The sequence below is a fragment of the Manacus vitellinus genome, unplaced genomic scaffold, assembly GCF_001715985.3.
Source record: "Manacus vitellinus isolate BGI_N305 unplaced genomic scaffold, ASM171598v3 scaffold_37_pilon, whole genome shotgun sequence".
Classification (NCBI taxonomy): domain Eukaryota; kingdom Metazoa; phylum Chordata; class Aves; order Passeriformes; family Pipridae; genus Manacus; species Manacus vitellinus.
This window is the reverse complement of record NW_021940517.1, coordinates 5,172,756-5,227,693: the sequence shown is the minus strand read 5'-3', so window position 1 is coordinate 5,227,693 and position 54,938 is coordinate 5,172,756. Positions and strand designations below refer to the sequence as shown.

Here is a 54,938-nt window from a genome sequence, read left to right as displayed (position 1 = left end):
TGGAAAGGAGATATGTTGCCATTTCAGTTATTATCTATAGAAATATAACAATATGAAAGTATAAAGATATCGATAAATAAGGGAAAGAAAGAAAGAGGAAATAAAGGACAAGAGTACATAGTAGACAGGAGAGATATCACCACGTGTGGACCCAACGACAAGACCTGGTTGAAGTGATGGTCACAATCTTGATCCCTCAGGGCTGGGGAAAGCCCACAAAACAAGGAGTGTAATGGGTATATATATATATATATGTGTTCAGGCTCAGATGGGAACGCCCAAGTACTTCCCGTGGTGGGAGAGGGTTTTACACTGTCTGATGCAACACTGGATCACGTGCAGTTCTCTGGTGGAAGGCCCCTGAAATCATGCTGGGGGCACTTCGGGGGTTGTTGGTGCTGTCTGTCTGTAACTTGACGTCATCTTTGCTTGACTGGTGATATGTGTATGAGCAGTTGCTGCCTTTCCCACAGTTTGCCACAGTGGGAATTTTTGTCCAGATGCATTAACCGGGAGGTACTAACTAGATTTCGCCTCTGTCAGGTCTGGAATCAGGGCCTTAGTGTCACAAATTCCTCCCTTCTGTACTTATCTCAAGTTTCCACTGTGGTGGCTTATCTTATGGCAAGTCACTTCTGTGGCCTTGACAGTGTTTGAGACAGGCAACTGTGCTCTTTAACTCCTTACAGACTGTCAAAAACTTTCAAATTTACTCCAGCTCTTCTGGAATGAAGTGCTCACAGGAACATGATTCTGCTGTTTCTCATTACTGCTTTGCACTTACTTGCTTTCCCTCATCATGGGGCATGGTTAGCTCTCGTTTGGTTTTTGAATGTTTTCATTTTACTGATTTGGCTTTTTCACGGATCACATTGTTGAGAAGTGCTGCATGACAAAAGCTCATAAAATAATTGAAGTTTTGAAAATAATTTTTAATATAAGTAGCTTACAGGTTATTACATTCAGGCTACCTGTTTTCCTTCAAACTAAAACTTAGTTCACTAAGAATTTATTTGCCACTGGCATATTTCTGATTTGTATTATATTGTCTATTAGTACTCACCTGAATACACATAGAATTCTGGTAACTTCAAACCTAGTTACATCAGTACAAGGTGCATCTCTATATAGCAGGAAATTTGAAAGTGTTACCAGGGTTTAAAATGGTAGAAGGCTTAACAAAGACCTCTCTTGAACCTGGAGTGATCTGCCTATTGATGCTTCTTTTTTATAGGTGAGGGACAGGTAGCAGAGTCTGGGAACAGTAGGGGGTGAATTTGAGGCTTTCAAGTTGGAGAATGCCCCATATGAGTGAAGGAAGATTTTGTTTGTGGTGTTTGATTTTTGGTTGGTTTTTTGGTTGATTGTTTTGTTTGTTTGGGTGTTTTTACCCTGTGAAAGTTTAGCCCTGGAATTTTAGTTCATGTTTCTTAATTAAAAATAACTGTATTTAGAGAGCTTGGATGCGGGAGCTGAAATGATGGAAATTTTCTGAGTACTTAGAGATACATAGCAATGTAGCATTGAAGCTGTAGTGAGCAAACCTTTCACAGCATTTAGGCTTTTTATTCCTCACTGTTGGAGAACTGACCGTAGTTTAGTTGAGAAGATACAACTGTGTGATCATGGTGCTTTTGAAGCAATTAGGATAGGTGGCTATTATGACTTTTCTAAAATTAATTTTATAAGGAGGGCAGTGAGGAAAATATCAGTGCTTAAAATTATGTGGTAGTACTTGGATTCAGTCCCAGTAATGGAGAGCAGGATTTAGCTCTTCTAATTTGCTTAGCATCTCTCTTTTCATGGCAACATAAACAACTGAGGGAGCATCCAAATTTATTGTTGAAAAAAAACAGCAAACTGAACCAACTTGCCAAATACCTAGATCTGTTTGTTTCCTTCAGGGACATTGAGATCTTCAGCCTTAGGCACACTCTACAGAATGGACATAACTCTTACTGCTTATGAACAAGAACTCCTGTATTATATTTTTCCAGGTTTCTAAATGATGAACCCGAAAGCTTGGTCTCCCCACTCCTCTTCATTTGTTTTTATTAAGAATTGAAAGTAGAGACATCTTCCTACCACTAGCTACTGTTGTTTTCAAGAATGTTTTCTTATAAAATGGACATGCAAGTTGTAGGCTGAGACTAAGATTGTAGTATTGTAAATGCATCGTGCAACTTTTTATTTCAGAATGTGTCTGTCTATACACACATGATACATAAATGTATCTATACATTTAAATTTCTGTAACATCTGTAACAAAAGTAGCAAATTCTGAGATCTGTGCATACTAGGGAGTGAGGATACAAACAAAGCTGTTTTATCCTCCAAAATAAGGGAAAAAGATGCAGTCTGTGTACCAAACCAAAAGGGCATGAAGGGGTTACTTCACCTTAAGCTGCATGAGATTTCCGACATCGTCCTGCAATAACAATGCTTCCCACATGTCATTATCAGCTTGCTGAGGATATAGGCTGAATTCTGTTCTTTTTCATTGAAGACCAGCTTTAGTTTCTGGGCAGGAAATAACATTGTCTAGCAAATCAAAATTATTGAATGGTTTTATGATTGCTGTAAATGTCTCCATCACAAGTTCTGTGTCAGTTCCCCATCTTTTATTTTTGTTCACTTGAATAGCATTTAATTTTCTTTCATTGGAATATGACATCAGTTAAGAATTTATGTGATACCTCTGTTGAAAGAAAGAAGAGGTGTGAATTGGCTTTTTCTTTGGTAAAAACAAATTTTAACTTTTTCAGATACTGTGGATCAGTGAGGAGGAGAGGATCTACCATGTAAGTAAGTGCGTTCTAATGAAGGTGTCTTCTGCCACTAATCCTCTTTCTTCTATTCCTTAGGTAATTTTTTAAGTGCACTTCACTTTGTGACAGTAATGCAGCTTTGATTTTGTGCCTTTTTCTTCTTCCATTCTAGGACCTTTAGAAAACTTGATATGCCTTTCTAATCCTGGAAGGAATTTAGCTGGAAGAGGTTTTGTATAATATTGAGGAGGGGAAAAGCAGCAGCATGTTTTCCTCTAAAATGGTAACTGTATTCTCAACTTTGTAAGTTATAGCAGCGGTAGACCAGACTGTTTTAACTTCATCACCTAAAGATAACTAGCAGTACGTATATTTGGCTGGATCACTCAATGTGGCGGAATATTTACTCTCCTTTTTCCATCAATAATAATGAACTTGTTCTGTTCTATATTTTTAATTCCCTGTTTCTGCCCTTTTCTCCTTCCTTTTCTTCTCTAGGGTGTCAGTGGAGAAGTGGTCTTCACCACAAAGTTTGTTTTCAGAAAAGTGTGTTTGGTTTGGTAGATGGTGGATTGGTTGGTTTGTTTTTCTGCCTGTAACCACTGAACAGGGTATGGGGTCCCCAGAGCATGCAGCCCACACCTGGCATTTTGCTCCAAACTTTCTATCAGTGTTTTCAGGGGCTTCCTTTCGGTATTGTCCATCTTTATCATAGAAATGGAACAGTTTGTGGTCTGAAGTTTTATTTGTAGCTGATGCTACCTTCTGACTTCAGTGAGTAAATGAGATAACATTTAAGTTAACATGAACTTTTTAATTAGTATGAAGCTTTCATGCTTCAAGCTATACCATTAGCTGTACTGCATGATAATATGCAACTTACTGTCTTAAAAACATAAATCTGACTTGGAGCAGATTTCAGAAGCCAGAACAAGGGATGTAGTTAGGGGCAAAATCCCAACTGAACTGTGGCAAAGAAACTTAGAAGTAGGTTTATTTGCATCTATCCATCTCTATATATTTGTAGTTAATTGCTTCTGTACATAATACAAGTACAATATTTAGATATTAGAGCATCTGAAATACATACAGTATGATTGGATAAATACATGGATGCTATATCATAGCACTTGAAATCCTAGTATTCTTGGGATTTGTGTTATTTTATTTTATTTATAATGTCATAGCATTCTCCATTAAGCTAGAAGGATCTGTCACATATATACCTCACCGACAGCAAGCTGCTGGCATTAGTGCATTTAGATTAGATAGACATTTGGAGCACCATGGATGATAATGAACTGCTGTACTCTATAGGATGCACCTAACATCTTATGCCCGAGAAGCTTGCAGTTATTTTCTAAACGCCATCAGCGCTAAAGACAAATCTAGAGATGAGAGGTGGAAATCCTTGTTTCACTGGAAGGCTTTCCTTAGTAACAAGGTTTATCTCCCAGTTCCTCAGTTCCTAATTCAAAAGTCCTCTAAAAATTTGTGGTTCCACTTTAATATTTCAAAGTCTGTTAAGAGTTGGACTTGACCACTGTAATAATTTTATTTACAAGTAGCAGCACCACATCCACCATTTATACTAATATGTATTACTGCCATTAATGCTATTTTTAAAGAACATATGGTTTGGATTTGTTAAAGTTTACAGAACTGGGATCTATCCAGTAGTGTCTTTTTTTACTACAAAGCAGTAATAAATGCCTTGCAGGTTAGGATGTAATCTAAGGAATGCAACTGTATTGGAATAGTAGGCCTTTTTTTTTTTCCCTTAAAAAAATCAGAGATAATTCTGTCCCGCTCTGAGAATTTATCCATCACAGTTCATTAATGCTACCAAGCCCTATTTTTAGCATTTCCATAGAGTTAGGAAATTAATGTATCCGTCTGGGCTGCAGAAACAAGAAACTTCCTCTAAGCGTGGTTTTGCTTTCAAGGCAAAAAATCTTGTCTCAGTGGGACAAGCAAAGCCTGCCTGTGCTGTTGACAGCTTTTTAAAGGAAAATGTTGCTGATGAAGCTAGAAATTTCTGTGGATAATTGCAAAATTTTCACTGTAATGTAAAAGGCGGTCTCTCTTGCAAAACTGACCAAACAAAAAATTTAAACAGCTTTTTAAAGAATGAAAAGGTCCTTTTCTATACCTTTCTATAGTAAATGCTGTTTGTGCTTATAAAACTGTTTTTTTAAAGTCAATGCCTTGCATCGAAACACTGCCCTGCCCCACTGCATCAAAAAAGGGAGCTGGGAGCAAAAGGGAGACAAAGTGAGAATAAAAAGAGAAGCTGGAGGAAGAGCGTGTCACCTCACAGGAAACTGATGAATGAGGATGAAATGCTGCAATGTGTTAGCTTTCAAAAAGCTGTATTTCAAACACTAACTGCTTCATCTCTAAGTAGAGCACTCAACAACATCACAAAAATAGCTGATGAATAAGAAAATGGTGATGGGAAACGGCATCATTCCCTTCCTTTCTTATCTCCTGTGTTTGCATTTAAACCTCATGCAGAAGGTTTGTTACTCTGCCAAGGAAAAGCATTGCCCTTGACTTCTTTTCCAAAACAGCAAAAAGGAACGGCTTGTTCAGCGTTACATCCAGGTACACCCCATCTTCCTTCTGTGCTGCAGGATCTTCTGCCTGATCTGTTTCATCACTGGTCAGTTTGAAAAGGGCTTTATTTATTACCTGTAAGGCAAAACATACAAGTAACTCTAGAGTCACCAGAGGATGACAGTGAAGAGACAAATAGGAGTCTGAGTGAATTATAAAGCACATGAAGCAATCAATAACTTAGATCAACTGTAAGCAGCACATTACACTCCATGGATGCTTAAAAAAGATGCTGGAGTACTTGTTCTGTAACATGAGAAAAAGCTGTACAACTGCTTGTACACTTGGGTGGTAAGTAATCCTGTTACCCTTGTGTCATGGTTTAACCCCAGCCGCCACCTAAGTACCACACAGCTGCTCACTCATTCCTCCCCTGACTTAGCAACAACTAAAACACCAGTGTATTATCAACACTTTCCTCATACTAAATCCAAAACATAGCACTAACCGGAAGAAAATTAACTACCAGCCAAAACCAGGACATCTTGAAGCCCCTGACAGAACTTCCAAGGGTGGGGCACCTTCTAAAAATAAAATTAAAGGCACTCAAATTATACTTCTGGAATGTAATATGCCTTCTTTTTATGAATTAAGCTCTCCCTTCTTCCCCTTGAGGCTTGAACTGTGGAGCCTTCTTCAGGTGAGGCTGTGGGCTGCATGCATCTCTGTGTGATTTCTGGGAGTAGTCCCTAAGTGATGGAGGATTATCCTCAATAGCCCAGTAGCTGCATCCTCTACTGTGTGCTCCAGCTGTTTGAACTGGAGGTAGTACTGAATGCAGTCTAATGTGTATGTACAGGGCCTAGAGCACTCAGATCTTGAATATGCTGTATGCTGTAGTGATGAAATTTAAGTAGTTTAGGGCAAACCTATTGCTGCTGATAAATTAATCTAGGGAATATCTGCATCTTTCAGTCATACTGTAAGTCCCCTACTAAATATGTCCCCCACATGGGTCTGACTGCTTTGTTCTAGGTAAATTTATTCAGTTTATGAGGCTAAAACTATGCAGGAAGCATGCTTATTTTTAGTGCCAGTAATAGGTACTGTACCTTTCCAATTGTTAGATTGGTGTTGCTTATTTTACTGAAATCTGCCCCCTTCCCCAGCAGTGCCGGCAGTTCCATATCTGCAAGAAGCTCCTGTAGATCAGAGCTGTCTTCTATTCTTAATGCCGGCAGCGTTAATTTAATTTCTCTGCAGAAAAGAGCGGGAAAGAGAGAGGCAAGTGAGTGCTTGTTCTCCACTGTGAAAGCACGGTGTTTGGGCAGTCCTAGGGAATGGCTGGAAGCTGTGAAAACAGCTGCAAGAAGTGCTTTGTATGTGGGGACAGACACCAATGGGTGCCTTGTTACTATTTCCAAGTGTGAACTCACCCTGACTTCACCCTGGGTACTCTATTAAACCCCAGATCATACCACTTCATGGGTCAGCTCTGCAAAGGTACTTGCTTGTTTCCTGGAAATACCCCCAGGTAAAAGGCCCCACCAAAGTTGAGCTTCCTTGAAGTGCGGCCTTAGGGCTTGCAGGGGTTTCTCTTTGTGTTTGGTAGTAAACTCTCCCTGGCTGGATCCAACCCCTGTCAGGAAGCAGGCAGGCCTGTGTGGTGGACCCCAAACCTGTTCATCCCTACCTTGGGGACAGCCGCTGAAGCCAGGCTGAGGACTGCCATGTCAGCTCAGACTCCACATGCTCCAGGTCACTGCCATTGATGGGCTGCAGCAGCACCAGCAGTGCCGTCTTGCTGATGGGGACTTCCACCACAGAGAAAGTCCCACTGGCATCAGTTTTGTGCTGGAATGTCCCCATGATGGACAACATAGGGACCAAGACCTTTGTGTTTGAATCCATCCAGAACTCCTGAGGCTCTTTCAGCTGGAAGGCTTGCTTAACCTTCACTGAAAAACAGATTGAGAAAGAAGAAATTGATTCTTCTTTTTCTTCCCTTTTCTTCCCTCCTCCCCTCTGCCCCTTAGCTGGCATATATGTTTGTTTAAAAACAACATGCTGTGCCTTAGAGAAGGACTGTGAGTATAAAATCACATTTAACTACTGTAAACATATGTATCCTCCCTTTAATATGTCTTCTGGTGCATCACAGGACCCACTGTGACCAAAGCTACTGTATTTCTACTGGCTTTGTGGCCTTTCTTGGGCACAGTGTTCCTGCTTGCTTGGCTGTCTGCTTCCTCGCCGGCTGCCACGTGGCCCCTCAAGGGCTCAGAGGCCTGTGCGGAGGAGGGTCTGCTTGATTTCCTGTCCATCCCTCAGGTGGTGATGATGGCACATTTGGAAGCACATCCATCAGGGCCAGCCCTTACTGCAGGAGCACCCTCAGACAGCGTGGTGGACTTGGGAGAGGGAAGACAGCACAAATTCTGCCTGAGGTCTCACCCTTCATAATCTTAAAAACCAATGGGGAAGGTTGTAAGCATAACACCAAAATGTTGGTTGAGCCAAGGAGGTTGAACACTTACTAAACCTTAACAGAAGTTTCTTTCCTGGTTCACTAGTATGGGAAACCTTGCTCTTGCCTCCCACTATTTCTATGCAGCTTTGCATTTCAACATGTTATCTTCTCACAGCCATAGTTCTGTGCTGTTGCCCAGTTAGGTAGATAATCCTGTTAGCATTGAAGGAACAACTGGTGTCAGCAAGGGGGCGAAGATCAGAAATCTCAAAATCGTTTGGTGGAATTAGGGAATTAGGAAAACAGATGTATATTTTGTAATAAAGAAAGGAACTCCTTACATTAATGTAATTAATATTGGTACATTAATTAAAATAGGAGCTGGTCCAGCTGTACTGTTAACTAATCTATTCTCCAATAAATCCAGATAAATGCTGGACCCTAACATATTTAATAGGTAGTAAGTGGTTTTGCATAGGAACACTTGCCTCTTAAATGAGCTTGCATTAAAAGAACATTTAGACACCTTTACCTACTCTAACTTCACCAAAAGAAGCAGCAGGTAGAGATGGGAAAGGTGTAAGCAAAACAAAGAATAAAGAAGTAGAGCTGTTCACCTGTAATTGCTTTTAAGTAATCTTGGGAAAATATTGCAGAATTGCAAAGCTCTGCTACTGACTTTGGGACCGAGTCCCTTAACATTGTGCCAGTTGAGAACAATGGATAATCAGCACCCCTGCTTTTGAGATGGCTCCCTGCTAGGTGAGGGTCTGGACATCTGTGCTCTCAAATGTATAACTGGGTGGTGCAAACTCTCCTGAAAGTGCTCTAAAAGATGTTAAGATCTTAATATGACTGTTTCCTTCTATAGAAGGTGATGGATGACACATTGGAAGAAATGGTTTCTTACAGTGAGATCTCCCGCATCAGGACATTGAAGAAGCTTTGGGTTTGGGCAACCATTCAGCAACCATATTGGAGCAGAAAAGAAATGTGTCTACACTGTAGGGAAGATAACTGAAGTGGAAAAGGCTGTCAGTCAGAGCAAGGATGTAGCTTGGGAGTGTAAAAGAGTACTTTGCAGTACTAACTTGGGAGTACAGAAAAGAAACATTGGACCTCTCTGCTTCAGGTGATGATCTCCATGTTCTGTAATACAGGCTTCATGCTGGCCTGACAAGCCTAAAGAGAGGATGACTTTCTGTGAAAAGTTATGGCTTCTTACTTAGAAGCAAAAGAAAAAGCAAAAAGCATCTTAACAAATTTCTAGTTAAAACTGAAGCTGTTGAGGATTATCTGTTAAAGACAGTTTAACCAGCAGAAGGTAGAGGTGCTTAAGATTGTGAAGACCCACGGTGCTATTTTTATACATTGCTTTGTAATTCTTTTGTAACTAAAAGGAAAAACCCAAACAACTAAACACAAAGTCTATCAGTGAAACTTACACCTGATGTTCTGCATTGGATTCTAAATGGCAGGCCCTGCTCAGCAGCAAATCTACAAATATGAAAAAAACTGTGTGCAAGTGAAGAACAGATGAGACCACTGGAACATTTAGCTGTTGTCTTGTATGGATTTCTGTCACTTTATTGATACTGTGGCTGTTAATAGCATCTCAGGAGCATATATCGTGTTTCAGAGAAAAAAAACGTAGTTTTTCCTTTCTGCAGCTATAGGGACAGATATCGAGTGTAACGGCATTGGCTGTCATGGTTGCCCCTTCACAACCAAAAGACAAAGAAAATGCTGAAGTCATCTCCTGTGTTTATTAGAAGAGAGTCACTTAACTAATTCATTTGTTCTTGAGCCAATTTTCTCTATCCCATGTGTGGAGACTGTACCCTTCTCAGAGAAAGAAAGTAGTAGAGCTGAGCCAGTGACTCAGACCCTCAAGCATGTGTTCCTAAGCTAATAAAAATTGCAAGTTTCCAATACAGAAGAAGACAAAAAAATTTTCTGCTAAAGGAAAACTGATCTTATGACCATGTTCAAATCTGTAACACAAGAATTATTTTTGCAGTATCATCTCTATGCTCAACCTTACACTGAAGACAAAGCTGATGTTCACAGCTCCCTGAGGAGCTGGGATCAAGTAATGACAGCACCCATGAAAGGCAAAGAAAACCTGATATCCAGTTTAGAGGTAGGAAAATGGAGGCATGAAAGGATTTAATGGGCACCACAACTCTACCTTTAAGAGTAGAGGCCCACTCAGAAACTTAGGGCTCACTGCAAGTTTGAGATACTGTCACAGGGTAGGTAAGCTGTCTAAAGTGTGTGGTCTCTGGTACTGCACTGAGTCACAAGGATATTGGAAAGCATCTCCACTCAGAAGAGAAGGCTCAGTTGTAGTGCAGGGAAATTTCTGGGACAGCAGCATGGAATGACCCTAGGTGACTAAGGTATTGCCTTATTTCTTCCAGATTTGTATATTCTTCCTTGCTTCCATAACTGATAGCTTGTTTGGTTGCTTCCTGAGCAAGATGTTGCCTCCAGACCTCTATGTTTAATAGCCATTAGACAAGTCATGTCCATTATATTTTTTAGCCTTTCTTGTATCTACCTCTGGCCTTCTACCCCCAGCTCCCCTGTGGAAATACAGGTTCTCGGGAAAAGTATTTCTTTGGCTTCCTTTAAAGCTACTTCCTGATCATTTTTGACAGAGGTCTCTCATGACTTTTAGTTCCTTTGCAGCCAGAAATGCTGCGCAATTGTCTCTCACGCACCTTCCCATACCTTTCCTAATCCTTAGCTTACTAGACAAGGAAAATTTCTGCAACACCATCTCCCTCCACCTCCTTCCCATTGCCCTTGCTGGCTTGTGGCAGAGTGCAGGCAGGACCCCCAGCACAGTGGTGGGGAGCAGTGGTCATCTGAGCCCTTCCCTTTCACCACTGGCCAGGAGTGGCCTTGCTTCTTTCCTGGCAGCAGGGCCACACTGCCTGCCCTTCACCCCGCCTGCTCCCAAAATAAGCAGTGCTGCCTCATACCTGCCAAGCAGACGTCCACCGCAAACAGCAGGTCTGCAGATGGATCGATATCTGTCAGTAAGCATTTGCTTTGGCCCTCGCTTTTGGCCTCCACAAAGGCATTTATTTGTTTTGCTGCCTCACTTGGATTTGTGAAGTCAACAGCTCGGGCGTAGAAAGCATCAGCAGAGTGGAGCAAGTCCTGCATGAACAGTTCAAATAAAGGTATTCCAGGGGCAGAGAACAGGCAGAGTGTCTTGGAAAAGAGCAGCTCCTCGTCCCTACTCTTCATGAGGCTTTCGATTGTCCTCAGGCTGGAAAGGAAATTGCTTCCCACTGCCCTGGAAGTGCAGTCAGGGTTTCCAGAGGGGGGAACAAGTCCCAGCAAACCCTGCAAATCAAGTGCTGTTTGGTTTGAGGCACCCAGGTAGAAAGACACCAAGGAACTGTAAAGACTGGTTGGGGACAGAAGCACATTTTTACCCTGCTGCGCTTTCCGCAGCATGCTGTAAAACCGCACTCCCAGGATGTACACCAAGTCCTTCATGTAGCCTGGTTCCTCCTTCCCCCAGCCATTTAGGCTCAGGGGTTCCAACGTGTCCTTGTCATTCAAGTCATTTTCGTAGGCAGGTGTGGTTTGAGACTCAATGGAGATGGGGACAATAGTTTTCATCTTTCCCTCCTGAACCAATTTTTCTGGCTTGTCACAGTCACTCTCGTTGAAAGAAAGCAAATTGAAAGGGTGGACGTAGACCCTGTCACAAGTCACCAGGGTAAGGCAAGCCAACAAACAGAGAAGATCTGCTACCAGATTCATGTTGGAAAATTGCCTCCACGGTGTCTGCTGAAAGAAAAACTGAGGAGAAAAGAAGATTGGTCAGCCTGTTTTAAGTACAGTTTCTCTTAATCACAGGATGAGGTGTTAGTGCTGCATTGGACTTACAAAGGTGGGAATTTCAGTATTTAGTGGTGGCTGGTCAGACTCTGTTCCCTGAAAAGCCCAGGATGAGACGGACACCAGTTTCAATGGCAGCAGGTGGGGAAATGCTAAGCACAGATGTGACTCCATTACCCACTGCAGTACCCCAAAAATTTAGCATGGCAAGCAATATGGTTGCACAGGCTGGTTAGGCCTGCAAACTAGAGCACTCTAGTTCTGCAAAACATTGTAATAATGCAACAACATTTGTTCCTGGGACCTGGTCAGAGCTATCTTTGCAAACTGCCACACTGAGTCTTGCTGACACATGGACGGGCTAAGCCATTTGCCTGCTGTTATGCAGGAAGTGGGTTTGGAAACCAGTTCTCTTAAGGTCCAAACATGGAACAATCCTCTTTTGTATGTCTAGTCAGCAAAATACTTGGCACTAGTAGAGCATGTTACATTTTCACAGCCCAGTGCAAACATTCATTCTAGCTTCTAGGTAAACACACTCCAGGCTCCCTTATACAAATGTGCTAACACTGAAACCATTTTCATAACACCTTTTATATCTGAGTACAGAGTTAGAAGGGGTAAGCTGAGTTTAACTCTGCTGTACACACAGTCTTCTCCTGCGGTAAAAGAGCACCTGCTGCTCTTGTTTTTCCTGAGAAAGCAGAGATTTGCACTGTATGTGGATGTCACTGGTGTTTTGGCACAAAGGATCTAGTGCATATTGGGAATGAGAAAGTCATAGGTACACATAAACAGACACACACAGGTATACCCACTGACAAATTTTACATTTTTAGAATTCTCACTTTTCCTATATCTAATTTTTTGATAACTAACAGTTCTGCAGTAGCATTCTTGGATTTCCAGTATATGACTTTTAATTTCTGTATTTGAAATCCAAATATGTTGAAAATTATGCATCTATAACATTTCTCATTGGCCAAAATTCTGTTATTCAGAGCAGTATTTTTATTCTACTATTAATTTCTTGTTCATTGCAGCTCTGTTCACCTTCTTCAACCCTTTCCAATTTCTGCAGAGCTCATTGAATGGACAGAATGCTATAAGCCTTGTGAGCACCGAAGCTCTGCTCTCTGCTTGCATTCTCCAAGACATTTCAAGTCACACCAGTCTGTCAGATATTGTAATTCCAGTAGCCTTCTGAGAGGACACAGAGCAATGTCTGTCTCACCAACACTTTAATTTACACAGGGTGGAAGTGTTTGGGTTTAAATCCAGCCAAAGACCCGGCACTTTCCCAGCCTGATTTACAATGTATAAACATATTAATTCCCTTGAGGAGTCCCCAAGTGTTTTATGCCTAATAATACTCCAGTTTGCAGTATCACTACTCTCTTGCTCCTCCAAAACCTGAGATGTGTAGATGCTCGACAACTAGACATACCTTGCAAAGTATGTATGCCTGCTCATGTGCACATCTACATTCTCAATCTTTAGACTCTTCTAACAGCTTGGTTTGAAAATGGAGTTTCTGCTGCTGTGATGTCTAAGCGTCTTCCTAGAGAGTGCCTGCACATAAGGCCTGAAACTGTTTGCTCCCCAGAGGCATGAAGGGGAGGACCTGCTGTAGATCTCTGGCCCTGTGCCTTCATCCAAGGATTGTTCTACCCCATTGTGTCCCACCTCATCCTCTAAATTATTTTACAGGCAGCACAGTTCTGCTGCTGTTCCCTCTGCTCCCTGTCCTCTCTTTGCCTCCCCAGCCCTGCTGGCAGCAGGTGACCAGTTAAAAAATTATCTTTGGAGATGCCTTCCCAACTTCATCTTCACAGACAGCCCATCCACTGTGCTAGTGAATTTCTAGACTATGTGATACATTTTTGATATTGGGACAGCTCGGGAAAATGAACCAAAAAGCCACAGATTAGAAGCACTGCCCGCACTGTTCTCTCCATATACAATTCTTTTGAGGCATTTCCTAATCCTTCCTGCAGCAGCAGGGAGGGTCACTCTGTGCCACCCAGGCAGGCTGTGCCACTATGCGCCACTGATGCCCAGTGGTTACTTCCCTACGGCTGCCAGAGCCCCCAGTTCAGCTCTTTTCTCATGAGCAGAAGCAAGAGGAGCAGTTCTCACTGCCAGCACTTGCGCTAAGACCCATCTGTGGAAAGTCTGCCTGGTTTATTTCCCTAAAGAAGACAGCCCCAAGCCCTTCAGAAAAGCATGAACACCTGAGTTGAAAACTAGCATTCCAAGAAAATCCAAGTGCTTACTTGCCTCTGTCCTGGTGTGTGAAGCCCTTCCGCTGCCCCTCCGACACTGTTACCCCTCAGGCGAGCTCCCCACGGTACCTCTTCCCCCTGGGGTGGTGTGACTGCGGGTGGATTTATGCCCTTTCTACCGGAGGGCCCTTTCTACATGTCTGCAGCAGCATTGCGCAAAGCTACTTTACATCACCGGCTGGGGGGCTGAAAAAAGTGAGCTCAGGCCAGACAGGGCCCAATGAAACCTGAGCCCAGCTTAACACCAGCTGTGTAGAAAGTTCCAGGGATGGATACACAACCTTTAACCAGACCCAGCACATCTGTGTAGCCTGCAGTTACACATTTACTAAGACAGACACAGGCATTTTACTATGCAGAATAACTGATTACAGGAGCTGAAAATAGCTCATTTTATGCCAGACTGAAATGAATGCAGATTTCTTTGTATGTATATTTGTTGTACAGTTGGACGAGATTTTTGTCTTCTTGGATAAAGCACCTTTAATCTCTACCTTGCAGCCTCGGTACCCATCAGTGTGTGAGGCATGTACGTTATTACAGAGTAAAGTGACTAAGCTCTCCATTTTTACCCTTTCTTTCCCTCTTGATCTGTCCAGAATGTCAAAGCTTTGTTCTTTTTCCTCTTCAAAACAAAATATGTTGGAAAGAAGAAGATGAGAGCCAGATGGATAAGGTTGCCAGAGCTGGATCATAGAGATTTCATCCCTCTCAGTCTCAGCCTTCCAAGTCCTATTTGGCAAAAAGGGTGGGATTTAGAGATCTTTCTGCTGCTTTTGAAACTATCTTCCAATTTTGGTGTGCCCCTTCTTCCTCTTTAAGCAAATTAACACTGAATCAAAACAGGGATAATGTTTAGATGGTTACACTGGATCTCGTTCAGTGCCCCTGTTATGCTTAGTAATTATAATTCCACGGCTCTAACAGGAGTAGGGCGGATTTGTCATCTATGCTTTGATTTTAGAGGGCCAGTCAGGCATGATTTGTACTGCAGTGCCCAGTTATATGTTGGGTTCAAGGAGAGAGGCTCTAGAGATGGATGTTTTCAGTGCACCTGGCCAGTGGAGCTGGTGGAGATGAAGGTGGAGACAGAGACAGCTGAGTCCTGCCAGCCCAAGGGCTGTGTGCCAGGTGCCTAATGCCAAAGAGATGGGAAATTTCAGTCTCTGCAGTCTTGCTTTTCATTTAAATAAACTGACTAGCTTTGCTCTAATGAGGTCTGAAAGTGGTTCTGAGCCCAGACTTGTATGAGATGCCATCATGCACTGAAGGCTTAAACAAACAGCTTGAAATATTCAAGGCGTTTTGTCCTCTTGCTGCCTGAGCATCTCAGTTAAGTAAGCTTCTGGCTGCAGAACAGTCTCTGAGCATTTGTACCATCTCCAGACAGGTATAAAATGCATGCAGCTCATCTACGTATATAGACAATAGGAGAAGTAGTTCCTCCGTGAAAAATGCATTTTGTTCAGCTAAATGTTAAGAGAACGAGATACGTTTCAGGTTGCAATCCCCCTTCTTTCCTCTCTCCCCTAGAGAGTCCTTCCTACAGGCAGGTTGGGGGAGACAGCTGGTCCCTTAGAGGCCAGGGGAAGTGTGGGTGGGACATGAGCACAGGCCAAATCTCTATCTCCAGCACCACCACCCATGCGGGTTCCCATGAGGCACTAGGCATCTGCAGCGTGCACAAATGGCCAGACAATGCCAGGTCTGTGAGCTATAGCTGGTCTGCTGTGTCCTCCTAGGTGAGGCCTGAATACAGGGAAAAAGCAAACCCAGCCTGGCTGAGGACACTCTCTATACTAAGGTTACTCTCTGTATTGAGGAAACACAAATGACGGCTGTTTCAGTGAAGGGCACTTTGTGTTCTGTAAAACTCTGAAAAGTATCCTTATTAAAAAGAATTATTGCCTTTGACTAATAAGCTACAAGTGATGCTAATAACATATAGTACAGCTGCCAGACTTACATGTTTGCTGTGGACAATAAACCCTGGAAGGGGAAATCACAAAACATGCAGCCACTGTATGTTTTTTTTCCCTGAAATCATTACGCCCCTGTGCTGTAGCACCCTTAGGGCAGTGTCGTTCAGGTATCTCCTACTTCCAGCTCCCCTGCAGGTCATGACCAAGCTATGCTGCAGCTGGTGGTCTTCTTTTGCTATAGGTACCAGCCCTAAGTCAGGCATCCCTGGTTGCAGGGGATGTTGCCCTGCAGAAGAGGGGGAGCAGGAGGCACCTGAACAATAACTCCAGCATGGTGGTTTGGTGGCTCTGTCACATAAAACAAAGTTCAGTTTAGTTGAATGTTCTCAGGTTTTTCAGACAAGTTGACCTTTGGGTCTCTTCTGGTGTTTGCACACTCAGTTCTATTGTTTTCTGTCAGTAAAAAAATTGTCAATGCCCTTGAGAAGCACAGAATTCTATCTTCCCCACTCTTCCCCGCCCTCCTCCCCCCATCCATAACGTCATCAAATTATAATACCCAGCTTTCTCCAGAAAAAAAGTTTTATGAGGAAATATTCAGTGTCCTGGTTTCACCACAGTGCTCCTCCTGCTTCAGACCACCGGGAATTTGGCTGGCTTCAGTAATGAGGGAGAACCTTTGATTTCACCTTACGTTCATGCCCTACTACAAAGCTCAGACACAGCTCTCCCCTCATTTGCCAATCACTTATGCTCACTCAATTAATATTCCCCTATTAAGATGCATCACACACTAGCGCACTTCTTAGATCTTTGTCTTTTATCTTCTAACAGTTTCTACCAAAGGAGAAGGTTTCAGACTATGGAGAACATAGCCTGCCACACCCGCAACATATTTTATCCTGGTTGTATGTAATTACAGTTAGTCTTTCATTTTACTTCTGAGCCATTTTTAAGCAGGAGTGCATGAGCATTATTCCAATTACCAGATGTGGATTCTGTTGTGAGGCTTTTTTCTTATTGGGTTGGCATGGGTTTAGGAATGAGCGTGCACTTAAAGATAAAGCTTCAACTTCAGAAAGAAGAGTCTCTATCCTGCCCTTCAGCTCTGTTGTCCAAGGATTTTGTCCCCTAAAGAGAGCTGTGCCAGAAAACCCGCTTTGGGCCAAACTCGGACAAAAAGCTTTCTGGCAAAAAGGAACCAAAGGTGAAAGAAAGGCTGTTTCTACAAGCATCCCCTGTGCAAAACTAGCTCATGGCCCACACATTTCCTAATGAATCTCTCCCTGCAACAGTCACAATAAAGGTACAAAGAAACATAGACCTCTCAAACCTGTTCTTCAGCGATGAGGTTCGTGCTCTCCTTTTGCCCCACTCTTTGCAATTTTGGAGGGGTACTCTGCTCCCCCTTTTATACCCACTCTTGCATAAGATGGGCCTGCCTCCCTCCCCCCCTCCTCTGCCCTCATTTCTCTTCAAAACCTGCCTCTGTTTTTCCTGCTTGTTATTCATGGTTGCTGCTGAGAGCCAGCAAAGAGGGGTGGAAAAACACTGGTGCTGTGGTTATGGGTTCCCTCGCAACCGTGCTCAAAGGGATCAGATCTCCTGGTCAGCCTTATTTTTCTGAAGTGCTAATGCTGAAGCATTTCCCTGCCTCAAGAAAATTTCTCGTTGATGGTGCTCTAGTACTTCTTCTTGTATATACTGCCAGATAGGCTTCAGAAATTTTAACCCTGGCAGAGGAACACTAACCCTAAAGCCAGCAGCACGTAATTTGGTCTTGAATGAGAAAATTATTTTGTCCAAGCTAGAATTTCGATTGATTCTTTTGCCAAAGAACATTGCGTCTCCACTCTGTCAAAAAGTGTTCTCATTGATCCAGATTGTTCTGGGAAGAGCTATATAACATTCAGTGTGTGAAGACAATAGTAAATATTTTATTCCGGTTCATTTAGTTTGTTTTCCAGTTTTCCCAAATTTTGCTTTGAGACCTAACTCAAAAGGGCCAGACATACTTCTGTGATGATGTTCTTGTCTCCTGTGAAGTGGGAGCCCTGGAGGAGGGATAATAAATTACTCTGCTTACAGCCTCCGACTACAGACCTTCACATGGGGTCTTCCGAGCTTGATTTGATATGTCTGACATACATAGATTATGAGTAAGTATATGCCTAATTTAGAAATAATACCATGTATATGGTCATATATAGTTCATTACTAAATTTGAGGTTTCCTTTTATTAAGCCTAAAAGTTCCTTGAGTGAGAAATAGGCCACAAACAGTTGTTTATACAACTTGTGGACTGGCATTGGTAATCCTAAACCTCTACACCCCATCAACATCCATATAGTTTCTTCTCTCATCTGCTTTGGTAAGGGAACACAGCCTGGGGTCTGAACAAAGCTTCAAATGGAGAGGGCAAACAGGCACTGGGAAAAGGACAAGGGAGGAGAGGAAAAAGAGGATGCCTGTGTGGGAGGATCTGACCAAAGGAAGATCAAGGACTATTGCTTCATTGGCTGGTGCGCCACACCCCACATGTGGCAGTCAGTTGTAACCGTGGAAGGACCATTGTTTGCGAGACCTCCAGGAAAAAACTTCGTAGAGCAGTAGAGTGCTTATGGAGACCAAGATGTTTCAATTTGGAAGAGAACTGGTATGGGAAGTATAAACGTAAAATGATGAAGGTGAACAGAAACTCCTGAATCAGTCTTTTGTAACATTTACTGGGAACCAGTGGGTTCCCAGTAAAATCATCATACAACAAATGTAAATGAAAGGAAGGGCTCTTTTTTATGCATGAACTGCAGGAGGCACTGCCATAGGGTGCTGCAGAGACCAAAAGTCTTGGTACAAAAAAAGATCAAATGAAATAACAGAGGGCATGGTCACTGGCCTCTGCAGAACATGACGGTCCAGATGTGACTGCTGACTCGGGAAATCTCCAGACACTCAGCAAACCTGACACTCAGCCTCAGCATTGCTGGGATCTGTTCCTGTGCACAGAGGATTTAGGAACGTACTACTATCTCTTCAAAATCAACATAAGCCCTGGAAAATATATGATTTCAAAAAACTGTGGGTAGGCTCTTAATATTAATTAGCCACTTTTCCATTTTTTCTTTTTTCATCGGTGTACACGTACTAAATGGTGGCAGAATTACTGCACTGAAGTCTGAAATGTTCTCTGTCTCTTGCCAGACTTATGGGCTCTGTTCTCACTTCAGCTGCACACAGAGGATTTGGTGGCTTTTTCCAGAGTGAATAAGTAAGGAAGAAGGAGTACAACTCTGGCAACATGTCAGGCAAGTTTCTTTACATTAGTAAACCAATTTTCCCCCCATTCTGTGAAAATTGTGGCAAGCTGCCATGGGCCTGATTTTGTTTGTTTATTTTTGCTATCTCTGGTGTGGAACAGTTGTGTGAAATAATTTTTTTTAACTGTTTTAATAAAACAGGAATAGGTTTGCCTGTGATTTTTCCTGTGTTTTCTCTGTATACCTGACCTCTGCCCTTGCTAGCTTAAACCACTTTTCTGTGAAAGCTGCTGGTGAGCATGAGGGATGTACTCAGCTTGCCCAATTTTTTGTGTAAAGAGGATTGCAAAAAAGCTTTTCAATAATAACATTCAAAGTACAGATGATGAAAGAGAGAGATTATCCTGCTTCTGCCATTGGTCCTCACAACAAGGAGCAATGGAAAACTTGGTAACATGGCTCCCATAAACCCCAAGGACCACATGTGCCATCCCTGTGCAACCGCATCCAAATTGTCCCCAGGGCACTTTGCACAATAGTTGTTGTCTCCTAGCCTGGAAATTCAAAGCATAGCCGTAGAAAGACCTTTGGAAGATGGAATATCTGTGTTCCCTCTTCATATTCTCCCCAGCCTCTCTCTGGACACCTCCACTCCTCTGCCTGCAGCTACTTGCCCTGGGTGGGCAAATATTTGCAAACAGAAGGACTCCACTATTTTGGCTGCTATTTGGTGTTCCTCCGAGAAGACTGTCTGTGGTGGTCTCCTGCCTCACTTGAAGAGTGGTTTTAATCATATACAGTTTATGCATTCATTAATGAGAAACAGATGTCTCCTTCCCTGCTGCAGGCATTATGGGACTCTTCCATTTTCTGGAGTTGTAGCAGGTTCCACTTAGCCAGCCAGCTACAGAGGCAAAACTGCAACTCTCTTGGGCCAGCAGCAGCGATTTCCAGTGCTCCAAATGTAATCTATAGTACAAAAAACGACAGACCCTTTTGCAACCTAAGAGTGAGGCTTTCAGATTTGTTTTAATTTGAAGGGTGCACAACTGACGACAGCAAAGTGTTTGGCTACACTGGATTCACTCCTGCTCTCACATCCTGGTAGAAAGAAGAGAGACTGAGCCAGGCAGCCTTACGTTAAGGCTGCCCAGTTTATAAGAGCCTTGCAGGACCTCTCTTTTCGGGGCTACTAGATGGACTCACCTCCTCCAGGACCAGCTCCAGCCCTGCCACGCAGAAGTGGGAATCAACTTCCCACGCTAGCGCCCATTTGGAACTATTGGCCAGTCTAAATTTTGCAGAGAAAGGAGAATGGGGTGCAGCCAGGCGCTGATCCAGCCGGCTGCAGCGCCTCAGGGACCGCGGCAGATCCCCGTCTCCTTAGCCAAAGCTGCCGCCGTGCGGAGTCGCCTCCGCATCGCTGCTCCCGGCTCGGCTGGGGCTGTCCCAGCCAGTAACATTTGGAAATGTTATTACCTTACTGCCCTTTGGCAAACCAATAATTCTGAAAGCAAGAGGAGGGGAAAGTTAAATTTATACCCAGTGATGTGGTTTTTGTTTTTGTTTTTGTTTTTTCAGGAAATAAAAGAGCTCGTAATTGAAGTTTCTGGGGTTTCAGTAAGTGGCAAAAATCCAATTTCTTGCAGATCGGAATTTCCTGCTCTTTTGTTTTTACTGGATGATTTTTAAGCAAAGGCTCAAATATTTGCTGCAGTTTTGGGTTCGTTTTATTTTTACTTTGCTTTATTTTTCTACATTTTCTATGCTAACTGTAAAACCATGAAATAACAACTTAGCTTACTGCTTGAAGAATAAATCTGAGGAACAGTATGTTGAGCCTAGAATATTCCTAGTGAGAAAAGAATTAATATTGCCTCCTGGCAACACAGCCTGATGAAAGCCCCTGAAAACCCTAACTCCTCCCCTCAAAAAAAAAAAAAAAAAACAACCAAAAAAAACCCAAAAAAACCCAAAAAAAACCCCCAATGACTGCTCTTATAGCTATTCTCCCAGGAAAAGCTGAGTTCTCTTAGGGATTGCCTTGATTCAGGGTGTTGAAGACATGCTGCAACTTGGCTCCTCTCCCACACTGCCACTTCGTGTTTCACAGTCTAAAGAAAAAGAATAAAAATAATCTTAAAAGCCCTCTTTTGTTTGTAAAACTGCCACTCCTCCAAAGTAATGAATTAATGCAGCAGTCTGTGCTTAGCTCTGACAAAAGCCTGGAACAACAGCTCGGAAAGCTGTGCTGTTTGGCTGGGTAAAGTACTTAGATGGCTGCCTAATGATATTTCAGCAGCCAGCACAGATAATGTTGTTATTACTTACCAAAGCACACAAGAAGACATGTTTCATATTTCTTTCTGGGTGTGCAAAAGGGATTGTAGCCCACCAGAGATGTCGGGCAGAAAGAGGACAGGCAGAGCAGAGCTGCCTCCCGGTGCTGGAGTGCTGTAAGCATCAGGGTAACTTGGGCAAGGTGGGCTGTGATGTGGGAGCTGCCTCATGGGATCACCCCCACTCAGGGCAACAGCTCAGCACCCTCCTACCCTCGGCCCTGCGGTGTTTCTGGGCCAAGTCAGCATTTCATAGCTAGGCATGGCAGTGGGCAGTGATGGCAAAACTGTAGGTAGTATAAGCACAGATTAGTCCTAAGACTGCATTTGGGATTGATTCCTCTTTAAGAGAAGAACCCATTGCTATTGCACAGCACAATGAAAGCAGCCAGGCTGTGGCCTCTGGCCGCTCACCACTATGCAAAATGATAATGAAAATTCACTGTAATTTTAAGATCCTCCTTTGAGTGAAATTTTGATATCCTGCAAATCATCAAAGATATTTTTTTCCTCTGATCAGCAGGATTTTCAAAGAGCACTTCTTAAAAACCCTCCCCTTGATTTTCAGTACCCTTTTTCTCACTGCTCTCTAGCATTTTTCATTAGGTTGTCCATAATATTTTGTAGGGACATCCAGTCCTCAGACCATCCTGCTGACCTTTCTCACATTCCATCTCTTTGCCTCACTTCTGCCTCGGGAAATGAGGGAGAGAAGGATGCTCTAGCCCCCCTGTCAACTCCAGAGAAAGTGTGTATTACTTTATTCCTAGAAGATGACACAAATGTCCTTAAAAAACAAGCCCCAAGCTGGACTCAATTTTATCCGGTCTCAGCTGTTGTTAGAGCAATAGATCATGTCCCCAGTTAGCAAAGATGTGTGCAGGAGCATGTGCAAAGCCTGCCAGGCTGCAAGCCACTGGGCAAAAGTCCATGCTTTGCATTAGAGCCAAAGTAATGGAAAGTATCAGAAACAGCACGGTTTCATGTGACTGTGGCATTTGGATTCAAATCAATGCAAGGTTCAGAGGGCGCCAAGCAGTATGAAATGAGACTAATCTCAGAGACAGAACAAAGATGTTTTATATAACTTCATACAGATTCAGAGGAGGAAAGAAGGACAGAGAGTTGCTGAGCTTCACAGATGGTACCTCAGTCAACATAACATTTACCCTTAAAACTTTGCAAATATAAGAGAATGATAAAATGACCTAGACAAAACAGGTTATGTCCCTCAAAACCCTGGAGAAAGAGCACAAAAATTAAATACTCTAACTTAAACCAGTCCCTTAGAGAAGGTTACATGACACTGAAGGGGCGTAGCCAGCAGGCAACAAGCACTGGAGAATGTGGGGTCAGTCAGGTCAAAGGCTACAGATAAGCCCTCCAATGTTAAACTGTTGACAGGGCATGAAGTTTAATGACAACAGGGTTATGAAAGACTTAATCAGGTTGTTGTCATTTGAATAACCAACTTTAAATCCTTAATGACCAGAGTCTACCTGATATTAATGGGGAAGGAATTATGTAAGTGTGACTCAGAAAAAGCACATGCCAGATGCCGAACAGTGGGGGCTGAAAGTCAGAGCTGTAGCACAATGCTAAGTGAGGAGGCCAAGGAGAAGTGGAAATCTCAGCTGTCTACATTAAGCCTTTATGTCACCTTCTATTCCATGAGTTATGCTAGAAAGTGGATAAGAGTCTCTCTTAGAGTAAAAGCAGTTCAAAACACAGAAAACCAAATCAGACTTTCTGCCTTCTTGAAGAAAATAAGACGATTCAACGAAGTCTGACCCAGCAGCAGACAGAAATTACTCTGTTCCTGTTTCTATCAGCAGTAACTGTGCCTGAGGTTCTGCTCTTTGCAGAAGATGCTCACTCTCTGCCAGATCCACCAGTTCTTCAGTATGATGCCACCCTGGCCCCCTCTGTTGGTGCTGTGAGATCAGCAGTCTGCCTAGGCACGAAGGTGATGCCTGCAGGCAGCTTCAATTGCGCTGGTGTTTGCGCTCTCTGAGTGCTTTGGAGACATGGCTGAAAGCAATGGATAAAACTCCTGATGTTTCAAGAACAGGCATTTAACGATGGTATCTGGAAGAAAACAGTGTTCAGCTTTAACATATGTTGCTAGCCTGTGCATCACTCATGCTGTTATGCTGTCACCTTGAAATCTTGCCTGGTGATATGGCCTGTAGAGAGATCTCTGCAGTCTGCAGGAGCCTAATGGTGTCCAGAGCTGGCCTGCTGGGAATTAATTGCATTCGATCTGACAGCTCTCTCTTGGCCAGCAGCGCTTTCACACGCTGGCAGGCACTCACTGACTTCACAGACCAAGGACAGACCTGCACTATTGCCCCTGCTGGGAGACGGCCAGTGGGCTGGAAACCTACAGTTCCCGAGACAGTGCAATCATGGAGGAAGGCCTTTTTTTACTCAGGGCTGTCTTGTATTGCTTAAATGTCACAATATGTCTGCTGCAACAGCATGCCAAGTGAAAATGTACACAGGCTGGTGTTGCAGCCTCTCATTGTCTGTGTTCACCTGCTGTTCCAAGGAGTGTTAAAATACACCCTGCTTTTACTCAGGGGACCTCAACACTTAAGGAGCAAAGATGTTCTAGGTCAGTGGCTCAAATCCTGCTCACCACTCTCCTGAGCAAGTAGGACCATATTACTGGTGTCTATCAGTAACAATCACAGGACTTGTGCTGCACTTTCCTCCCACCCTGAGTATCTGCAGAGAGCACCAAGTGGCAGCAATAACAAGAGTCGTCTTAGGGGAGAAATGCACTCTCACTGCTTCCAAAAGGGGATTTAATGGTAAAAGAGCAAATCTGCTTAAAGTCCTTGTAGAACTCTGGAGTGGGGTAAGTATGTAAGTTAACAAAGGTTTGTTTCTGCCCTTCCAGACCTAAGAGCCTCAGAGACGAGCCCATAATTTGTAACACTGACAAGCCATGTATTGTATTCTCATGAGAACTGAGACATTTTATAAGTGTTTTCTGCCCATTCCTCTTTTTAGTTCCTGCCCTCCCCAGGGCATCTCTCCTGGGCACTTTTAGTGCCTTGACATCAAGGCTGAAATCTCAGAGATGTGAAGCTGCCCTGCAGTGTCATGACCTGAGGCAGCAGGGCAAGGAGAGGGAAAAGCTCCACCTGCCCTCAGGGAGAAAGGCTACAGCATGAAAACATTCCTTATTGCACGCCAGAGTGTTCACATAGGACAGAAACTGCATGAATTCCCCTGCAGCAGGACAAGCACCCCTACAGCTCAGCCCACAAATTTTCATATGCAACTGAAGTCTAAAAAGAAGAATTCCTTGAAGTGCTATATGGTTCCTCTCCTTGGGATGTTGCAGGTATGGAGACCGCATGTCTAGGGTGCTGAACGTCTCCTTCCCCAATCAGCCTGTTACTCTGGTGTATGAGAATGTGCCCTGGCCTACACAAAAGTGTTGTGGATTAAGTAAGTTCTGGTTTTGCCACTGGCTGAATGTGGGATGTTGGGAACTTCATGTCCCTTGTTGTCACTGAAATGCCTTTCACCTGCCTTAGCCCCTTAGGGTGGGGTTCTTCTCACTGGACTATATGCACTGAATAGCTGGGCATCTACTCTAAGCTAGTCCATGAGGGTCTGTCTACAGGCAAATGAATCCCACTCTCCAGTGGGATCTTACATATAAGTACACAGTAAGTCACTTTCTGGAAGTTCTGATCTTTTCACTGATTGTAGAAAAAGCTGAGGTGAGTAGCTTGGACTCTATTCTCCAAACCAAAAGTTTTGTCAAATGATGGCCACATTTGGAGCACCAGGCCTGCCTCTTCTCACACATTTGGACAGCATCCATACATTCGAACAATGGGAACTTGGTCTCAGCAGGGAGCCTGCAGACATCAACAATGGATGCAATTCTGGGCAATAAACATGGGAATATATGCTCTGAAAAAGAAAGCTTTCCTCACAGCACGGCTGTGAAAAATGACAGAACAGAAAGGAACTAATTCAGTTTCACCTAATTGGTCTCCATAAATCAGCTCTTGGCAGCAAGCTCAACTGGTCCACCAAAGGACCAATTAAAGTAAAGGGAGGCTGAGCGCTGTTTGTACTCAGGGCTGTGTTTTGCATTACAGGAACTCTAATTTGTTCCAAGCGGGTGGCATCTCCACCCTTTCCAAGCAGAGAGGAATATCCATGTCTGTTTGACACTGAGCGTTATTCCTTCAGAGCATCCACGGCGCATTGTCTGGCATCCTCTCCAGCACAGTGTTTTACTGTCTGATGTGAGATATGATGCTGAAGGTAAACGCTGGTTAGCAGAAGAATCACAGAATCCTTTAGGTTGGAAAAGACTTCTAATATCATCAAGTCCAACCACCAGTCAAGCACTGCCAAGTTCACCACTAAACCATCTCTCTAAATGCCACATCTACATGTGTTTGAAATACCCCTGGGGATGGTGACAGCACCACTTCTCTGGGCAGCATGTTCCAGTGCTTAACAACAGTTTCCATGAAGAAATTTTTCTTAATATCTAATATAAACCTTCTCTGGTGCAACTTGAGGCCACTTTCTCTTGCTCTATTGCTTGTTACTTGGGAGAAAATACTGACCCCCCCACCTGGCTACAACCTCCTTTCAGGTAGTTGTAGAAAGTCATAAGGTCCCACTTGATCCTCCTTTTCTCCAGGCTGAAAACCCCAGCTCCCTCAGCCTCTCCTCATAGACTTGTGCTCTCAGCCGTTCACCGTTAATGGCGACAAATGAACAAAGTCACGAAACATGGAAATCAGCAACAAGTACCTATGCATTTGTTTTTAAAATCCTATGTTACAGTGCTCACAGAATTCCTTCAGCCTATTAGAATCCCTTCTCATGGTAACATTTTCTGACACTTTTCCTGTGTTTGCCCAGGACACACCTCGCTCTGAGTCCTCCCCACTAGCTTTCAACACCCGTCCTGCACACACCCAGCCCTTGCCCCATGCCCAGACTCCTGCCAGCAGAGTGGCTGTGGCCACCTCTCGGCCCTGCTGTCCCTCCTGCATGTCATCCAGTGGGGACAACACCTGCCCAACAAGGCAGCCCTGCCAACCAGTAAGGCGAGGCTGCTCTCCCACCTGTGAGAAACAGGCAAACTCGCACTGCAGCTACACCCCGCCCCGCCGTGGTGCTCTGGCTTCCCTCTCAAGACTCCCCCCCACCGCACAGCCCAAGGGCTCTGGCTAGGTACTGCATACCTCGAAACCATCGCTGGACCTGTGACAATCCAGCCTGTGCTGGATGGGGAGTGGTGCCAGACCCCGTTCCCACCCTGCCACGCCAGGCAGGCACAGTGGCTCTGCCCTGGGGAGGACGGGGCACCTCCTGGCCGCTCCCAGGGTGGCCGGGACCAGCCGCTTTCCCTCCCTGTTTGCTTTCAGGGTGTTTGTCTCTGCTGCTGTTCAGAGCAGCCGGGAGGTCAGTCTCATACAGCAGCAGTTCAAGGAGGTGCAACGAAGGAGGGACTGGGGAATATTTCCGGCTCCCCCAGTCCTTTCCTCCGTCTTTCGCTTCACGAGGCACTTGAGGTATTTTTGCTCTCCTCTCTTTCTCCTCTTGCTCGCCTCCTCGTTCCGTCTCCACCACCAGCTAAGCCTCGGCTCCCCGGGCTCTCTCTGGCAGGTAGGAGGGAGACATGCCCTACCTGTACCAGAGCTCGAAGCCGAGGGCATCTGCGCTGCCCGGGGCTGCGCGTGCCACCCACAGCTCGGGGAAGGGCTACGAGGAGCTGAGACAGGAGTGCCTGCGCAGGGGGGTCCTCTTCGAGGACTCCGACTTCCCCGCCTGCAACTCCTCGCTCTTCTTCAGTGAAAACCCACCAATTCCCTTCATCTGGAAGAGGCCTGGGGTGAGTGTGCCGTTGTGTTCTCTCTTCACACCATGCCAGGAGTCAGGCACCGCTGTGCTTCAGGATTGCTCCAAATGTGTGGAAGGTTCAGGGAGATGTGGAGGTGAAGTGGGCAGTGGCACAGCATTGGGATATCACTCACAAAGAGCTCAAGCTGCAGGATGAGAGAGCTGGAAAGCTTTACCCCATTTTTCAGGTGTAGCTCTTTGTATAGACACACTTATGCGTGTGTATTTATGTGCGTGCATAAACAACTCGTAGTCAGCCTTCTCTCCTGCATTATTACCAAACAAAAGATGACAATAAGAGGACATGCAAGGAATTAAGGGTAAATACGTAATGATGATGTTCTAACTTTGTAAAATTGAGTGTTGTTAATGTAGGAAATTCATAATTAAGGTTAAACTTAAAAAAATTCAAACCTTTTAATTTTTAGAGTATGAGTCTTACAGTTACTTACTCACTTCCATTAGGAAACACTGAGAGATTACGAATACATGCCATGGTTACTGAGCCATTCAGCAGTAGCCAAGGGCTCAATGAGTATCTCTTAATGCATCTTGCATAACAGTCATTAATAACACAGCAAGAGCCTGAAGCTTCACTAGTCCCATGCTCTCAGATCACAAACCCAGCATCACTCCAGGTTCCTTCTCCCCACTTCACTCTGTAACTAATAACCACAGAAAATCTGTGGCAACATTTCATTTTTTTGCTAATGACTGATGTTTATTCTCTCTTTTTTTCATAATCCGAAAGGTTCTTCCTTAGTAGAAAACTTTCCTTTGGCGACACTGATGCCAAGGGAGAAAAAGAACAAAATAAGCTTAAAGAAGTGTTTAAATTTTACCTTATCTTTATCCACAGTGATAGACATTCAAATGCCTCAGCATTTGATAGTTAACGCAGTGCCGCTACAGAGCAGAATTAAAGATATTACTCCTGGACAAGTTTCTGTTATGAAGAAAATACAAGATCCCTCCACATGGCAAGTGCAACCCCCACAGGCATTGCTGCCTGCCTTGCCTATCTGTGCTCCAAAAGCCAGGTGGGCTGTGGGGCTGCCCCTCCCAGCAAGGAGATGGCTGTGAGGGTGAGATACTTTGGATATGGTAACTCTGGAGTGCTGTGGGGCATCAAAAATGCAAGTGCCTGCAACAGTAAATCATAAAGAATGGTTTTCCTTTGGCCAGCCGTTGGGTGCTAGTTTGCCTTTTTTTCCATTTGGGCTTCACAATAGTTAAACTTTTATGTAAAATGTGACCAGGAGTGGTTGAGAGCTTGTGTACCCGTGTGTATGGTACCCAAGGGTAGTGGAGAACGGTCTGTCTTCAGGATCTCTGTATGCTGAACTGGAAGAATTTCCAGGACAAGTAAGTTACCTGAAATGGCATCTGCCTTTACGCTCCAATTCCTACCGTGCACTTTTGTGAGCTGCACAGTGAGAAATAAAACTCAGGGGAGGCTGAGAGGATGTGTAAGGACAGAGTATTAGTTATGCTCTTCTCTGGCTCCTTAGTATTTAAGGTAAACCTTAAGCATTTAAGTTTCATCTCGACTGTCCATCAGGACCAGCACCAAAATAGAGACATTGAAAAACAATTTCAATTTAACACGTTTTACTTTGCAAGATATAGGCCTGGAGCCTGTGCCAGTTTAGGTGCCACAGCTCAGCTGGTGAAGCTGTGGTGCTGGAGAGGGTGAGCACAAGAGCACGGCCTCTGTGTAGGGTATCTGCATTCAAACTGCCTTTCATGGTGACTGGTTTTTACTGCCTCTCCCACCAGTATTTTACAGCAGCTTAGGTGGAGCATAGCAAAATACATGCAGGTAATTGCAGGGATAAATCTTCTGATCTACAGTCTGTTAGAGTTTAATCTTTAGTAATGAGAGTAGAGAAGGCTTTCTCATTATTTTGACATGCACAGATCTAGGTATGCATGTTTGTATGCAGCATGAACAAGACCCTCAGCTAGTCCTAATCTGTAAATCTCCCATTGCAACTAGTAAGCTGTGGGAATCTGCACCAGATGAATATCTGACTTTCTACATAAATTTCAAGTGCTGTAAGATGCAGAAAGATATTTAGTGATTTCATTTAGCAATCCCTTTTCATTACGAATTAAACCTTTGAAACTGTACCTTATCAAAATTTTAGAATGATTTGCAGAACAGAAGACCCTTTTCTCATGATATTTCCCCTTTTTCCTTCCCTTCCCTTTCTTTTTTTCTTTCATACTTTCTATCTAAATTCAGCTGCTGTGATGAATTCAACAGCCCAGTGTCTGGGAAAGTTAGACATATAAATTGAAGAATGAAAAAAAAAACAACCCCAAAATAGAAAGACAAATGGGTTTTACCCATATCAAATGAGTCTATGGTCTACAGGAGGAAGTAAGGAAGAAATACTCCTAATATGAACAGCCATGGGCAACCGGTATGACAGCTTTGAACCAGGCAGAGAAATGTAATAGAGGAAACCACCTAAACAGCTTCACCCCCAGCCTGTCTTAGGTCCCTATGCACTCCCTCTACCAGTGTGAGACAGGAGCAGATGATGCAGTTTCTTTTCTTTTGAGTTTAAAGAAACACAGCTTTGATGTAGCATCAGGAGAGTCATGGGTCACTGTGTTTCATCTCTCTGAGGACTGCATGTCCCTACTTTTAGGCAATGTCCTCGTACAGGTGAATCTTTGAATTACTGTATGCTGTGTGTGAATGCAAGATCCACCTCTGGGTTTTGTCCTTTAGCTTATTGAAAGCCCTGATACATTATTAAACCATCCAGTCTGAAAATCCCTTTAAAATTAATATTTTTTTTCCAGTATCCACTCAAAAACTGTAGAGTATGTTTGCTTTCGTGTAGTAGAGAATGTGGCACATGTCCAGTTAAAATCCTTCCAAATCCTTTTTATTGATTTTTTAAAATTATTTTTCTTTGCTGTAGACATATGAGGTTCAAAACATTTTTTCCATATGTCTGTTGCAGAGATGTGTAATGAGCAATGAGTCATAAATCTAATGTTCAGACCTATGTCAGTGGAAAGGTTTTTTATCTTGTCCTTTGCTAACACACAGAGTTTCTTGGTAACAGCTAAATACATTACTTGCAGTGAGAATTATGTCTCCTGGGAGCAATGGTGTTAAAACAAGGTAGGTTATTGAAGACCAGCTACTTTTTCAGGCATTGCTATATTAATGTCTAAAGGAAGCGAGCTATGGTTTTTATTGTTCATGTCCAGTCTCAGCAAGACTGAGTGTATTTAATAAGCAGGTGAGCCCGGTAAGGAGGAGCTGTTGTTTGATTTCCCTTTGCTCTACAGTCTGATGATATGACATTCTGTAGTACCTCCTCCCTGGGGCACCTGTGCCTGAGGCACAACCTGGCCACCACCTCCTCCCCAGCAAAGACAAACAAAAACTATGCAAACCAGCTTCCTCCTGAATACTGCCTCTGCACAGTGACCTTCACAGGAGCAATGCTGTTTCACTGTGGAGAGTGCCCTGGCTCCAGCAGTGGCTAGCAGTAGGTGCTTCAGCAATAAGTGCAGGAAGCTGAACAAGACTATCAATACTCTGCCCTGTAGCCAGACAAAATACAGTGATATGAACTAAAAGCAGCTCAGTTTCATCTAGGCAAATGCAGGGATTAAATGACTGAATGTGTAATTCTGTTTTCCCTCTGTCATTAATTTGTTTTATTTGCCACTTAGGCAGAAGGATCTGCTTCATGCCATAGGGTCTGCAATAATGTATAGGCCAGATTGATTAACTACAGGCATATTCCTCTAGTAATATAGTAGGTACTCTCCTCTTCCATTTTCTATTCAGTTCAATCAATTAAATTCAATTTACAAGTCATGGGAGAAGGGAGAAGAGAGGAATTCCTGTCACATTTATTGGTTTATTACTGTAATTTTTCTATCCAGCTGTGGTGCTAGTAATTGAGCTAAAACAGTCAAATAAATGCTTGAGAATTCCTTTAATGCCACCATGAGTACCAATCCCTCTGACCTCTGAGCATACAAGGGTGGGTAGCATTAGCTCCTCCTAAAAAGTAACGAGGCTGAAGTCTGCCTTTGTTGTTTGCTTTATTGAGGAGGAAATAGTCTCATGGTTGTCAAACACTGTATGTTCCAGATATTATGGGCAAGTAAATAAAAGGCTTAATAATTCGATTAAAAGTAAATAGCCAATTTTAGTTTTTCCAGCCACTGGGGGAAAGCAAGCTAACAAAAAGCCCTGTTAACCAGGGTTGTAGCCTAACATCAAGCTTCTGGACCAGTTTGTGCTATGATATTTTAACAATTGCCTACAGATGAATAAAGTTTGCTAGCTTTTCATTAGCAGCCAACTAATTATAAAAATATGAGGATAGTTGATTTTTTAATTGCTGTACACTGTAATTAATTAGCAAAGATTCCCCATGTAGTTCTTCGTGGTGGCTACACTGCTACAGGATAATATAGCTCAAGTGGCATGCAGGGTTTGTCAGCACTGGTGCAAGTCTAGGCTCAGAGTGATGGTGTTATTTTCCTGGCACGTTCTAAGTAATTTCTGTGTCTCTCTCTCACTGTTGCAGGACATTGTCAAAGACCCCAAGTTTATCCTTGGGGGAGCCACAAGAACTGACATTTGCCAAGGGGATCTTGGTGAGTGATTCCCCCTGGAATGTCTACCCACCATGAGGAGCAGGAGGAATATCATCACACGTGAGGGCGTGTTGTCCCTCCTGAACTGGTGGGAGCAGTGAAGCTGGAGGTACTGCCCATGCTCACCTGGCCCACAGCTACCTTTTGATTGTTCCCTCCCATCCCTGTCAGGGATTGTCTTGGAGCAGTGGGATTCCAGATCAGGGAAGGATCTCCACTTGAGGGTACTGTGAGGCCAAGGGAGTCTTTTGTCTACCAGCACCTCCAGTCTGAAGCACAGTCTGACCTGACCAGGTAGGGACACCCTTCTGGGGGCAAGTGGGCTGTCTTTTGGATTTCAAGGGAGGTAGTAGCTAACTGCCATGACATCTCCTCTTGCCCCTTCTCTTCTTGAAGGGAAGAAAATGAGGGTTTTTTTTTTCTCTTTCTCAATTCACAGGTGACTGCTGGCTATTAGCAGCCATAGCTTCTCTCACACTGAATGAAAAAACACTAGCAAGAGTGGTGCCACTGGATCAAAATTTTGGGCCAGATTATGCTGGAATATTTCACTTCCAGGTAGGATGAATATCTGGCACAGCTTAAACACATTTCCATCATTACATGTCATGGTTTATTTTGCAGTGGGGTTGCCAGATACTGCAGAGGAAACATTAAAAACGTATGAATTGCCAATCTTACGCTGTTGTTCATGTTTCAAGAAACAACCTAAAGACTACATCAACCTCCCACAGGCACATACACACACACACACACACACACACACACACGCTCCTGGTCTGTGAAGAGACACATGGCTTTAGAAATCATTTCACATTTCCTGGACACACAAACCTCACTTAGGATATAAGTCCTTAAAGGAGTTGAACTATGTAATATGTGTGTGTCTTAAAGGTGTCTTGAATCATGTGGTGAACACTTCTGTAGCTACATGAGTGATGTTGTCCTGACAGGGAGCTGCAGCACAGGTCTACACTTTTAATCTTAGTCTTTTCTTAAGATAGATTACCCTTCCTGGAGAGCAGCCTAGCCTAGTAGAGTGGGAACAGATTATTTACGTATGTCTTCTAATCAAACCTAACTTACAGTTAGAAATACTGAGACACCAGAATCCTATGTTCAGAAAAATGACATGTTGTCAGCAAATTCATGCCCCATCCCTTCTAAACAGTTCTGGCAGCACAACGAGTGGTTGGATGTTGTGATAGATGACCGATTACCCACCTTCAAAGGCCGGTTGGTTTTCCTGCACTCAGCTGATCTCAATGAATTTTGGAGTGCCTTACTAGAGAAAGCCTATGCCAAGTAAGTCGTACTGCACAAACATATTTTGGTATTTGTACATATATTCTTCACAATTTGTTCATATGCTATTCACAATTCTAGTGAACAGTTTCTAGCCAGCTTTATTATTATTATTATTGTTATTGTTATTATTATTGTTTTGAAAGGGGTGGTTTACATTTGCTGCTGCCCTGATCTAAAGATGTCTCTCTTGTGAGCTGGTCCAGCTTCCAGCACATCATTAAATACAACCTAGCTGACAGCAATAGCATTGAATGAAAGCCTGAATCCTGCCATTTGAGTCTCTGCTGAGACCTCAATTGATCGTTCTGGCTAACTTTGCATTTTTAAATGCTTTGGCAGGTAGCAAGCCACTGACACATCTGATACACAGTAATATTCAGTCCTGGCCAACCAGACAACCCACACTAAAGAAAGAAAAGCCTCAGGCTTTAATGATATGGAAAAATGGATGAATTAAAAATGCATCTAAAAAGGAAGGCAGAATGATCTTAATACTCCTCCCATGTATCCTGGGTACATTTTAGGGTACTTATTTTGACTTCAATGCCATTGCTGCAATTTTACACATGTGCGAGAATGCTCTCAAGCATAGATATCTTCAAGGTTTTGGAAGCAATTCTCGCAGTCAGCATATGTTTTCCAGGTTGAATGGAAGCTATGAGGCTCTGAAAGGCGGCAGTACAATAGAAGCCATGGAGGATTTCACTGGAGGTATAGGAGAAATGTATGATGTTAAGGCGGCTCCTGACAATTTCTATGAAATCCTAGAAAAAGCCCTGAAAAGAGGCTCAATGGTGGGCTGCTCTATTGATGTAAGTAAGAAATGGGATCTGTATTTCTCAGTTTAGTTTTGGGGTTTTTGTGTTAAAAAACTCTACTTTTTAAAGACTGTTAAAATGAATGAAAAGTAGATGCATATGCACTTAACTCTTCCAATAATAGCTATGAACTGGTATATATGTAATATTAATGTAGTCCTTAGTACAGTTTTTCAAAAGAAAAGAAAAAACTAATATCTTTTCAGTAGGTGATGTCCAGTGTATTTAAGGCAATAATGACAAGCACTTGGTGGGAGTAAACTTTATTTTCTCACTTCTTTGGTCACTTAGCATTAAAATTGGCCATAGCTTTTCTGAAGGCTTACTGGTTCCAGAGACTACAAAATTGGGGTATTTTTCAGCCCTGAATTCTGCAACACTTGTCTTGAGTTCCCCCAAGTCCCCACGACATTTGGGGGTCAGTGTGTTTGTTTGTAAACAGAGTCTGTGTCTTAGGATATTTCAGTTTTATCTCTCCAGTGACTAAAACCTCCAGCTTTCACAGAGAAAAGGTTGCTGGTGGGTAGTACCTACATAGGTTACTTACGCTGCTCTGCCAGTGTGTCAGACCTGGGGTAAAAGGAGCTGTCTACATGTCTTTAGCTTTCTGGTAAAAAATGCTTGAGCTGCTCAACAGCAAGAGTTTCTGTTCCTTGCTGACTGTGCTCAGCAGAAAAGGCAGTTCAGAAACAAGTGTGTGCCAGGTTTCTCCACCAGAATGAGCAACTGGAGAAAATGGTTTCTGATTAAAGGCAAATTCCCACCAAGCACAAAATATTTCATTTCCCTTTTGGATCCTTGTAACAAAGGCAAGGGAAGTGCTCAGGCTGGGGTAGAAGGAGAGAGGCTTTAATTTGCCCTCTGACCAAAAGCCTCATCATTGAAAATACAGCCAGACAGAGGGAGGCCTGTTATGTCAAACCCATTGTCTGCCTGATTGAAAGGACGGCTTTTCCACAAACTTGCTCTTTCACTCCAGACTATACCCTCAACTTTGGGCTTCAGTGTTTTCCGATTTGAATTTCACTCTTTCTCCAAAAGAAGCTTTGCTACTTGCAAAGACTAGTTAAATATTTATTGGGATAGACAGAGAGTGTGATATTTGGCTGGCTGATGGGACCCTTAACCACCATCACTGTCCATCAATGTCTTTTTACAAGAATTGAGACCATATCAACACTTGATCTCAGTCACCACTTTTTCCTATCCCTTAGCTGGCACAAACTATATTTGAATGGGAGTTAAGGATGAGATCCTGGAAATGTAGATGATGCTGAAACAAAATCATGGGGCAGAGAAGGAATTCCACCCTGGAACCACCTAGTGTTTGCTCTGAGTAAACAATGCTTAAAAAAACCCCATATCATTTCCTAAAAGGGCCCCATTCCACCATCACTCCCTGCACTGAGCGGAAAGGTTTTTTGCTCATAGTACTGGTTAGCCACTGACCTCCCACCTGCTGCTTGAAAAGGACCAGGTGGCACCACTTGCTGTCTCACTCTGAAGAGAAAGATTCACATATTTTTCCCATATTTCAGACCAGCAGTGCTGCCGAGTCAGAAGCCCGAACCCCCTTTGGCCTTATAAAGGGCCATGCTTACTCTGTGACTGGCATCGAAGAGGTACGTTCAGCAGTGGGGGGGGCAAGAAGAGACCTAGGGAAAAAATAAAGGAGTGTCTCCTCAGGTGATGGGGGAAGTTATGCTGGGGAAGTTACCCAAATTCCCATCCACCTTTCCCTCCCACATATCGTGTGGCAGTCTGCACCTTTTGCCCAGCTGTTAACACCACCTTGCCCAGCTTCTACATGCTGGGGAAGTCCTGCTCCCCAAATACTGACACTTGATATTTTCTCTATTTCCTTCTTCCTCAGGTGAGCTATCGGGGCCGGCAAGTGCAGCTCATAAGGATAAGGAACCCCTGGGGACAGGTCGAGTGGAATGGTCCTTGGAGTGACAAGTGCGTGTGCTGTCCCATACACTCTGGCCTCACGAAGGCCAAATCCCAGCTTCTGCTCCACAGATAGTTTTCTGCAGCCCCAGCTATTCCACTGAAAATTAAATCAAGAGTTTGCACATGCATAACAGTATTACTGCCATTCTAACTTGTCTCCCTCAGCATTTTCAAGACAGTTCAATACTGGCAAGGTTGTTTAGCCCCAAAAGCCTAGCATTAACACAAATTGTACATTAATACAAATGAGATAAGTTAATTTTAATAGACTCCCAATTGTAAGGTAAAATATACAAAGTACTTTCCCCCAAAATGCCAAGGCAGTGGAAAGGTTTATTTTGGAGGCCAAGACAGTAAAAACTTACAAAAATCTCACAGTGCTACAGACAGCACCGGGCCTCAGAGGAAAGGCCAACCTCCTGTTCACTCCTGGGCTTTATCATCGCTGGCCCCCCCGACTCTCCCCAGGCCGCAGCAGCCCTGTTGCATTTCTGTAAGCATTATCTCTCTCCTCTCATATATCAGAGAGAGGGGCTGAGAGTTTTCCTTGGAATGTGGGGGAAGGGAAAGCATTGAAACTGCCTTTGAGAAAGTTACCTTTTAGGCAGAAAGCCTTTCTAAGTGAAACTCTTATCTCCTTGTACCAAAATCTTCCAAGAAAGAGTATTCTATCTTCACATCAATTCTAAAAATTATACATTTGGAGTGATCTTTTTGTTTATTTTTTACAAGCCTGCTGCTGTAGTACTTGTAACACAACATCCGTACTTTGTGTCCTACTGCAAATAACATGAAACTGATATTGTATTACCCCCTCTAGACAGCTTATGAGTCTCTAGTTGCATTTACTGTTTAGGGTTCCTAAACACATCGGGAATAAACAGAAACCTCTAAGGTTTCTACCTATATATAATAATATATGACCATTAAATGAGACCCTCTCCACGTGGTACCCACCAAAGTTGTGAAAGGACACAAAAATGTACAGCAGGATTAGTCTGAAAACCAGTCTGGTTTTACTTCCAAAGTTAAACAAAGTGCAAACAATACAAAATAAAAAAAAAAAGGTAGTAAAAAACAGCACTGAATTCCTCTCCAACATACACTTTCCAATATATTTTTAGGTATATGCATGGCTTCATTTTTGTTTCATTTTCTTCTTCTGAGGTTTGCTTTATTCACACAGATGTACAGGAGAGGAGCCATAACCTGTCTGGCCTTTTAATATTCCTGAGACATACAGTCATCTGTGGGACTACTTTGTATGTCCCTGTCCTTAGCATGACTCAGAAATAAATGAAATATGTCCACAGCAGCTCTGATTCTTTGTTATCGTGAAGAAAAATATGGATAATTGGCATATATAATGACTGCTTAAATCTGAAAAAGACACAGAGGTTATGATCAGGACAGGCATCTGCCAATTTGTGCTGTTTATTGAAAAGGCTGTCTCTGCAAAGCAAAGCTCTGACTCTGCACTTGGGAGGCTTTCTGGAGCTCAAGATGCAGAGGGGCTTGCAGGTCAATACAGGAAACTGTATTAACATTTTGCAGTGGTTGCTGGAATTAAAAACCTCAACACAAGGTGCCTGCTACTCTCTGTTTGTTATGTCAGATTAGAAATGTAGTAGGGCACTTCTGTTTTTTTAAAAAAGCTTTATCAGGTTTTTTTTGGTTTTGATCTGCCACAGCTGGTGTTGTAGGGGTGTTGGGTGTGGCTTACCAAAATCTTGAGGTTTATGATTAGCCGTATTATATCCAACCTGAACATCTGACAGCAGTCCCAATTCCGAATGCAGGCAATAACTCATGTTAAGACTGTTCTGGAGAAGCTTTGGGATCTTTGACCTGGTCCTGCTTCCAGCTACATTAGTTGGATCTCTGTGACCATGAATGTCAGCATCTGCATCTGTGTAAGCTGTACAAATAAAATACATTTGGAAGAAGAACAGCCTGGTTCTATGCCCAGACAGTCATTCTGAGCCAGGGAAAACTAATTGCCACATACCTGTAATAAAGCTTGGTTTTGTTTTCTTGCAGCTCTCCAGAGTGGCATTCAGTCAGCCCGTCAGAGCAGAGACGCCTATCTCAGGCAACACAGGATGATGGAGAGTTCTGGTAAGCCACAGATTTTTAAAATGTGTGATTCTAGTCAGAAATCAAGGTGCAAGTGGCCAAAACAAGCAATAAGGAAGAAGTCTCTGTGTGAGGAAATTCTGCCTAATTTTCTGTCTAAGAGAGGGCAGGTAGAATGCTCACTTGGTTTTTGGTGTGTTTCATGTGTGCCTGTATCTATTTTAATAAAAAAAGATCAGTTAAGTTAATGGCATTAGTATATTTCAAATACTCTGTGTATCCCATGAATGTAATACCCTTTAAATCCTTCCTGTGAACAAAGTCAGGCTATACAGAAGGGAGCATTGTATTGTATTGTATCAACTATGAAATGCCTTCTGGAAGAGAAGGGAGTCCTGAGAAGCAATACTACTAATTGCAGAAAGTAAAAGAACACCAAGATATGTGTGAAATTATGGAAAAATTGAAGAAAAGATGAAATGAAAGGGAAAAAAACCCTACAACATGGTGGAAATTGCTTTAGAAGTGTGAAGTGTTCTTCATGCCAAATTCATGATCTCAGACAGGCAGATGGCTGACTTGCACATGATCCCCCACTATATCAGCCACACTGTGAGCTACTGACAATGTGTCTTATCACATTTTCTAGGGCCAGATGCTCATCTCTTCTACACAGAAGTAAATCTAGAGAGGAATGCAGTGCTGCTATTCCAGATTTGCCCTGCAAGTTAAACCAAAGTTCAACTTCAGGCCTGAAAAGTTATTTGAGATAGACAATATAGCACATTAAGTCCTATACTGTAGCACATAAGAGCTATCCCAAACTTTGATAGCTCTGGAGGGAGGAAGGTACAGTGGCTGCTCCATTACTGTATTTTTATATAGGATATTTTGAGTTATTTTGTTATTGACATTGCAAATGTCTCTCCAGAAAGCTTTTGTGTTTGTTTGGGTTTTGGGTTTTTTTCATCTGTTTTTGACCTGGCTACAGCTGAAACTTGTGGGGTGAATGAAAAGGAGACAAAGACTTTACATGGAACCCAAGTAACTCCTGGAAGTCTCTCAATACAGGGTATAATTTAAAGCCTGACTCTGTAATGGAGGTAACAGTGTGCAAGTAGGCATCAAATGGACAATGAAATTTGTGAAAAAGTCATTTATTCAATGGAGCTAAGCTGAAAGTTAAGTAAATCCTCAGAAGGCGAATAAAAATTTATGAGTTTGAGCTACTCAGACAAGTGCTGGCTTTCATCATCCTGCACCTCAGCCATTCAGATCAGAAACAAAAGCCATTGGGACTGAAATTTCCACTGAAGGGATTAAGTGGACAAAAATCATATGCAAAAGATAAGAGATGCTTCCAAAACCAGTCAGACAAGTGCAATACCAGTTAAACTCTCCACCCCATCCATCAGACTTATTTTTCTTAATGCTTTTTGACTTCTGTGTATTTCTCTAAGAAGTGTTTGCCTCTTTGCCCTCTCTAAGCCACACCTTAATGGTTTCTGCATCAGGCTTCCCATAAAGACTTTGCATAAGCAATAGTGTGTCATATCCCTAAAGACATTAAAATTATCAAATGAGGAAAGAGATGAACGTGTATTCCTCTACAGCTGTGCTGCCTTTTTGCGTTGACTGAAAACACTCAGATAATATGACACCTACCTTGCGTGGGATAAGTCAGTCAAGGCAGGAAACATGCTCTGATAAGACCTTTTGTCCCATTTTTAGTTTGGATTTGTGAGTACTGAAGAAAATCTTCATGCTAACATGCTTAGGGCCTTCTGATCTCATTAACTAACCCAAAGATATTTTGGCTACATATTGGCAGTTCGGATCAGTCTTGTCCAGGTGCTTCAAACGGATGCGAAGAGATATCTTGCTGCTGGCTAAGAAATCAGCTTCTCAGTCACCCTAGTCCCTTCCCTCCTGAAATCAAAGGGTCGGAGTCTTCTCTTCCTTTCATAAGTACAGACCCAGAACAGCTCTAGAGAAGTCAGAACAGGTGTTTTACCTCTTAGACATCAAATCTAATCTATAGAGTACAACTCCTTCATCTGCTTTGCAGCGCATTTCTAAAGAGCCCAGAATTGCATAGTGTGGCCAGGAAATGGAGCCACTTAGAGACAGATTTTGCTGTGCTGCCCCTGCTTTAGTGTACTGAGCATCAGAGTGAGAATTAGCTGTGCCTAAGGCCAGCAATACATGGGAATCACTGACAAGAAAGAGGACAGAGCTCAGGATAGCAAACCCTGCTGTTTCTTCCCACACCAAAACAAAGTTGTAAAATGGCCCAAAGCAGGTGTAAATTAATACCACCACAGACATATATTTCTTGTGAGGAAGAAAAATGAAACTAGCTATGTTTGATGAGCCACACTGGGGGCTGGCTGGGTCGTATCTGCCACTGCTGCATATAAACTCTGCTCTTGGGGGGCTTCTTGTCTCTTGATACTCCGTTTTGTTGTTAGGCACTAGCCACAGGACAAAAAGGATAGTTATAGAAGTTTGTTAATGGGGAGATTGATTTCTGTATGTTATTTCTATAGTCCATGGAGATACAGGGGTTCTTATTGATAGTGATTCAGAGCAGAGAACACATCTGGATGCCAAATTGCCCTCAGGAAGGCCTAATACCTCCACTCATTTACGAAGGGAAGTTCAGCCTACCAAGGCTGCCCTCAGTCTTATAGCTTATGGTCCTCCTGTCCTTATAGTGCAAATCATGCAATCTGCTGTCTCTCAGACAGCTTCACTGCTCTGTTCCTTTTGCTCAGGGCTGTACACCGTGCCCAGTGTTGCCTGGCTCTGGCTGTCCCTTCTCTTGGCTGTTTGCTGAGTCCTGAACCAGGCTCATTGGCCAGCAGGACTGTTGGTATCTTTTTGCCCTTCTACTTGCTAGATAAAATCACATGGCTTATCTGCTTCTTGGCATGCTGAGCAGGCTAGTTTCAATCAGCCCAGCCTAGCAGCTCAAAACTACCCATATTGTGACATTTGCTTCCTCCTTCCCATGGCCATGTATATGTCTCCACATTGGGTATAAAATACATGTGGTGTAATCTACATGACACAGTAGCAGACAACAGTGTCTATGCCACCTTCAAGGGCAGGTTGGAGCCATTTCTAAAGTCCAAATACACTTTATCTGTCATATTTGGTGTATGTTTTTGCTAGGACAACATCCTAGGCACCTATAGAGGAGGGGAGGGGGAACAGTTTGAACCTAGGAACCTTAGCAGAGATGCAAACGTTACTTTAATTGCAGTGCAGATTGGTAATCATACCATGGCTTGACTAATCCATCACCATGTGACCCTTGTAGTGCTATCATTGTGGCTGGCATTGAACACAGAGATTACTTGTTTGAAGACTTAGTTCCTGCACATGCTTGATATCCTTTAGTTGGATATTCAACTATACAGGTGCAGCCATTGAGGCCAGGATGGTGTTGGTGGAATAACTTGTGCCGGTGTCACGCCCATTTCATCTTATATTCAATTGTAACTGAATAAAATCAACAGAGTTATAGTGTAAAAAGAAAAGTGTAAGAGATGCAGACAAAAATGGTGCTTGTGCTTTACACCACAGTGAGTGAAAGCTAGTTTATCTCCTGCTGTATGCTGGCATATATCCATGGTCACCACAACTACTCTACACGAGCTGATGATCTGGCCCTAGAACTCTGGGGAGTAAATACTTCCGCTGGCATCCTTCACTGAAATGAATGACTGCCTGTTCCTTTCCATGTCTTTCACTCAGGATGAAGTTTGAAGACTTCAAAGTGCATTTTGATAAAGTTGAGATCTGCAACCTGACTCCAGATGCCCTGGAAGACAACACTGCCCACAAGTGGGAAGTGACCATCCACCAGGGGAGCTGGGTCCGAGGATCCACTGCAGGAGGATGTAGAAATTTTCTAGGTAGGTAGATACTAGTTTGAAAATGAGAAGCAGGCACAGAAGTCTTTACCCACCCTCAGCTACCTCTCCAGTTACACTGTCACCAGAACCATTCCACCTCCTGTGATTGGATGATTTGGATGAACAAACCAAGAATGAAGAAACTCAAACCATGGGCTTTATGACTCGCTGATTTGAATGAGTAAGCCAGCAATGACCAATGAGGGATAAATGTTCATATGGTCTCACTTGAGACTGCAGTACAAGAGTTGCTTTCTTTGCTCTCAAGTTCGTTGGATCTGATTTACCTCTCATTGACATTTGCAGGAGCAGGACTAGGTCCAAATAAGTCAGTTCAACTGCAGCAGTAAGTGTAAAATGAGACAAAAAAATCCAGCTCAGCCAACATGTTTATGTGGCTCTGAAGCAGTGTCACGGATCTGAACTGTGTTGCTGCAGACTGGCAGCAGCACTGTGGAATCATTGTAGCTATATACTTTTAACAAAATCCCATCTGACAATGTTATTTAAACCATGGTAACTTAATAAAGCACTGGGCGTAAAATCTTTTTACACCTAGTTCCATGAAGGACTTTGGGATTTGGCTTATTTTCTGCAAAGCTTAGTGGAAAGAAGCTAGTGGAAAAACTCAGTTTGAGTGAAACCTCAGCTTAATTGTCGTTTTTCATCTTTTTTTTGGTTTTTTGTTTTTTTTTTTTTTTTTTTTTTTGGTCATGGTGGATTATTATTCTTGAGGCAAAAAATTCTCTGATGTTCTTTACATTGGCAGAGACTTTCTGGACAAATCCACAAATCAAGCTACATTTGACAGAGAAAGACGATGGACAAGATGACTGCACATTCATAGCAGCCCTGATGCAAAAGGGCCGCCGCAAACTCAAGAAGCTTGGTGCTGAAATGCTGACCATTGGCTACTCTATATATGAGGTGCTCTATTGCTTTTACAGTGCAGTAGCCGCATTATCGGTATTCAAATCTTTCTCTGGGTTTTTATCCCTTCCAGTCATCATGTATTTTTAGGGCCCTTGCTCTTAAAATAATCTTCTCAGTGATGCCAAGCCCCATGGAGGATGGAGTCCTGTCAGAGGAGGATTTAGGAGTCTGTATGGGGCCATGGGTTCCCAGGATAGACTCCTCAGGCCCATGATTCTGTTATTCCCTGCCTGGCTCACAGAGAGGAGATGTTGCTTCTTCTGAGCCTCTTGGGGCACATTACACACAAGGATGCCTGTCACTGAGTGAGATTGAGATTGGCAAGTCTGTTGTTACTGCTCTGTGACACCCTGTCTGGGATGGTGACATTTAACGACAGGGAATGTATAAGTAGAAAGACAATGTCCCAAAGTCATCTGAGACTGCCTTCTGTGTGGGAAAGCACACTGATAATAGATTCTTGCTGTAAGGTGGGAGCTACATTGCTGTGAGCACCTGGGTGAGGGGATGAGAGTCAGGATCGCAGTGGGGAGTGAGTGTCAGGAAGGGTTTCCCTTTGTGACTAGGAAAGGGGCAAGTATAGCCTCCAGCACACCCTGGCCAGTGCAGCATTGCCTGTTGTCTCCTCCTAGAGCCCCGGCAGAGATGGACACTTGGACAAAGACTTCTTCAGGTACCACCCCTCCAAGGCCAGGAGCAAAACCTACATTAATTTAAGGGAAGTATCCAACCGATTCAAGCTGCCACCAGGTGATTACATTCTTATTCCGACCACGTTTGAGCCGCACCAGGAGGCGGATTTCTGCCTGAGGATTTTCTCTGAAAAGAAGGCCATCACTGAGTAAGTCAGCAAGAAGCCCTGGGCCCTCCAGTGCTCCTCCCTTGCACATGGGATTGGTGGCTGCTGGGGAGAGTCTGGCTGCTGGGCACCCAGCCCTACAGCAGAAATCTGGCATGGCAGGTCCTGATGGTTTGGGGGTTTTCTGCATTTGCCCATTTTTCCTAAACCTGACTTTTTTTTGAGAGGAGTTTAGGAGGTAGGGAAATAGGGTGTGCCATGGTGAATCTGCTGTAAGCTTCACAAGGAAGCATTGCTAGCTGCCTGATACTGTTTGGGAATCTGTGTAGGCAGCAGTGTTTGCTTCCTCTTTGTTTCCTCCCAGTTTGTCCGAAGGACAATTTTATATTAAAAAAGGGTGTTGAGGAAAAAGTGTGTTCACAATGAATAAGGAATGTTATTAATTCTTTATCGTCCTTCCCAAATCTTCGTTCGCAAAGCCTAGCCATGATGATGATGATGAATTCTTTAGCAGACAACAAGCACAGCTGTGCTCTCTTGGAGTCGTGCTTAAAGTCTGTTTCAGGGGTTTATACTAAAATTTAAACAGTGCTAAAGTCTGATTTCGTGATGAATTTTATCTAAACTGAACCTGTTCAGTAAAAGAAGCCGTTTTATCATTTACCTCTGGAAAATGCAATAGGCAAGCTTCCACCCCAAGCAGATGTTGAATGTCTTCATATACCGAATAAGGTTTTGTTTTCTCCAGGGATCTAGATGAAAATGTTGCCATTGATCTCCCTGAGGTAAGTCTACAGACTGAAAATAGCAAGAGAATAGCTCAGCAGAAGCCGGCATACATTGCTTTTACTGTCTTTGGCTAAAACACGTTCATTTCACAGGAATGTTACACAATTGCCAGCTTTGTGTATGTCACTGAAGTATTCAGCTCTGCTGAATATGGTAAAAGAGCTGTAACAATCAAAATCATAATCGTTAGCCTTCTGCACCCACTTCAAGGCAGTCAGTGTCAGCCAGCATTAGAGGTAGGTGTCAGCCACCATGTGTGCAGTGAAAGCACACTCATTAGCACTGGAACTACATTCCTTTTGTATACAAATAACTTTATTTTACTTCTCAGTATCTTCAGGGCTTGAGAGGGAATGCTTGCACATGAACGTGCCTACTGAAATGAATAAATTCTTTTTGGTTTTGAATGGCTTGGTCTGCCTGCTGAGCACTAATTGCAGCTGAGTCTGAGTCAGCTCCTGTTTAAGAGTATCCCTGCAAATAAACAATTAATTGTGGTGTGCCTTTCCGTGGAAACAAGCTAAGCCAAGATCTCATTTGTCCCTCTTTAGTAAAACTCTCCTCCAGGGACCAGCTAAACAAGTGCATCTTCATTTCTGGGATCTCAGGGCCGTGTTCAGTGGCAAAATAAATCTGTTCACCTGTGCCAGTGTCATTAAGGGACTGCATCCTAACTTGAGCATAAGGAAGTGGGGAACATACATACGGTCATAAAATGTGTGAGCATCCAAGCAGTGTCACCAGGGCATTCTAGAGTGCACTAAATAGCGCCCATGTTGCATCTTCTATGGGTAGAGAAAACAAAGCTCGATTCTTTGCCTCCTGTGCTGTGCTGTTACCTCCTTTTTCCTCTCTCTGTCCACATGGTCACTCCGACCATAGCAGTGGCTGTACACTATTCCACTTCTGCGTTCATTGCTGTAGACTGAAGCTTGGACTCTATGCTCTCACAGCTGCACTGAGGCACTCAGCTGGCAGCCAACTGAAAGTATTTCTAGGCTCAGGATGGTGCTGGGTTAATATGCTGAAGTGCAACCTCTTCTGGCTGGTGCTCTCAAGAAGAGTGAAAGGTCCCAGGATGATGCCACTGGGGGAGGACCAGGGAAACAGAATGGTGCAGCAGTGGGATGAGAGGAGAGGTGTTTTCCAGGATGGGTGCTCTTGTTTTTGATATGGCCGAGGCAATGGCACACTACACACTCACCCAGGTGAAGGAAACGAGGGGGTGAGACTCCTCTTGGGCAGCTAGATGACTGGGAGGCCTCAGATCTAGAGATGTTCAGGAGCATATGTACCCTTATTTTAAGATGTACTCTGGTCCAGTGCACAGAGGGGCTATGTGCGGGAGAAATGTCATGTTTTACAATTCTCATAGTAACCTGCATGGTTGGTGTTTCAGCCTCTGCACCCAACACCAAGCCCGGAAGAAACTGAAGAAGAAAAGCAGTTCTGGGCACTGTTTGAGCAGATTTCAGGAAAGGTGAGTGCACAACCCTTGCGGGTCAGAACAAGATGTAGAAAGAGGGGAAACTTCTGCTCCCACATAGTGCCAGGTGAAACAAAACTGTCGTTTTTTGGGAGTAGTATGTTTAGTTGTAGTGTGTTGTTTGGGCAGCAGATGTCATCATGCCTTATGTCTAGGTGGAGAAGGGTGCAGTCCCTGGTGAGCAAGCAGGATGACCAAATCTAGAACTCAAAGTCTGAGGGAGCCTACCTGTTTTAATGTTCCACTGCAGTTGATTTTTCTTTGAATCAGCAGATCTACTGCAGACAGACTTATGCACAGCGCACTCCCTGTATTTTGCCAGTTCTTCAGTTTTTAGCCTTTTCTGAGTTATGACGAAGTACAGATGGGTGATGTTTGTGTTTTCTGAGGTTTTTGGTATGTTTGATTACAGAAACATTCAAGTGACAGATGCTTCACTTTATTCTTAATTTTATTTTTTTTTTACGTTAGGACATGGAGATATCTGCAGAAGAACTTGAATATGTTCTGAATGCTGTACTAAAGAAAAGTAAGTGCTGATAACTTCTAAGTTAGGAGCTGTACAGAACTTTATAAAAGCTATAATTAAATTAATTTGCAAATAGAAAAATAAAGGCTGTGCTACAACTCCTGCCTGATGTCCTCCAGCCAGCCAGGCCAGAGCCAGGAAAACATCTGGTCCATGATCTAACCATGAGCTTGCCCTGCTTCCACCAAGATCCATGTCAGCTCAGTGAGGCCAGCTTTCTGTTGCACTACTGCTCTGCTGGGAAGAGACAGGCACTGACTGGGCTGCAACTTTTAAGACCTTGATGTAGTTCATGACCCTGCTACAGACCCTTTGTAGAATGGGAAATCCGTTACTCTCTAAACCTGAACTCCTGATTTGGACAGGACAATATTTCCTGTCATGTCTTCAGTAAATACATCTTCTGTCTGGCTATGACTTCTCTGTAGTGAGAGCTGCCTTCATCTTCCAGTGCACAGGTCCTCCCACAATGAGGACTAATAGTCAGCTATCTCTGCTCATGAATCCTGTTTTCTACTTTCAGTTCATAAAAGACATCTTTGCCCAATGATTTCTTTTCCTATTATTGTTCTTTTTCAGCAAAGAACATCAAATTCAAGAACTTAAGTCTCATTTCGTGCCGAAATATCATTTCTCTTATGGATGTATCCTTTCAAATAAGTGCTTGTGAGGCTAAATGAATACTGAGTATAGTTGTCCATAGCATTACCTGTCATGGGTATCAGAGGTGAATTTGGTAATGTCATGGCAGAACATTACCCAAAGAAAAAAATGTGTGAAAGTTATATCTTGATTTTTATTTTAGAAATGTGCAGTTAGCAATTTCAAGACAGACTGTTTTCTACTGCAGACTTAGGTGCAGATGCTTTAATGCTGAGCACCTTTAGTAGATCTCAAGTTACTTCTGTATAGAACAGTGCACTTTTTCAAGCTGTGGTTTATCTGAAAAATGCCTAGAAGACATAATTCAAGTCTGTTGTCTGGAGAATTAAATTACCAGACAGAGTTGTGCATGTAAGTTATGGCTCAGAAATTAAGGTTCAGCAGAGTGTTCAGAATTGCTGGTGTCAAAGCTGTGGCTTTTTTGACAACAAGTCTAAAAACTGGAAAATCTGGTCTTTCAGCTAGATTCTGGGACTCCAGGAAACAGACATGTGGGCGAGAGTTATCTGTCCAAATTTAGGCATTTGTGGTGTAGGTGTCTACATCTAAGCTAGCTTTCTAGACTTCCTTTGTAGATAGCGAAAAGGATGGTGTAATTAATTGTTCTGGGTGTACCTAACTGAGGGATGCTAAATGACTACTCAGACATTAGATGAGATGAATCACAGCCCTGGTACTTCCCCACCAGCTTCGTCCTTTGCAATGTTCTGGTGCCTGTTGAGTTTGCTTAATATGGCTTCTCCTCAGGTAGAGCTATTTTTGCAGTACGCTTTCCCAATAAACAATTTTGTTACATGTGAGACAAAACAGATAGAGTCCTAACAAAGCAAGTATCTAACATTTGGTTTAGGTCTTGCTTGTTCAGCTGAAATGTTCCTATCTTTTGATTTTGTTGCTCCAGTCCATGACAGAGGTAACATCCTCTCAGACATTTCTAATAGAAAATCAAAACAGACAAAACTTTATCCTGTTAAAGCTGTGTCTGTAATATTAAAATTCAGTGCAGACCAGTCACCCTGCACATGCAGTGAGAAACAGGGGACCAGTCCTAAATTTCCTCCCTTAGAAACCAAGCCTCAGTAGGGAGCTGGTCCATGTTCACATCTCATCCTTACATGGTATTGGCACAGAGCCAGGGTCTGCACTTGACCCAGGAGCATGGCAGGAGTCCTAGGTTTACTATTTAGAATATAACTAAATAGTTTCCATGATTTGCAATGCTTCCAAGCAAATTTCTGCATAGTTTTGAACAAATGGGGAGGTATCTCTTCCTCTGCTTTGGAAGCACAAGGAATGCAGACACAACCACCCCATTCTGGACATGCTATTTGGAGCACAAGGACAAATGCAAACCCAAGTCAATGCTGGCAGAGTCTCTTCTGTGTCACATGCTACCGAATTCCTTGGCAACAGTCACCATGTTGCAGTGAGGAGCAGGGACAGAGTTCTACCTGACTCCAAGAAGAAAAGCCTGGCTGGGTAAAAAGACAGAGTCTTTGCAGAAGTGATAACGTTCTTGGGATCTGTGGGTGCCCTCAATAATGTCACTAGTGTAGATGCTTAAATAACAACAGGCATTAACTAGACGCCACTTGACACGTTTTGACTTCTGTGAATGCTTGCTGAGCTAGTGTCCTTCTGAGCGAGGGCTTTGTCCTAGCAAGATGGAAAAGGGAGGTGGAATGGGACCATTCATTATTTAGCATTTCAGAGCAGGTGCCCCATCCTGCAAGTGAACTGTGCTTTGGGGGACATTAGTAACTCAGTAAAATAAGTCACTCACACTTCAGGAAGGGGAAAGGCCAGCCAGATCTAATCACTGTCTCTCAGAACTGCTATACAGACATTTATTTCAGGTCATAAGGACTAGATCTCACCAGCCTTACCCCACCACTCCCATTAATTTTTGGTTGAGCTATTGCAACAGAGTCTGGTTTCTAGATAAAAATACTGAATAGCACATTGGTTGACTAACTCCTTTGGGTACAGTTGCAATTTGTTTTAATCAGGTAATTTAATTCTCTGAATCATTTATATCCCATTTACATCCAAAGCTGTTCTTGCCTTAGAACAATCTGTCTTTCTTCCTCCTATGAAGTCTGAATTGCTCAGCTGTGTTTTTATATCACATAATGTTCCTCAAGTATCACAGCCACAGCCATGACTGAAGCTGCTGGAGCTGTACATCATGAGAAATCACAATACCAATTTCAGCAGCACCATAGGCTTTCCAGTCAACTTTACATTTTCTGCTTGAAGGAACAATGCTGATAAGTTCAGACAGAATTTGGACCTTCATATAAGAAGTCCTTTTCCTTAGTTCAGATTACCAGACCAACGGCAATGGGAAACTGGAATTCAGTGAGTTCAAAGTTTTCTGGGAAAAAATGAAGAAATGGATAGTAGGTGACATTATTCATTGTATCTGTTTCTTCATTTCATGAGTTACTTCCTGCATAGTTTATTATGTATGTGCAGACAAAAAAAGAGACAAGAGTGTTTACAAGCCTTGAATTTTAACACAAAACAAATGTTTTAAAAGCATGGGGGCTTGTTTTGGATAATCAAAGACATTCTTAGCTTTCCCTGATGCTAAACCGTAATGGTTTTCTGGAAATAACAGAGATTTTTGTAAGCAAATCAACTATGTTTGGGATAAAGAATGCAATGGACACTAATAAGCAAGCCAATCAAAATGAAACTTAAGGAGTTTCCATTACTGCTGTTGTACAGAAGAAGAAAGTGATGATTCATGACTAGTGGAAACAGTGATTTCCTAAGTCACTGCATTTTCATTACTGATCTCTCAGGAGTCAACTGTACCAAAGTCTGGGAAAGTATTGATTCTAATTTTAAGCACATTTTCACTGTATATGGCAGTAATCAGGCAGTATGCAGAATCAGGCCACAGACTGAATATTCAAATACAGACATCATAATTATTTCCTTATGGCCATTAATAGGTTTTTCTGAATTTGTGCTTCACCAAAGCATTCAAAATATGCAGTTCTTTGTTTCTTGTCTAGTCCATCAGAGAAGGCAAACACTTTTTCTGGGTACTAATGCCACATGTCTTTTTACAAAGGACATATTGTTTTTTAACAAGGGGGCTTGAGAAATCCTTGGGTCCTGTAGGAAGATCTGCAAGTATATTTGCTGGAAAATTTTAGGCTGAATGTGACAACATTATTAAATAACTCATATTCCAAAGGAGAGTCATATTTGTTGTCTCATTGAAAGGATGTAATTTAACTCCAACTTAAAAATTGTTTAAAATTTAGATAAAAATTCAAACTGTTTGACTAGTTCTCTTGGTAGTACCATGAATGTGGCTATTCAGATATTTTACACCTAGAAGTAAATGAGTAAGTGACAATCTTAGCTTCATGTTAAACAATTTGTCTCGAGTGTTCAGAATTATGGAGAAAAACTTAAAAGGAGATTAAGAGAATTTTACAGTTAAAAGACAAAGAAAAATACATTCTTTCTAAATAACGTCACCTTTTTTTAAAGAATGGAATTTTTAATGAAGAGCAACTCATAATTTCTTGGCTTTTGGATTTGTCAGAACTTGTTTAAGTCACAATGACCTATTCATAGGACAAAGAGAATTGAGACTGAGATTTGCTCCTCAATTATAAAATCAGACTGGATCTAGACCAAGGTCTTGTCAACTTTCTTAAATGCTTATACTATGCAGTTAGAGAGAAACACCTTGCCTTTCCATGCCATATCTGTGCTCCCTTTCATATTCCAATACTGAGCTTCCCATGTGCTCCTTTCATAACAGAGTATCTTTCTTCAATTTGACTTCGATAAATCTGGCTCCATGTCCTCTTACGAGCTTCGTGGTGCTCTTAAAGCTGCAGGTGAGACAAGCACTGCATTTTATCTGGCAGATCAGCTGTGGGTAAAGAGAACAGAATTCAATTACAAGGCCAAGTGCTCCTGAACACAGGGGAGGTTTAGACTCCAGAGAGGACCTGGGCACATTGAGCAGACTAATATTAGCCCAGATATCCCCAATCCTGCAGGGCAGTCAGTCAGGGAAATCTTGAACTCTGCTAAACTCAACATGTGCAGGGTTATACTCTGAAACAAACCACTTCACAGTCCATCTACACTGAAGAGTTGAAGGAATAGTGAGTAAGATGCTTGTTAGGAAGAGCACTCACTGAATTAGTATTTCATCCCAAGTTATTTTTATTAAAGTACATAGTTTTGCAGAAATCCCTCCAAATTTCAAGAAGGCAGAATGGTCTCATACATCACAACAGGAATGGAATAGAAACTGCACTGACTGCAAAATTTCTTGTTCAGAGTTTATTACTCATTGCAAGCTTAAAGACCTTTGTGGTCAGATTGTTTTCCAGAGGGATGTGTGCCACAGAGTATCCTCCCACTAACTGGTTTTCAAGATTAGTTAGCAGAGATATGCCGATTCCCCCCGGCCTACAAGGTTGCTCACTTTTTCTCTGTGTGTGTGTCTTTGTGAAGGGTACCAACTCAACAATTACCTGCTGCAACTCATTGTCCTCCGATACTCAGATGAACAGTTCCAGATTGAATTTGATGATTTTCTGAACTGCTTAATTCGCCTAGAGAATGCAAGTCGTGAGTATCTTCTTCCTCCGGAATTTCTTCCCCTTTGAAAGAAAAAAAGTTCCACTTTCGGCTGTTGTTGAGTGTGTTGCAAAATATCCAAGATGAAGTGTGTACATGACTAACATAAAGGAGCTCTGTTTAGCATTTGCTTTTAGGATGGCTTTTCTCCTGTAAAGTGAAAATGTTCTGCTGCTAATGAAAAATTTCCCCATGTGAATAGAGCTTGCTTCACAAACTCTTCAGTAATGTAGAAGGCATGTGAAGAATGCTGGTAAAGTCCATGTTATAGCCCTTCTTGTGGCTCACTCGGGAGCTTAATTTGGGATCACAGAAGTTCAAGGTTCAAGTATTTCTTGTGCCTCATGTAAAGAGACAATTGGCATGCATTTGGGCAGGTATCTCCTGTACCTTTTAGGTAACTTGTCCACTTTTGGCTGCAGATATGTTTCCCTGTACATCAAGGCACCCTAGGTCTCAGTTTATTTGTGCACAGGGTCACACTCGTTCCGGAGCAGCAGTAGTAGAGATAGGTAAAATGGCTGGATATATGCTGAAGTGATCGTTATTGCAGCTCCAAATTCAAATAAAACACAACTCACTCTATGACAAGCAAAGTCAACTTTCTTGACTGATTCTTTTTTGTTTTGTTCTTCTCTTTACATTCTGGTTCAATCTGTAGCAATAGAAGTATTAAGATACCGAGAGATAAAAGTTAAATAAGATATATAAAGAAATGCAAATTACTTGGCTTCATTTTGGAGAATCATCTAAATCTGACTGTTTAGCACAATCAGGACACCTCTTCCAGAAAAGTCCTGAGGTGAGACTTGCCACAAAGGCCTAAAGTAAGCAAGACATTTCTTCTTGCAAGGACTTGCTTTGTCAGAGCAGCTACCAGCACCAAGCAATCCTAAGCAAGCCGCCTTTGCGCCAGGCCTTTCCTCTCCTTGGCATGGCCACTCGTCACTGTGGGATGGAGAGCTCGTGTATGAATATGAATGAGGTGTATTTATAGCACTGGTGTCCTGTTTTTCATTTCAGGAGTATTCCAAGCACTGAGTGTGAAAAACACGGAGTTCATTAACCTGAATATAGGCGAGGTATGAGCACAGATTCATAAACACTGACAAAATGATGGGGTTTCTCTAGAGCTTTGTCCTCTTGTAAGAACTGGAGTATTTCTGCATGACACTTCAGGTGACATCTATGTCTGTGGGAGTGCAGAGGGTATCAGCCATAGGTTTCAGCAGGGCTGGAATTTTACAGCCTACACACTGATTACATCTCCTCCATGCTATTTCCTTCCTTCCTTGCCCTGTGGCATATTGACAGCTTCCCATGTCCCTTTCTAGATTCTCTGCATTTTTTACTTCCTTAGCTGCCAGGTTTCACTGGGGGAAAGGGGAAGGAGCAGATGGGGAAGGGGGGGTCTTTCACTCTCCCTGAATCCCCTAGGACTTCATATCAGCCTGTCCTGTGCATATCCATCATCTACTTCTTATACTGCTTAGCACAGGTTTTTTATTTCCTTGTGCTCTCTTTCTCCCTGTTGCATATGACCCATCTCTCATTTTACTAACTCAAAGCTTCCTGGGGTGAGGCACAATAAATTTCCAGGCAAAAGAAATGTGGGAGCCTGTGTGGACTGCTGGAATGCAAACAAAATCTCTGCTGTTACCAGCATCTAGTAGTTGGAGAGCTCTGCCTTCTTCCTTCCAAACACAAAAGTAAATGCTGGCTGAGGTGTCTCTTTTTGCCTGCATGGGGTCAATTCAGAGAAAGGCACTGCTTTTGAATGTCTCTTAATTTGGTGAAAGAGATGGGAAGGGAGAAGGGCCTGAAATCATTTATTGTACAATTGATCTTTCTTCTGATACTAGTTTATCAATCTGGCAATGAACATCTGAAGAAGTCTGACTTGGATGCCGGGAGTTTCTTGCAACATTGCTGCTCAGACTTCTGCCCCAACAGCTGAGGTCCCCATTACATGCAAACTTTACCAGGAGATTTCATGCAGAGGAACATGCATGCTGCCCACCCTTTCTGATCTCCAACCCTGTTGATGAGTTCAACAGTCAGATCACGTTTTTGTTTTTGGTAAAGCCTGATACTGGATTTGTCACTGGGATAGGGCACACATGCTTCTCAAGCTGACTGAAACTGATGTTCCTGAGTGACCACAGTTTTTATAAAATAGGATTGTATTCAGTTTCAGCACAGCACAGACTACAGTGATTAAAAGTCTTTGTTGCTGCTTGGCTACAGTTTGCTGTAAGGTTCTTTTGAAAATAAAAGCTGCACAAAACTTTGTTCAGTTTGGAATTTATTTCCAGGCATAATGTGTGGCTGCATAATGAGTACCCTGTTGTAGCCATATGAATTTCAGTCTGGTGAACTGTGTATAAAGGAAGATTAGGGTATGTATGGGTGAAAACTCACCTTTGAATAGTTTTGACAAAAGCTCCTGGCCCACACTTCCTTAGAAGAATGCTGGAGCTAAGATTTGACATTCATCACAGATTTAATTTAGGGAAAAGTTGTTGCATCTCACCTTTCCCTAGTCCTTCCTCTGCTAACAACAAAGTTTCCCCGCTTCACACTTTGCTCTGTGGCCAGAGCATGTCCCATAGGCCAATCTCTGCAGAGTTGCACACACATTGTCTTCATCTTCAGAGAAACACATGGCCTCTGAGACAGTGAGCTCTTGCATGGGGCCATTTTCCTCCAGACAGTCTGAGACTATGTCCCTCATCAATCATGCTCCAGAAGAGCAACTATAATCATTTTAGATTAATTAAATGTACCTGTTGGTAAGGTCCTGATCTCTGCAGCTATTGCTATTTTGCATCTGTGACTTATGCAGTGTCATTCATGTGATGTGGGTAGCCACTGCTGACTTAAAACATAACAGTAAGAGCAACAAGGGACTCAAGAGGTCTTCGTAGGATTTGTTTCCATGATTATCTTCGTAATTTATGTCTATTTTATAATGAATCAACTGTTTTCTAAATCAGTCAATCAGTTTGTTTTCTAAAACCTTTCTTGCAGTGAAACAG

At 42.8% G+C, this 54,938-nt stretch overlaps 2 protein-coding genes across 5 annotated transcripts; one reads left to right on the top strand and one right to left on the bottom strand.

Annotated features, from left to right (window-relative positions):
- Nucleotides 1-4,534: 4,534 nt before the first annotated feature.
- AGT (angiotensinogen) lies at nt 4,535-17,295 on the bottom strand. Of its 4 annotated transcripts, none has more exons than XM_018077446.1 (5): nt 17,202-17,295; nt 10,788-11,622; nt 7,021-7,285; nt 6,440-6,584; nt 4,535-5,462 (listed from the first exon to the last, which is right to left on the bottom strand). In XM_018077446.1, exons 2-5 carry the CDS (start codon nt 11,581-11,583, stop codon nt 5,271-5,273), a joined length of 1,398 nt encoding a protein of 465 aa, XP_017932935.1. In that variant the 5' UTR covers nt 11,584-11,622; nt 17,202-17,295; the 3' UTR covers nt 4,535-5,270. The 4 variants fall into 4 exon arrangements, with proteins under 4 accessions (XP_017932935.1, XP_017932939.1, XP_017932937.1 ...); XM_018077450.1 differs by having other exon boundaries at nt 5,124-5,462; nt 17,193-17,245; XM_018077448.2 differs by lacking the exon at nt 17,202-17,295 and adding an exon at nt 13,938-14,173 and having other exon boundaries at nt 5,124-5,462.
- A 9,694-nt stretch (nt 17,296-26,989) lies between these two features.
- On the top strand, nt 26,990-53,789 carry CAPN9 (calpain 9). Its single transcript, XM_018077364.1, has 21 exons — nt 26,990-27,028; nt 27,123-27,348; nt 31,931-32,000; nt 32,440-32,558; nt 33,172-33,305; nt 33,952-34,120; nt 35,665-35,748; nt 36,000-36,085; nt 38,120-38,197; nt 41,918-42,078; nt 42,848-43,005; nt 43,644-43,852; nt 44,559-44,595; nt 45,999-46,079; nt 46,557-46,614; nt 47,194-47,258; nt 49,611-49,679; nt 51,068-51,146; nt 51,775-51,891; nt 52,924-52,982; nt 53,763-53,789. The coding sequence occupies exons 2-21, from the start codon at nt 27,136-27,138 to the stop codon at nt 53,787-53,789; spliced, it is 2,073 nt and encodes a 690-aa protein (XP_017932853.1). The 5' UTR covers nt 26,990-27,028; nt 27,123-27,135.
- The last annotated feature ends 1,149 nt before the right edge of the window (nt 53,790-54,938 follow it).

Bases quoted from the DNA above. Each gene is read 5' to 3' on its own strand.
- CAPN9 (XM_018077364.1), top strand. From the start codon at position 27,136: ATGCCCTACCTGTACCAGAGCTCGAAGCCGAGGGCATCTGCGCTGCCC. The intron at 38,198-41,917 runs GTAAGCCACAGA...TCTTTCACTCAG, and splicing joins CAGGATGATGGAGAGTTCTG to GATGAAGTTTGAAGACTTCA. The intron at 46,615-47,193 runs GTAAGTGCTGAT...GTTCTTTTTCAG, and splicing joins GAATGCTGTACTAAAGAAAA to CAAAGAACATCAAATTCAAG.
- AGT (XM_018077446.1), bottom strand. From the start codon at position 11,583: ATGAATCTGGTAGCAGATCTTCTCTGTTTGTTGGCTTGCCTTACCCTG. The intron at 7,286-10,787 runs GTATGAGGCAGC...TCTGTTTTTCAG, and splicing joins GGTGGACGTCTGCTTGGCAG to TGAAGGTTAAGCAAGCCTTC. The intron at 5,463-6,439 runs GTACAGTACCTA...TTTGCCTTACAG, and splicing joins CCAATCTAACAATTGGAAAG to GTAATAAATAAAGCCCTTTT.